Source organism: Vanessa atalanta, chromosome 2, assembly GCF_905147765.1.
Source record: "Vanessa atalanta chromosome 2, ilVanAtal1.2, whole genome shotgun sequence".
NCBI classification, from domain to species: domain Eukaryota; kingdom Metazoa; phylum Arthropoda; class Insecta; order Lepidoptera; family Nymphalidae; genus Vanessa; species Vanessa atalanta.
Genome location: NC_061872.1, coordinates 3,680,673 through 3,752,761, shown reverse-complemented (window position 1 = coordinate 3,752,761; position 72,089 = coordinate 3,680,673). Strand labels below are relative to the sequence as shown.

At 33.7% G+C, this 72,089-nt stretch overlaps 5 protein-coding genes and 1 long non-coding RNA gene across 7 annotated transcripts in view; 5 read left to right on the top strand and 1 right to left on the bottom strand.

Annotated features, from left to right (window-relative positions):
- The window catches only part of LOC125070188 (gustatory receptor for sugar taste 64f-like), a 12,629-nt gene extending 9,525 nt beyond the window's left edge, over positions 1-3,104 (top strand). Inside the window, exons 8-11 of one of the 2 annotated variants that reach the window (XM_047679932.1) lie at positions 337-374; positions 964-1,052; positions 1,779-1,868; positions 2,954-3,104. In XM_047679932.1, the coding sequence (XP_047535888.1) occupies positions 337-374; positions 964-1,052; positions 1,779-1,868; positions 2,954-3,082 (346 nt within the window). In that variant the 3' untranslated portion in view covers positions 3,083-3,104. Of the gene's footprint in view, positions 1-336; positions 382-880; positions 1,053-1,778; positions 1,869-2,953 lie in introns of both variants that reach the window. The other variant, XM_047679922.1, reaches the window with a different exon arrangement.
- An 18,469-nt stretch (positions 3,105-21,573) lies between these two features.
- On the top strand, positions 21,574-25,963 carry LOC125069008. The gene is made up of 3 exons (XM_047678414.1): positions 21,574-21,630; positions 22,498-25,857; positions 25,937-25,963. Exons 2-3 carry the CDS (start codon positions 22,531-22,533, stop codon positions 25,961-25,963), a joined length of 3,354 nt encoding a protein of 1,117 aa, XP_047534370.1. The 5' UTR covers positions 21,574-21,630; positions 22,498-22,530.
- LOC125071586 (ATP-dependent DNA helicase pif1-like) lies at positions 25,817-27,847 on the top strand. The gene has a single exon (XM_047681910.1). The coding sequence runs from the start codon at positions 26,065-26,067 to the stop codon at positions 27,106-27,108; it is 1,044 nt and encodes a 347-aa protein (XP_047537866.1). The 5' UTR covers positions 25,817-26,064; the 3' UTR covers positions 27,109-27,847.
- Positions 27,848-29,407: 1,560 nt separating this feature from the next.
- On the top strand, positions 29,408-33,108 carry LOC125068997. Its single transcript, XM_047678404.1, has 3 exons — positions 29,408-29,647; positions 30,305-31,029; positions 32,377-33,108. Exons 1-3 carry the CDS (start codon positions 29,554-29,556, stop codon positions 33,106-33,108), a joined length of 1,551 nt encoding a protein of 516 aa, XP_047534360.1. The 5' UTR covers positions 29,408-29,553.
- Positions 33,109-43,186: 10,078 nt separating this feature from the next.
- On the top strand, positions 43,187-44,986 carry LOC125075572. Its single transcript, XR_007120220.1, has 3 exons — positions 43,187-43,243; positions 44,083-44,172; positions 44,944-44,986. It is a non-coding gene; the product is annotated as an uncharacterized LOC125075572 (long non-coding RNA).
- Positions 44,987-49,394: 4,408 nt separating this feature from the next.
- Positions 49,395-49,973, bottom strand: LOC125068990 (protein DDI1 homolog). Its single transcript, XM_047678398.1, has one exon. It carries the CDS (start codon positions 49,971-49,973, stop codon positions 49,395-49,397), a length of 579 nt encoding a protein of 192 aa, XP_047534354.1.
- Between the last annotated feature and the right edge of the window lie 22,116 nt (positions 49,974-72,089).

Here is a 72,089-nt window from a genome sequence, read left to right as displayed (position 1 = left end):
TCGCCTCCTGGCTATTTCTATTCATATTCAATATATGTATTTAATTAGATCAACAAAAAAAAAGACCCTCCGAGTTTCTTTCGCCGGTTCTTCTCAGGTCAGGGTGTTTCCTTTTCCGAACCGGTGGTAGTGTATAATTTGACTATCAATAAGTAAGTGTAATAGTAGTGCTTCTATATTCAACAAAGGAATTTGGATTTGAGTTTGAGTCACGTATAAATATGTGAGTTGGAATACATATTACATCAAAAGTATTTTGTTATCAAATACGCTGTGCATCTTCTTGATACTTACTTATAATTATTACAACATTTAAATTTATTTACTTTCTTATAGAGATGGTATCAAAGGCAACGGAGAGTGCAGCAGTCGTGGTAAGGGGTGAGTCATAAGTTATATTTATGTTTATAAACGAATGCAGTTCCAATACTGTTTTTTAAAAATTGGCGACGTGATTTTAACATGTACCACCCACGGTGGGTTGACACCAAAAACGTCGAATGTTTCTCGATAAATACTTGACGTAAGTGTAAGTTGAGTTCGTAATATTGAATATGAATTAGTATTTACGTGTTTCTTTCATTGAATAACTGGCTGGGTTAGTGTCAAGCTTGTAAGACTGTAGATTCTGAGCTCTTGGTTGGGGTAACTCGAAATTTCTGTACAAGATTCGTATTGGTCAGTTTTAATGCACCAATCTTAGAATCCACTGTTCTGATTTTAAAATATATTTATATTTTTAATAGCCCAATTATTGATAAATGTTTTAGACTATATAACTTCACCCTTAAGCCCCAAGGGTGACGGGGGCATCAGGTAGAGCTCTAATATTCAGCGCGTGTTAATACGCTCCGTGCTAATAATATTACATTTATTCTAGGAAGCCCAGCATCCTTGGAGGTTACGAGGCAGCTTCATATTTCTTCTTCTCTCTCGTCTTTCTCATTGCTCGATCTGTCACAGTGTCACTCATCGCATCTCAAGTCAACTCAGCTTCAAACGTACCAGCGTCTGTCCTGTATGACGTGCCCTCACCAGTATATTGTGTGGAGGTGATCTTTTCTTTTAATTTATTTTAAATCCATAGCTTTTTTTTTGTTATGTTACTTATATTCGTATTTGACGTGACGGAAACACGGTCAGAAGGATATTATGCTATTATGTAATACTATGCCTGGTATGTTATTCGATGCGAGTCCTGCAAAAATGTTGTATTCGATATAGAACTTCATTTCGCCATGTAGTGGAAAAAAAATCTGCATGAAAAATTTTATACACATTTTTATCATAGTCGTCAAGACGGTGCCAAAGTAAAATTGTGAAATAGAATTTGAAAAGAGAACGAAAATATTTTTTAATAATCATTCAGAGTGATCTTTCATTCATTCAGAAGCATTCACACTACAGTGAACGCTTCTGAATGAAGATATCTATTATATTCGTTAAGTAATAGCATTTTTATTGATTGAAATGAGCAACTGGCCAAAAAGATAAAATGATATTTGATTTAAGTTCTACTGAATATCTACAGTTTAATAACCCAAACAAGCAAACTTGGTAGATTTTAGATTTCGAATTAGAAGTTTGTCTTTTCTCGAAAATTTACTACTAGTCCACCGTAAGTATAATAAAATACTGAAAAAAAAAATTTGTTTAGTACCTTTCCTGCAAAACTAACTATATTTAGTGTTCTTGTATTGTCTCTATGTAAAAAAGAGCTTTTCAAGCTTTTTGTAGTCCATTACGGGCTATTTCTGATTTTCGCAATTTCGTTTCAGGTTCAAAGGTTTTTGGATCAAGTGAACGGAGATAACATCGCGTTGAGCGGTTTACAATTCTTCAGCGTTACACGTGGATTATTGCTAACAGTAAGTCAGGAATATTCAAAGCTATATATATTAAAAGATAGCTGTATTATAGAGCTATATTATTATTTATTTATTAATTCGTTTTTCCACATTAAATTTAATTTGATATTTAGATTAAAAAAATGTTCCATGAGGTACATCCAATCAAATCCATCAAAACTTTTAAGATATAACTAATTTTATATATTTTTTTAAGAATGCAAATAAATTGCTGCTTTCAATAACAGTCAGCTGCTCTCGGTCGCTCACTGAGTTGTAGTCAATTGACCATAGCTTAGTGTGCAAAATCTCAGCACCGAACAGCTAGCCTTGTGATATGCATATAGATCTATGATTATATCCGCAAAACTTACTTTGAGACCGTCGGTTTAAAGAATATGACAACTTCACTGTTGCCAGTGTGTTGGTGACAAAATCTTCGTCTATTACACTTCAGCTATGCACGAAAATTTAATCGTTTTTGTTTTTTTAAATTTAATAATTTTCCATTTCAATAATAATAAAAATGAATAATACAATTATTATTAATAATACAATAGCGCAATAAAAGTATTTATTCTTCTAGATTTGCTCATAAAAGTCTTACCGACTCTTAAATTGCTATGAAAAAAATTATTAAATACTTATCATGTTAAAAATGGAATACGTTCTATTTAAATTACGTCATATTTCTTTTTTTTTAATTTAACTGGAAGAAGGTTGCGTTGTATACTGACGACTGTAGTTAAATATAAATGGAATGTTTGATTTCAATTTGAAGGCAACCAAATTAAAAGTAATTGGTTGGATTCTTTTTTGCATATTGGCATAAGAAGTGGATCTCATTTGATTCCATACAACTTAATAATTATTTTTGTAGGCTTAAAGTTTGAATGTCAGCGAGTATTGCAAATAAAAAACTATACAGTTGAAAAAAATATCTACTTTTTTTTTTTTCAGTGTACAATTTTTTTTTCTGAAAATGCGTAATTTTGACAACATATTATCTTAACATATGAGAAATTTTTGAAGTTTAAGTCATTAAGTACATTAGGAATAAAATAAATGTTATATGCAGTATTTATTAAATTTTACACTTTTTGTAGGTTGCTGGTACCATCGTGACGTATGAACTAGTGATGTTCCAGTTCAATTCGCAGCCTCAATCGTCTAAAATTTCTCCAACAAGTCCAACACTATCATTTTATAATAACACAATTATACCAATTTTGTAATCTACCAAACTTGTTTAATCATCTAAAAATAAAAATTAAATAAACCCTATGTTTGAGTTATTTTTTTACACATTGTATAACTATAATTTATTAGAATAATTTAATTAATAATATGTCGTTTGACTATTTTAGAATATGTTGTAATGTAATATTTTAATTTTTCACGATTAATACTGGCCGGTAAGAAAAAGAATGGTACTGAGCCGAGATGGCCCAGTGGTTGGAACGCGTGCATATTAACCGATGATTTCGGGTTCAAACCCAGGCAGGCACCACTGAAATTTCATGTGCTTAATTTGTGTTTATAATTCATCTCGTACTCGGCGGTGAAGGAAAATATCGTGAGGAAACCTGCATGTGTCTAATTTCAACGAAATTCTGCCACATGAGTATTCCGCCAACCCGCATTGGAGCAGCGTGGTGGAATATGCTCCAAACCTTCTCCTCAAAGGGAGAGGAGGCCTTTATTCCAGCAGTGGGACATTTACGGGCTGTTAATGCTAAAATGCTAATGCAGGGCCAACGGCTTTCCGTGCTTTTAGAGCAGTGTATACAATTCCAACTTCCAGGCTTCTAGATCGTCCCGACGAGGGGTTTGAACCTAGGACCTCGGGATCTGCTGACTTATATCTAGCTACTAAACCAACGAGGTGGTTAATTTGATCAATGCTTACTTACTCTTAGTGTGTATTGATTAAATAATAGTAATTTTCAGCCATATTTTCATATTTTTACTCACACAGAATTATGCAAGTATTATATATTATATTATTAAAAATAATAATCTGAAAATATTTCGTAAAAAAAAAAAACGAGAGGGCTTACGAGAAAATTTGACTTAAGATATTAAAGTTTACGTTTACGATAGCGCTATAAACACAATAACTTATCCCTTATTTATTGAGAATATTGAAACAATATGTTCCGATCTTGATAAACTTAATACTGTAATAAAGTTTCTCTATCAGATAAATTGGGTATCTTTTCACTATCTATCAAAGGATATACGTACTAATATATTTTGTTTTAGACCAAAACGTTTGATGAACAATAGCGTTTCAATTTACAAGCAGATATGTATATGATAGTTACTGTTACGTGAAGTACTATTTTGCTTTAGGTCCAATAGCTACGGTACTATCAGTGCAATAATAATATGAGGAAAAAAAAATCACTAACTGCATACTTCGACTCTCGTCAAATGTCTCAAACTGTTTACTTAGGCAATTCGACTTTTCTCAAATGTTGAACGGCGCCGTTTGATCAAACAGCTGGGCTGTTAGTTGAAGGACTAATTAAACTAGTTGCATGCGATATGCATAGGTGTCAGTCAATAAGGTGATTTATTTGCTTGAGCGAAATAAAGTACGAATTCCCTACTTTAAAATATTTAATATTTAGTGACAAAATTTTGTAGCATTCTAACGAAATATAGAACAGCGAGAAAAACTGTTTCTCTAAAAGGAAAATTTTAATTTCAGAACAGTTCCAGGATACTTTAATAAATTCAAAGTTAAGAAATTTGAATTCATCGACATCAAAGTTGACTCGGAACTATTTCTCGTTGAATATTTTTTATATTAAATGTTGGGACACAGAAGACCATTGAAAATTGTATATGTATAAGTATGCTTTATGTTAAATATCTTTGATTCAACTTCTGCCTGCCGATTTTCTCCTGTATAAGATGTTTGTTTTGCATAAGATAGGAATAAATTAATTATAATTTTTTGACATATTGCTTTCTCCTTTTATGCCATTTATTTTATTGAATACAATAAAGTGAATTCGATAAATAAATAAAAAAAAACTACAGAAATAGATGCGACAAATAATGTAATAAAAATCTGATCTGCATGTATTTGCTGCCATTCTGAGTTAAGTATATAATTAATAGCAGCCATTATATTGAGTACCGCTAAAATATTTGATATTATAAATACCCTAACATTGACGTTATTTCTTTTTTTTTAATGGCATAGTTTGGCGGACGAGCATATGGGCCACCTGATGGTAAGTCAACACCGCCCAGAGACAAAGGCGCTGTAAGAAATATTAACCATTGCTTACACCACCTATGCGCTACCAACCTTGGGAACCAAGATGTTATGTCCCTTGTGCCTGTGATTATTTCTGTAAAGTTTTGACGATTCATCATCATCAGCATCCATTTGGTGTGATTGCATCTGTTAGGGTAGGCAAGATGAAGCGATCGCTCGTTTATGAAATTACGGAAGTCGGTTAGGGGAATCGCATGAACATGAATGGCAACAGCCATCAAAATCAGCCTAAATCAGCCGCTTGTCGCAGAGTTTATACTCATTTAAATTGGGGTCTTTATTTAGTACCTGATGTCATAAGTAATAAATATCTTCAATTGTGTTATTTTATATATAAGGTGATTAATGTTTAACAGGTCTTAGAGGAAAATCCCTCTCGACCTAGTCGACGTCAGGTGGAAGGGATAGCAACACGAGAACGGAGCAATACCGTGCGGCGCTTCACTTTTGCCTCGGCGCTGGGGCGAGATGGTTGTGTGGTTGTGCTCTCTTTGCTGTTCGGCTGTAATCGGGTCAACATCTCGGCAACGTCATTCTGTCCGTTGGGTTTTTTGTTAGATTGTTCCGTAATTTTTGTAATAGCTTCAGAGGTGTTTCATTATTAGTTTTCGTTTAAATTAATTTTGGTTTGTTAAATTTAATTGCTTTCAAAGTAGATTTGTTGTGTAAATTGTTTTCTTGAGGGTAGTAAATAAATTTGTATTTAAAGAAATAACTTTTGGTCTTATTTCTAAGACAGGTTTAATACAGCTCGTTATGACATACAACGTGGAACGTTTACTGACTTAATGGGGCATTATACAAATTTCATAATACTTTAGACCAAAATATTTTTTTTTCAGATCCTAAACAAAATAGAATATAAATAATTTAAAAATTATATTATGTTAAATCTTATGTCAAGAACTTGGTCATTTCACAGAGATTTCAAACTTTTCCCCTCCTCGTTTACCAACCACGAAATTATTAACATGTTTTCTGTTCTTCATAGACATAGAATAACAGCACACTGAGCTTGAAGCTATAGATTCCAGACTATTTCATAATTGAATATCGCTGAATATCTTCTAAGATCTGAGAGTATTTTTTTCAAGACAATGGTCGTTTTATTTTGATAATTGAAAAAGAGTAACTGAGTTTCTTACCGGTTCCTCTCCGTCGAAACCACATTTTGAACCGGTAGCTTCACTTGATATAGTTCAGTAAAAATGACGATTCAAAAGTACTTTTCGAAGCCTACTTGAATAAAACCTATCTTGATTATGATATTTTTTTTTAAATAATAAATAAATAAATGAAAATTTTAGTATCTGAATTTTGCTGAACTTGAAAAATTTGTCAACATGAACAAAATAAAACAAAAAAAAAATATTATATGTCGAATTTTTAATATATAATAAATTAAATTTTAATAAATCTTTTGTTTCATAGGACATTTAAAATGTGCACTTAGTGTACATTACTATTAAATACATTTAAAACCACTTTTAAAGTATCGTGTATTTATAAAAATAATATAATATTAAAGATATCGTTCCATAGTGCTTATGAAACTAAGGAGAATTTTATTCATTCCAGGTTTTATTATCGTGTTATGAATAATGTATAGTTTCCTTAATTTAAATATTTACATTTCTCGACCTTGTTCGTAACTCTTACGTTGCTTTCGACTTAGATTTATACTGAATTTGATTTTTGTAGAATAAAACTGCTTTTAAATTTCGCACTGATCAGTGCATTAATAATTGCGCTGTATTACAGGTTTGTCGGTAAAAAATGTTTTGGAGAATTATAGTGGAATAAACTCCAAAATTTCTCCCCAACTTGAGAGCCTTTGCCTAGAGGTGAAATTAAGAGGCTGCTATTAATTTTACTTATCTTATAAACCATGGAAATCATCTAATCAGTGTCATCCCTACATAGTCTGATTTTTTGTTATGACCCTTGTACCTGTAGCTACACTGGCTCGCTCCTTCAAAGCGGAACACAACAATACTCTGTACTTCTGACTAGCGGTAGAATTTCTGATGCACCTACCAATACGGGCTTGCACAAACACACATTATATACACTTATAGACTATTCCAATCGAAAAAGGAATAAGGATAAACAGACCTTAAATTTACGTTTTTCATGCGATTTGCTAATAACTCAGCTACTGTTCACTATTAGGAGTTTATGATTAATATATCTTTATTTATAATATAACGCTATAACACTTGACTACTTATGTCCACTTTAATTTTACTTCCGAATTAACGATTTTTTCGCAAATCCATGGTGAATATCATATATTAATCAACCTCGACCAATATATAGCTTTAATTTGCTATCAAATCTTGTTTATATGGGTTTTCTCCTATTATAGTTGGAATAGGGTATGGATCTTTTAACCTATGCAACAGATTTTAATGCGAGTGATTCAAGAGAAAGGTTCATAATATTAAAGTAGAAAAAAGCTGAGAAATTCGACTATTCTAGCCGTAAAAAAAAAAAACAAAAAAAGATATATTTATTGTTTATTTTTCATTTGTTTTTTAATCTTAAATTTGTATATCGTCCCACGTGGAGTGAGTACAGGTTCAATTATAAAGGAATATTACAAAATGTTATTAGAAACACATATTAAATACATTCATGTCTCAAGGATATTCATTACCAATTTAGCAAATTCGCAGTAGAGATAATAAAATCACGTAGCGTGATTAAACTTACAAGGTAAGTTAAGGCTTCGGAATTAGACACAAATTATTATTAAAACGAACTCACAACTTCACACTTCGTTTGAATAATTGAATCTAATAGAAATCCATCTTGAGATATTGTGTATTTTACATACTTAAATTTATATTTTGCTGCATTTTTTTTTTATGTTCTTTTGTGTAAATGTTTTGCACGGTCCCAAATAAAAGTGTTCTTTCTTTCTTTCTTTCTTTCATTTGTTTTTATTCGTCTAAAAATTCTTCATGATTGATCTTTTCCTATTAAAATATCTTTCTGACAGATTCCAGCCACGATGAATAAGCCCAAATGGAGACTAGTTAACTTTACAAGATATTTGAGTACCTATATTTTAATTTATTGAGTGCAAAGTTTTATAATGCCCTGTGATGGCAATCTGACCGGTATTAGTTAAGTCAATGGGACTGATGTTTAAGGTATTGACGTAATACCCAGGATTTTAAATATAAGCTTCTAGATAATTGAGGCAGGTACTGAATACGTATATAATATGATAATTGACAACGAAAGAAATGATAAATCGTTTAACATCAATCCAGAATATCTGGGTAATATTTTTTATCTTGTTGGTAATAAATAGGCCTTGACCTTTAAAATTGATAGTAACGTAGGTTGACACAGTAACTACCTGTGCCGGAAATTATCCTTTGTGGTGAATGATGTGGTTCACGCGATATCCGTTATTGTAAGCTTTAACATATAATTTTAAAGGTCATATCAAACTAGCTGATATTCGTAACATCGTTAGCGGTCAAGGGCGGAGATTAAAAAATCTTGGGAACTAAGATGTTACGTCCCTTGTGCCTGTAGTTATGCTGGCTCACTCACCTTTCAAACCGGAACACACTGAGTTTCTTGCCGATTCTTCTCTGTAGAATCTACATTCCGACCGGTTACCGGTGGTAGCTTTACTTTAAATAGTTTGTTAAATGACGATTCAAAAGTGCTTGTAAAAGCCTACTTAAATAAAGTATATTTTGATTCGATTTGATTTGAATGTTACATGGAAAGTTTATGTTAAATATATGCCTATATGAGAACGTTTTTCGATTTGCTCCTGGTCAATCGCACTTCATTTACCACTAACGAATAATCCATAGAATATCTAATGAGTGGGTGGTACCTACCCAGACGGGCTTACACAAAGTCCTACCAACAAGTGTATTTATAAAAATTATCTATAGAATTTATTATAATTCGATTGATTCGATTTAATTTAATGGTATTAATTAAACGCATTTATGTTATCTCATCCCGAATACTTCATGACTATAAGATTTCGCTATAAAACCTAAGAAACAACGATATAGCCCGTATCTTCAAAACGACCATTTTATTTCTCTTAAAACATTTTAATGTAAAAATGCTTTCGTAAAAATCTAACCCACCTGATCCTTGTTATAAAAGTAATTTAAATAGATATGAATAAATATTTTGTAGAGTAATTGCGTGCCTTGGAGATTGAACTGCGAAATAAAAGCCCTACACTAATTAATAAACAAAAATGTGGTCTTAAAGTGCCTTTATTGTAAGAATTTTTAATTGTGAGTAAATAGACACGAAGTAAAATAATTACATTATATTATAGTATCTTCTTTTTTATTTTTAGCTAAAATAAAAATTAAACTTAAGGTGAACGAAGAATATAATATTTTTACCTCAAGCATCAATACCTTGTAACATAAAATAATTAGACATTGGAAAAAAGAACTAGCGATCACTTGTAATCCAGACTTAGGACATCTTAGGCGCGAAACTTGGGACTTGGGTTAGCTTCGGACATAAAATGAGTCATAGAAAATATGCCGCTTTAGTCGGTTTTTATTATTAATGATTATTATAATTTTTTATGGTATAACTTGCTTGACGAGCATATGGCCCACTTGATGGTAAGTGGTCACCACCGCCCATAGACAATGGCGCTGTAAGATATATTAACAATTCCTCACATCGCCAATGCGCCACCAACCTTGGGGTCTAAGATGTTATGTCCCTTGTGCCTGTATTTACACTGTCTCACTCATCCTTCAAACCGGAACACAACAATACAGAGTAATGCTGTTTGGCGGTAGAATATCTAAAAAGTGGGTGGTACCCTACTATCAAGTAAAATTTAAATTATTTAATTTTATTAGCCTATTATTTTAAAAAGTCATTTTCAGTTCTGTGACTAAGAATATATCATGGTATATGTGCTACGCTTCACAAGGGAGTTGAGCGGTGGCGTAAAGATTTATGAAGTCATGCTTTAATTGTCATGGCATTCGAGTCGAGTTAGGGGGTAAGACTTCAAGGCGCACATTTTAACGTAAACGTAAATATATAAGTTAATGAAAAAAATTCAATTTAAGTCTGTAAGTATTTATTGTGGAAATAAATAAACCCTTCCTAAGTATTGAAAAACAACCAACGCTTCGTTTAATATAACGTGTTTTCCTTCCTGGAAAAAAGTTGCTTAAGGTACAGTACACACTTAAGTTTATTCCAAATGACATAGAATTTCAGGGAACGTATCATATTACAAAAATTTTAATATTTTAACAGATATTTCAACATCATCACTTCTGATGAAACGATCCTTCGAGTGAAAAATAAAATTAATGAACAAACTGTATTTGCAGTTAATCTTTCCAAAAAATTAAATTATATTCACAATTAAATTTAACTGAACTAAATGTATTGTTTTAAAGACCAAAGAATAATTGTTTTTCAATTAGATTATTTTGCCTGATGGAAAAAACAGAGGCAGTCTAAGGAATAACGGCTTTACCTAGATACTACATACCCACGACTCGAACTACCTTAGGTTATTATACCTAAGATTTTGTGTCCGGAAACATAAGCGTTTGTAACTTTGTATGAATTTTACGTAGTCGAACGTATGTACGTATAAGTCTGTATCTTAGTATGAATAAAATACCAGTATTATCTACATAAAAAATATTCGTTTATTATGAAATAAATAGACAAGATTTTTCGTAAGCCATTATATTAAGCAAGATTTTTAAATCTCAGATTACCGAGTAATAAAACATCGAAATCGGCTATGCTTGGTTTATCTACTGGCACTAGTGTGTTTAATCCTTTAAGACTGTCCAATAGCCTTAAGCCTAAACAGCAATTAGCCGTGACGTGACGTTTCGTTGATTACCCCTTAAGGGCTCATTCCATACGACAATTACTTTTACCGTATCACTATGTTTATATAACGAAGCTAAATGAGGACCTCGTTATCAAATTCGTAATTAGATGGATGAGATATCGTATCAAACTCAAATAATTTTCAATGGCATCTGCGACGTATGTTATATATAAATATATATATATATATAAATACATAGTAATATGTATAGTATATATATTACTATACTTTATTTTTGCGTATTTGTTAATACTATTTGCAATGAGCGTTCGAATTTTAATGCTCGTTACACTTCTAATATATTTTAACGTACCTATTAACGAAGGTTGTATTTGAATAGGAGATGATGGCAAAGTTATAATTTCTGGAAGAATTAAATTGTAAACTTAAACATGCAAATACAATAATACAGTGTGGATTTATTCGTTCATCAAATAGCCTTGATGGGATATATTTCCTTTGATGAGATTTAGCCTAAGCCTCCGTCTTATTATACGATTTAAAATTGTTTTTAATGTACGCAATAAATGTGTCCTTGGATAATTACTTTTGTAATTTGATTTTTTGAAAAGAAATATGTGGTACATGCTTTTACGTCAACCTATCTGAATCACGTTTTTTTTCAATAATATTTTTAATGATAAATATTTGGCTCACGATTCCTTTTAAAAAACTTGTGTAAGCGACTAATCCGGTACAAGAAAACTACGTCACCGTTTGTTTTTATTTATACTTACATCTATTTGACTTGCATTGCATTGCAAAGCGTGGAGTTAATGCTTGTTGACTTCCAGGCAGGAGACGTAACATACATATTTATATATACATTGTATTTAACTAAAATGACTGTATTTTTAGACGTTGAAAAAGAGTAACTACTTAGTGCCGGTTCTTCTCGGTAGAATCTACATTCCGAACCGGCGGTAGCTTTACTTTAAATAGTTTTTTAAATGACGATTCAAAAGTACTTGTAAAGGCCTTTTTTGATTCGATTTGATTGTTACATGGAAAGTTTATGTTAAATATATGCCTATATGAGAACGTTTTTCGATTTGCTCCTGGTAAATCGCACTTCAGTTACCACTAACGAATAATCCAATAATTCAATTGGTGCCAGTCCAATTAAATGCACGACCGCGACATTCGAGTAATGATTGTCTTTATTACGCATGATGATTGGGCTCTAACAAATTTGAAATCGGAGATTTTATCTGTCTCTGCTTTATTATTTAGGAGAGATATATTGACACTTCAGTGATACTTCAGCGTTTTTAAAGTTATGATTAAAGTTTATTTAAAAAAAAAACTATGTGCCCGCGTAAGGAGTTTTACTTCTTCGGCGTCATTACAAGTTAAGAAATAGTTTTAAGTTGCGTGTAGATAATTTTTTTTACAATAAAAATAGATATAATTATCATGATAGTGGTTATTAATTCTTTTCTCATCTCTATTATAATACTCACATACAAATTAAAGCACTTACAATTTAAATTTTTAATAAAATAAACTTTGTAGAATTTGATATGGTAGGCTAAACTGACTATTAAGTTTAGAGCGACTCTAAACTTAATAGTCAGTTTAGTTAGAAAGTCCATCATGTAGTTTACATGCCACCCTGAACGCGTGCATCATAAATAATCACTCTCACTATTTATAACACGCCAAAAGAAGTGTAAGTTAAACACATTATGAAATATTTTGTATGAAATATAACTTAGGCGTTGAATATGAATTTCTTTACTTTATTGAGAGCCGAGATGGCCCAGTGGTTAGAACGCGTGCATCTTAACCGATGATTTCGGGTTCAAACCCAGGCAGGCACCACTGAATTTTCATGTGCTTAATTTGTGTTTATAATTCATCTCGTGCTCGGCGGTGAAGGAAAACATCGTGAGGAAACCTGCATGTGTCTAATTTCAACGAAATTCTGCCACATGTGTATTCCGCCAACCCGCATTGGGGCAGCGTGGTGGAATATGCTCAAAACCTTCTCCTCAAAGGGAGAGGAGGCCTTTAGCCCAGCAGTGGGAAAATTTACAGGCTGCTAATGCTAATGCTTACTTTATTAAGACTAAAAAGGTACTTTTCAATAAGATGTCTTTTATATTACGCTGATTATATATAAAGTCTACTTTAATTTCGTAATACATTTAGTTTTTTTTCTAATATCATATTCAAATAGATAAAGCTGATATGGCCCAATAGATAGAACTGGTTGTCCTACTGATTTTCTTTCCGGTTTAAACTATACGAAAGCTAGGTCTGAATAAATATCATTGCCCAATAAAATAGTCCCTTTTTTAGTCATTTGCATCGAGACCTGTATTCATAGATTGCTCGGGGTTCAATGGCAACATTTACTAAATTGCCTCGCTTTACGATAAACGTGTATCATTAACTAAACTAGAGACCTGATCTTTGCTTTTAGAATTCTATATTCAAATGATTTTCTCTTTTCCACGTCGTGGCTACCAATGAGTATAGCAACTGGTACTCTTAAACCTTATTAATGTATGTACTGTCAAAGCGGAGAATGCGGCGAAAAAAAGAATGGCCAAACAGTATGACGACGACATTAGTCACTGACATTGAAATAAAAACCGTTCGATTGAGTATTTTCTCTATCGTTTATTTTTTTAACGGACGGCCAATGTATTTGTCATTGGTGCTGCAAGATATATTAGCCATTGCTTACATCACACCAATGAGCCAACCTTGGAAACTAAGATGTTATTTCCACCGCTTATGGACATCTACAACACCGTGGGGCGTGCAGTTGTCGGCTTTTAAGAAATCTGTAGAATTGTCTTGAAGGTTCCCAAGTCGTATTGATTCAGAAAAATCTTGAGCCAAAGTTGGTTCCAAAGAGTGGTCGTGCGAGGCAGAAAATGCCTTTTCCGTGAAAATGCTCTAAAAGATGCAAAGTGATCCAACATCTCTATAACTACCCACCTACCCAAAGCCAAAGGATCAAGCAGATCAGGGCTTGGTCGACGATAGTTAAAAGTCATCCTCTGAGGAGCACCCGCCCAGGGGTGAGAGTAGTACTCCATGTGAGGCCGAATTTACGCTTTGTAAAGTTTTAGGCGATGGGCCGACGTGAAATACCATCTTGCCTTGCTGACCACACCAAGCTTTTTTGATGCCAATTTGACTTTACCTTCTTGCTTTCCAATTGACCTCAGAACTGAACGAGGCTAGAAACATCAACGCCAAGTATTTCGATACTAGTTGTGGCGGCAACGGGAATGTTCACAAATCGTAAAGTTACGACAAATAGTAATTTTGACGACAAACTTGTGTCTTTTTGGGGTCGAATTGGACTAGGTATAACTGGCTCCAGTTTGAGACTTTGTTTAACATAGACTCGATTTCCGACACAAGTTTGTTCTGGTTTTAATCGATGTTTTATCTAGAAATATTAGCACGACCGTTGTAAAAGTGTCTGCATAGCAGTGATTGTTGCTGATTTGCAGATAAGTCATTGATATGCAGGGGAAACAAAGAAGATAGTATGTTGACTTGTAGAACACTAGAATTGACGAATTTTAAGTAAGAGCATGCACCGTCGACAATGACTTTGATGCTCCGATCTGCCTAAAGCTAGTGATCCAGTTGCATAATTTCAATCCCGTATAGCTCGTGGGAAGGAAGCTCCAAAAAAAATACTTTGTGCTATACGCGATCGAAAATTTTATTAATTTGAAATAAATACACAATTTTTTTTTATATACTTTAATATTCATTCATACATTGATTTCATTACGATCGTGTTTTATTTACAAAATGTAAATAAAACTCGGTCGAACAAAATTATATTTATCAATATTAAATCGATTTTGAATTTTATTATTCCGGCCAGCTTAACTTTTTATTTATACTCGGGCAAATGCTCGTGAATATATTAATTTTATTATAAATATATTTTATCTATATATAAAAAGTAATTACTTTAATAAAAATCGTGATATCTTGAAATGCTGAAGTGCACCATTAAATTTGTTTAATAAAAAGTGTTCAATATTTAATAAACATGATTCTATCGTCATGTTTTACCGAAGATTTACATTTATTTCCTTTATTTTTATTACTTGTAAGTTATTTTATTTTTAACTTAAATATTTATTGTATAGTTTAACAATAAGTACAGGAAGGGGTATTTCGTATGAATTTTAACATGTCCATTAGGTTAGTTAGTTTGTAATAAAAATTCAATGTCAATTATAATATTTTCACTCTTATGTTAGTAGTACAGTCGTCATCGCTCACTCGCTCTTTATTTCAACCCAACGACGATCCATGTGACGTAGTTTGCAAAGATCTCAACGCGAATGACAAACATCCAGTATGTATGATGTTTAGTAGATACAAAAGAGGGTACCAGTTCTTTGTAAATTTGTGTCACGCGAGACGAGTTATTTGCAGGGATAATTTAGGTAAGTTGAACATTGTTTTAAGTTTTATAAGCCATAACTCAAATAAGATTTTATTATAAACAATAATAAGAAGAAGTAACTAAAGTTAAATATGTTCTGATTTTATAGAAATATAATTCAAATAATCATTATCCTCTTAATCATAGGTAATCAAAATCACAATACTGGCATACTCTATACTTTCTATATTAATTTAAAAGTTTGCTAGGGCACTAGGGCTGTTCATTCGACATTTGCAGTTCCTCAAGCTTATTGAAAATTGTGTTCCATATCGTAATATTTAATATTAGGCCCTAAAATTGACGTTTTGTACGGAACGAATATATAGTCTTTTTTTTTTTTTGTAAAATATATTTATTTGATCAAATACGCACTTATCTACGCACCTTTGCCATCTTATAGGTAGTTCATTGATCCCTTTCCTAAAAAAACCATGTCGGCAGGATCAATAAACTCTTTGAAGGCGGTTTGGACTGTCGCATCCGAATTGAATTTTTTACCTTGTAAGAATTTGTCCAGAATCCGAAAAACATTGTAATCTGTTGGAGCAAGGTCCAGGGAGTACGGTGGGTGTTGCAGACATTATAACTGTGCAGTGTGTGGTCTTGCGTTGTCGTGAAGCAGCAGTGCCCTAGAGCGATTGACCAATCTCGGTTGTTTAGCAGCTAGTTCTTCCTTCATGGTTTGCGGCTTTCGACTATCGTACAGAATCCACTTTTCATCACAAATCATTCGATGTAAAATCCCTTAATTAGAGCCTTGGTTGAGCAAAGTAACACAGCAGTCGACGCGTGTTTGCAAGCTCAATTCATTCATGAAAAAAACAAATGAATGACTCTTTTCAAAACTCAAATTAATTTATAAATTTGAATTTGGAATAGAAGTTCAATCGAAAAATAAAGAATTTCATAAAAAAATTTCGTATTATAATTCTTATCTCTAATCAGTAATTATGTTTAATGTATACTTTTAATGCTTATTATCAAGTTGTATTTCTTTCAAATTTGAAATATATGTTAGGATATACACATTTGTGATTGATTAATGTTTATTATTTCGTTAGTACATATTATGTAATGTTTTAGTGCATGGTGAGACTATCTGTTATATAGGAGACCATTTGCCGAGAGCATTTTCCATCTACTTTTGGTAGTCCTACTGAAAATAAAATAAAAGCAATATTCGTCAAACTTTACAAGTTAAGTTTTTTGAAGGTTTTTAAGGCAGGGCTTGTTAAATAATGATTGTAATTATTTGTTCTAGTGTTACAAATGGTGCATCCTATGAGGTGTATAAGGAGCGGACAGTATTTTATGTCAATTGATTAATTCGTACAATAAAATTCAATAACACATAAAGTCAAATAAATGTTATATTTTATAGTGTCGTATTTTATGTAACCGTCTAGGTGGATTTTCACAAATGCAACAAACAATGCTACAAAAGATGCGGAATGTACGTAGAAATTATCGAGAAGAATCAGCAAGAAAAGTATTTCTTATTATTATTCAGTATTAAAAAAAAATGTACAAGGCGTAATATGGAATTATATTTATTTGTCCTGTATGAACTCTGAGTTCTGCTATTTTTTAAAAAATATAGTGCTGTATAATAAACCTTTTATTAAGATAATTTTAGTTCCGGGTGAATACAGGGTGGTCTGCGGATTTTTTATACATTCGTATACCTGGCGTAGGAAATATGTTCGTTTCGTCAAGAAAGCAAGCGCAGGCGATCCCGTAATGAAAAATAAGGAATACATACCTAATAAATAAGACTATCGACGTTTTGTATATTGAAGAAGACATAAAAGTATCTAACGATAATTTATTTTTCGATTGAATTTTATTTTTCGATTGAACTTCTATTCCAAATTCAAATTTATAAATTAATTTGAGTTTTGAAAAGAGTCATTCATTTGTTTTTTTCCTCATTATTTTTTTCTTTGGCGTCGCTTATTACCGTACAATGGAAAACATGAAATATCGGTATATTTTGATATCGGTCCGGACACCAAAGCGGAAAATGAAGAAAATAAAGGCTATTGTGGAAGCGGATCCATCACAAAGCACTTAAGAGATAGCTGCAGGCTTCTAGGTCAGTGATAAAAATGTATTAATGTATTCGTATACCTGGCGTAGGAAATATGTTCGTTTCGTCAAGAAAGCAAGCGCAAGCGATCCCGTAATGAAAAATAAGGAATACATACCTAATAAATAAGACTATCGACGTTTTGTATATTGAACAAGACATAAAAGTATCTAACGATAACATTATATTCGTGTCAATATAAACGAAACCGTACAAATCAATTCGATCGATTCATTAATATAAAGAAAATATTCGCAAGCTTTTCATAATATTATTGGTGATTTTTTTTTTTGCTAAAAATTGTATGTATATGATAGCGATTAATAAAAGTAATTTATCAAATCATAGTACATTTTAAGAGTAAGCCGAGGTGGCCCAGTGGTTAGAACGCGTGCATCTTAACCGAGGATTTCGGGTTGAAACCCAGGCAGGTACCACTGAATTTTCATGTGCTTAATTTGTATTTATAATTAATCTCGTGCTCGGCGAAGAAGGAAAACATCGAGAGGAAACCTGCATGTGTCTAATTTCAACGAAATTCTGCCACATGTGTATTCCACCATCCCGCATTGCACGGTGGAATATGCTCCAAACCGTCTCCTCAAAGGGAGAGGAGGCCTTAGCCCAGCAGACCAGTTCACAGGAGTTGTTACGAACCGTCTCGCGGGACAGATTCAGACGGCAGACGACTGCAGATTGTGTAACTCTGGCGCACATAACTTGAAAGCTTTTTGGCCATTTTTTAGTTCATGCACACCCATAGATTACGATTGGCTGATAAATAATTGATTGTTCGAAGTTCGCACAGGCACGAGCTATTTAGCGCTACGCGCACCTTCTCGCCCCGCCTCAATAGGCGTCGCAGGGACAAGGGGGGGTCTCAGTCCCCCCTTTAGGTGTTGGAGGCCCGCATATGCGGGCCGACTGTCAGGTTGTCACGGTAGCATGCGCAAGCGATCCCGTGGCGCCCGCCGAAAGACGGAGAGGGTACCGCTGGTTTTTTAGTGGGTAAACCCGGCGTACGACGCCGAGTGCGTCCAGGGCTCCGGGGAGTCCCACACACCCCCCCACTTTCCATCGCGTGGGTGAAGTGCGTAACGAGTTTTTCCAGCGGGAAAAAAAAAGCAAAAAAGGCACGAGCTATTTCTGTATGAAATATACTTAATTTTTATTTAGACACGCGGTAGCGTGGCAGCCAAGTTCAAGTAACAGAACTGGCGAGCAGCACCGTGTGTTCTAGACACGCGGTAGCGTGTCAGCCAAGTTCAAGTAACAGAACTGGCGAGCAGCACCGTGTGTAATATTACACGTACCATTTGGAGCCACTTTTGACCTCCTCATTACTCAAAAACTATTTGACATAAACGTTTCAAAATTGGCTTATATATTGAGACTCGCGAGATACATATGTGTTCCAAATTTCATAAACGCATCTCAAACGGTTATTTAGATATATTAACGTCTAAAAATCGTCACTTTTATCACTGACTGACCTATAGATCAAAACTATAACCTACTTCCACGTGACCTAGGAAGTTGAAATTTGGCATGTAGGTAGATAATTAAGCCAATACAAAGGAAAAAATTTGAAAATGAAATTTTTTTATCATTTTATTATAATTTTTCATTTTATTGGGTCTATTAGGAACACTTATATATTTATTTATTTATTTATTTATTGGGAAACAAACAGTATTACAACCAATCAATTGAAAATAATTCATACAAAAATAAATACATAGACCAATTAAGTTTCCACCGATTACAAGTTATATAGTTAGATATATAGACTTATAGTTCCTGTAATAACAGAAAAAAAAATGTAAGAACCAGCAATCAAAAGTCATGACAGCCGGTCTTAATTTGAATTTTAAGGTCTTCACGTGAATATATAACGAGTTGAACCATCCTTAATTTTTTTTTAATCCAAATATTTCCGTTTTAGTACTTATGAGTATAGTCGACTTTCGTATTTATTACGTTATTAACTGGCATTTAGCGCACGTCAATGGTGCAAAATCATTATACTTTAAAAAACAATAATTATAGGCATTTCGGTAAACGACGCGCGACGCGACGCGGTAGCAGCGGAATAGAAGCGTTGCGATAAAACCTTGTCGTAGACGTGTCCGAGCGAGTGGCAAGCGCTTTCAAAAGAATTACTCCACTGCCTTCCGATGGAAGCTGCCTAGTCTATTGGATTGCATATTCTTTGTTTGAGTATACAACAAAAAAATAGCTTTAGTGAGACTGTAGTTGAGTATGTATATTGTAACTGGTATGATTTAAGTATGTACATAGCGCTACAAACGGGGATCCTTATTGTTTGGAAGAACAGTATCGAGCAAGCATGCTGATGTCAGCAAAGGACTGGTGAATGGGTCCAATGGAAAAATAGAGAAGGTACATTGGGACGTCGACAACAACAATAGCGCGTGTAAAATAACAACTAAATTTAAACATAATTTAATTTGCGAACTAGAAGTCAAAACCAAGTTTCAGATATTAAGTAATGTATAAGTTCAAAGGAAACAATTCTCTATTTGCTTAGCATATTCTACTACTATCCACAAATCAAAAGGCCTTGACGGTGCTTTTCTCGACATAGGCTCCTCTATATTTAGTAATGAGCAGGCTTACGTTGGCCTCTCCAGAGTTAAAACCTTAGATGGAATACATCTTATCAATTTAGGTCCAAGTCAAATCAAGACACAAGAGAGCTCTATTGTAGAGTACAACCATCTGCGCACGTTATACTGCCCGGCTTGGCCAAATAAAGTATAAACAGAAAACGCGTAAAAAAACTCCGGACACTGAATGGGCAATTCACTCAAACATTTCAGAGGTACAAGAAAATATAGAACGTATCACAAAAACGACAATTATACTCCGTAAACGTTCCTACGTTTAAAATAAAAAAATATTAATTTATTATTAATAAAATAGTTTAACAAAAACCATTTGGTATTAATTTTGTTATTAATAAGTACCTACTAATAATTTATATACAAAAAGTAGTGATATGAAATTTATTTATAACTGCATAAAATATCATTTCTTCTTATAATTTAGGATAATATATTGTAGCCTAAGGTCTGTCTTGGCTAGTTCTTATATGTTCATAAACACAAATTGTAGTTTGTGTTTATAATAACAAATTATAACTCAGAACATATAAGGAGAATGGAGGACAGCTCATTATTGCTTAGTTAGTATTAACGTACATTAAGAGCTGCGATTGTCCAGTCACTATAAAACATGAATCATAACCAGATATTGCGAGTTTATATCCATACAAGCGCCTTGAATTTTTGCGTGCTTAATTTGTGTTTATAAATCATTTGTAACAGGTTTAGAACTTGCGGAGGCTATATATATATAATTCGTATATGAGAACTAGCCAAGTCAGACCTTAGGCTACAATATATTATCCTAAATTATAAGAAGAAATGATATTTTATGTAGTTATAAATAAATTTCAGGAAGGACCATGAACTTGGCACCCATTTAGATCTCACTTCTTTTGTCGTTGAAGTCTACAACCAAGATATATATCATAATATTGGATATGGCTCTCATTTTTACATTTATGTTTTTGATGGGATTTATATTTCAATAAGAGATAAACACGAAGCATAAGGAATAAAAAATGTTTTTTGGGCATTAAAATGTCTGTTTCCACAAAATGTGTGGAAACCACGTCTTGCATAATTGTTTTCGTTTGAATTGAATTACACCAATCACGTCACATATTTTCGAATTTAAATTACAATATAATGTTTGCTTTGCAGTAATTATATATTGAAGGCGATCATGTCGATGTCGATGTCGATGTCGATAACGTTGATATCGTCTGCGTTCTAGCTAGTTTTCGTACCGCTTGCAGTTCCTCCATAATAACAACTTGAATGTTATATCAAGCAATCAGCTCCATTTCATTATCAATTCAAGTACTACTGATAAAAAATTAATGATATGCGTTCTCTTGCAAATAACATTATCAATTGTATCAGCGTTGCATACGAAAGCGATCGTATTTAAACAGAGTTTATATCCAATAAAGCCAGCCACGCATAAGTAAGTCACAAAAAGTAGTTTATCATATAAAAAAAATAATTTGTATCGTTAGATCATGTTTCATGATCATGATCACGCGTGCATCTTAACCGATGATTTCGGGTTCAAATTCAGGCAAGCACCACTGAATTTCATGTGCTTAATTTGTGCTTATAATTCATCTCGTGCTCGGCGGCGAAGAAAATCATCGTGAGGAAACCTGCATGTGTCTAATTTCAACGAAATTCTGCCACATGTGTATTTCACAAACCCGCATTGGAGTAGCGTGGTAGAATATGCTCCAAACCTTCTCCACAAAGGGAGAGGAGGCCTTAGCCCAGCAGTGGGAAATTTACAGGCTGCTAATGTATGCAATGTAAATGTAATGTATCAAAGGTTATGAGTTATTTTAAAAAAGGCAAATTATTATCTCAATTGTTTAAAACAAAAGACTTCTCCCGTTTACTGTATAATATAATTGGACGAATGGTTACATAGATAATACGACATAGATATAGAAAGTGATCGTTATCACTGTTGAGTCATAATTGTATTAGACGGTTTTGTACATATATAACACGTCAATCTATTTACAAATAAATTGCTTTATTACCGAGGTAATTTTGTTTCGATAAAATTTTAGTTTAAGAAATAATTTAAAACATTAAATACGAAAGACAATTCAGTCGCGTCGGTCGTAGTATCCGCTCCACAGTCAGCAGACGTTGACGAGATTTAAATTTTCGAAACGTGATACGCATACTTTCGAAATTGTTTTTATAATAATGCCTTATCAGAACTACATTTTTGTTCGTAATATTTTTTTCAATACATAACTATTTCCATCGACATTTCTAATTAGAACTACTCACTGTTTGATTGTTCCAGTCAATCGAAGTGTTCTGCATAAATAACAGCAGTATGCCTAAAAGAAAATCTCAACTATCTAAACACACATCGAAGACAAGAGCGGCTATTGTACGCCGAAAAAGAGAAACTTCCTCTGAGCATGCACAGCGCCTTGCAAGAGAAAGGGAATACAGATTGCAAGCGCGTGCTAGAGAGTCTAGCACTGAAAGGTCTCAGCGACTGGCTGATCATAGACAGAATATGTCAAAAATACGTGATAGGGAGTCTAGCGCCGAACATTCGCAGCGGCTTGCCAGCCAAAGAGCAATTACCTCTGCAAGACGTGCAAGGGAGACTAGCACCGAAAGGTCTCAGCGACTGGAGAAGCATAGGCAGAAAATGGCAGAAATACGTGCTAGGGAGTCTAGCACCGAACGTTCGCAGAGGCTTATTGCGGCGTCACAGAGACAGCGAACATCCAGAATACGCAATCGAAGTGCACCTCACAGTTATAGATCAGCTTTCAATTATGATCCCAACAACGATTATGCTATGCAGAGCACAGTAACAATTGGAGCCATGAGTAAAATCTGTCGTAAGTGTTCTGCAAAAAAATGGAGCGATGAACCAAATGGTATGTGTTGTGCTGCAGGTAAAGTGATGTTGCCTGATATTGAAGAGCCGCCACTTCCTCTAAAAAGTCTCTTGACAAGTGATCATCCGTATTCTACGCATTTTTTAAAGAATATACGTAAATATAATACACTGTTTCAAATGACGTCCTTCGGTGCCAAAGAAATTCGCGAAGGAAACTTTATGCCTACTTTTAAAATAGAGGGTCAGATTTATCATTTAATTGGTAGTCTTCTTTCTACAAAAGGTCAAAGCCCGAAATTTTTACAGACATATTTTATTTCCGATGCGGACCAACTTTCTTTGCGATCTAACATGAATCCCACTTTAAAAACCGATTTGATCAATGATTTACAGACCATGTTAAATAGCCATAACGAATATATACGCAGTTTCAAATACAATTTAGAAAGCGCATCGTTCTTGGACAACTTCAAATTAATAATTTATGCCGATCGCACTCCACAAAAGCAACATCAAGAAAGATACGACTCCCCTACAACAAACGAAGTCGCCGTATTGTTAGTAGACGAAGACAAAGGACCCCGAGATATAATACTACATAGTAAAGATGACCAGCTAAAAAGAGTGTCTGAATTGCATCGCGCTTACGATCCCTTGCAGTATCCGTTGATGTTTGTGAAAGGAGAAGATGGCTATTATCTGACTATACAGCAACAAGGTTCAACACAAAACAAAACAGTTTCCTGTAGGCAGTTCTATGCATACAGACTAATGGTCAAAGATAACCGTTTCAATACTTTACATCATTATCGAGATTTACTCAGTCAATACTGCGTTGACATGATGGCTAAAATGATATCAGAAAGGTTGAATTTTATATCCAGAAACCAACAAAAGTTAAGAGCTGAAGATTATATACATTTAAGAGATGCTTTAAATAGGGATGCTAATGTAAATGCTGCAAATATTGGCCAACACATTATCTTGCCCTCATCTTTCACGGGCTCGTCGCGATACATGCATGAAAAAATACAAGACGCTATGACATACGTACGAAATTACGGAAGGCCTGACTTATTTGTTACCTTCACTTGCAATCCCGAGTGGGAAGAAATAAAGCAAGAACTTTTTTCTGGGCAGCGACCTTTCGACCGACATGACATTATAGCAAGGGTCTTTCGTTTAAAAATGAAGAAGCTTATTAAGCTATGTACAAAAGAAGAAATTTTCGGAACAGTCAAGTGTCATATTGCCAGTGTGGAGTGGCAAAAACGTGGTTTACCACACTGTCACATGTTGTTTTGGCTAGAAAATAAAATACAACCTGACGAAATTGACAAGATTATAGTAGCTGAGCTACCCAATAAAGATGATGATCCGGCATTGTTTGACATTGTGACCAAACACATGGTACACGGACCATGTGGGGAGCAAAATCTTACATTACCGTGTATGAAAAATGGCATATGTTCACAAAAATATCCACGCGCTTTTGTCACTGTTACCCAAACTGGAGAAGATGGATATCCTGTTTATCGGCGCCGAAATCTTGATAAAGGCGGTCAGGTAGCTACTATCAGTATTCGTAATCGGACTGTTACTATAGACAACACATGGATCGTCCCGTACTCTCCAATTCTCTGTCGAACTTTTAACGCCCACATAAACGTGGAATACTGCAGTTCTGTTGAAGCTATAACATACATTTGTAAGTATATGAAAAAAGGGTCGGATCAAACAACTTTTGGCGTAAGAAATGCTCATGATGAAGTTGAAAATTATTTAAATGGACGGTACATAAGTACATCGGAAGCGGTATGGAGATTGTTGGAATTTCCTATACATGACAGATACCCTACTGTATTGCAGTTAGCCATACATTTAGAAAACGGCCAAAGAGTATATTTTTCACCGGACAATGTGCACGGAGTAGTGGAAAACCCACCAAAAACAACACTAACCGCATACTTTGATTTGTGCAATTCCGATAGCTTCGCAAAAACTTTACTTTATCACGAAGTCATCCACTATTATACCTGGGCTTCTAATAAATTTACCCGAAGAAAACGCGGAGAAGATGTCACTGGGCATCAAGGAATAAGAAAAGATACTGCTTTGGGAAGAGTATACAGTGTACATCCTTCTCAGTCAGAGTGTTTCTATCTTAGAGTTTTGCTTCACCACGTACGTGGTCCCACCTCATTCCAGGACTTAAAAACTGTAAATGGAGTTGTCAAAGAAACATACCAAGCTGCTTGTCGTGAGAGAGATTTGATAGAAAACGATAACCAATGGGAAAAAACTTTGAAAGAAGCTTTAACTTTTCAATGTGCTTCAGCTTCAAAGTTGAGGGAGTTGTTTGTAGTGATATTATTATTTTGTCACCCATCTCAACCACACAAATTGTGGGAAAACTTCAAAAACCATTTATGTGACGACATAAGAATACGACAGCAAAATCAGGACTCTACTTTACGCTATAATTATGACGTCTACAATGAAGGTCTAATACTAATAGAAAATAAACTCTTAGAACATAATGAGAAAACCTTAAGTGATTTTGGTTTACCTTCTCCAACTCGGACACATAACAATGCATCGGATGTAATATTATCACGTTCGTACGACAACAATGCGTTGTCACTTTTTGTTAATGAGAATTTAGCGAAATTAGTTAGAGATCAAAGACAAGCTTTTGATGTAATTATTGACAGTGCGCTCAACAACAGGGGTAAAATATTTTTTCTGGACGCCCCAGGAGGCACTGGAAAAACGTTCCTCGCAAATTTGATATTGGCAAAAGTAAGACAATCCGGGAAAAATGGGCTAGCCGTTGCTACTTCAGGGATTGCCGCAACTCTATTAAATGATGGCAAAACAGCACATTCCACCTTTAAGTTACCACTAACAGTATCATTGGAACATCGTTCAGTATGCTCCATACGTAAAAATGGACCTCTTGGGAAACTTTTACAAGAGACATCTTTAATTATATGGGACGAATGTACCATGAGTCATAGAGCTCATGTTGAGGCAGTAGACCGAACGCTTAAAGATCTTAGAAACTCAGATGTTGTTATGGGTGGTGCTACTTTTGTTTTTGCGGGCGATTTTCGGCAAACACTACCTGTAATAACAAAAGGAACACGCGCCGATATCGTCACGGCATGCTTAAAATCATCTTACTTATGGAGTTCCGTGAAAATTCTCAGTCTACGAACCAACATGAGAGCCCATTTGAGCGACAACTACGATGCCGACTTTCCGTATCAACTACGAAAACTTGGAGAAGGAAAAATTAACTGTTCTAACAACAACGATACTAGCGATTACATTAAACTCGACAATAGATTAGGTCACATATTAGATAGGTTAGAAGATCTGATAGACGCAATATATCCCGATCTTGAAAATTTATTGGATAGAGATTATAATTGGCTTTCTTCTAGGGCAATATTATCACCCAGAAACGATACGGTTGATGAGATAAATGAACTAATTTTAGAGAAAATTCCCGGTCAAGTCAAACACTATAGGTCTATTGACACGGTGTGTAATAGTGAGGATATAGTGCACTTTTCTCAAGAATTTTTAAACTCTTTGAATCCGTCTGGTTTACCTCCTCACGACCTCGTGTTAAAAGTTGGTATTCCTATAATGCTATTAAGAAACTTGAGCCCTCCCACAATGTGTAATGGTACAAGGCTGCTTATAAAAGAGTTGCGGGAGAATATAATAGTGGCGACCATTCTCACAGGGTCCGCAATAGGACAACTGACTTATATTCCGCGGATATCCATTATTTCGACGGAATTACCCATACCGTTTGAAAGACTACAATATCCCGTCAAGATCTCCTTTGCCCTCACTATTAATAAGGCCCAGGGTCAAACATTCTCTCTGGTAGGCATTGATCTGAGAAAGCAGTGTTTTTCCCATGGGCAGTTATATGTTAGCTTATCTCGGGTTGGAAGTTCTGAGAGACAGTATATTTTGTTACCAGATAATAATACTACATCTAATATAGTATACCAAGAAGTTTTAAGCAGTTAGAATAAATATAGTTTTACGAATCATAATAATACTATAAACTTTATTGAGGCCCGGTAATATATTTAGTAATATGGCATGCAAACACATACATGCATGCATATATATGCAGTACAAATTTAACCTGCCTATACAACCATTTGGTGCAATTCACGAATGGTGTAATTTCCACAACGTCCTAATTTTTTCTGAAACCCAACATAAATAGCAGAGAGTAACGTTGTTTCCTGCAGAATTCTCAGGAGAAAGCTGGTTGGTAAAGATATTACCTCATACATCACAAGTCCAAGTTAGCAATCGAAATAGTTTGATTTATCTTGAAATTTCGTCGCATTGACTGGAGCATCAAAAACAATTGTCCCGAATTATTAAAACATTCAATACAATGAGAAAACTGGGTCAGAGGTGGTTGTCTCGAGACAGCAACCGGTGAAACAATTCTCTTCCTCGGTTATACTGTTGTAAAGTTTAAAATTGGAAACGGAATCTACCGTCAATTGGTGCTCGATGCTCATATCATCGATGGTTGATGAAATATAGCCCATATTTCTGAAGTTACCATAAGTATATAATCAATTTAAAGAAAGGAATAGGTATCCTGATCAAACAATCAAATTTGGTACAACTAGGGTAACAAAATATTGAGTGAAGGACACCACGCTGACTCGAGGTCAAATCAAGTTGAACTCTCAATCAAACGAGTTGAAGTGAAATTTGGTAAAATGCGAACTGTGCACATAACTCTTATTGTCTGTGTTGTAAATGTATTTTTTTCTAATTTTGACAAATGTCTTTAATTCGCCACTATCACTAATACTTCATTCCAGTTTTTGTATGCTTTTATATTTAATGAAGGTTTTGACTTGAACTAATAATTATAAGCATAAGAAATCAATTATATTTATAATAAGTAATATTTGTTTTTAGCAATCAGAAGTTGAATAATTAAAAAATAAAAACAGTTTCAACAATCTAAAACTAATTAATTAAAAATAATCTAAATATTTAACAATAATTCGATTTATAATCCAAATTCGACAAACAACCGTTAATATTCAAAATGACAAATACATAAACAAAACGAAAAACTACTATAAAGGAACGACCTGCTAAGTAGTGTAGTTACCGACTAGTGTTGCATATCGATAGACTGTCGATAGTTAAGGTGTAAGCGATAGTATCGATAGCCTATCGATAGTATCGTTTTGATCAATACTATCGATAGTATCGATAGCTCCCCATGAGATTATACTATCGATAGTATCAATAGTATTGCTGCTACCAATAGTATTGCTTACAGAGAGATAGCGATACTATCGATATCCTGAATAGATTTCGAGATCAACTATCGATAGTCAAACTATCGATAGTTCTGCAACGCTGGTACCGACCGACGACTGACGACAAAATGGCTTGCAGTCTAATTAGCAGGCGTTTTTATATGAACGGAGAGTACACCCACTACCCACAATGAGTTCGGCTTATAATGTGAATTAAGCGACTTTCGTATACAATTTGATTATAATATATATTGTATCAAGAAGTTTACAAAAGGAATCAGCCTCTTGAGAATTTTTAGTTTAAAAGGACCTCGACCAAGATCTTTGATATATCTTTTAAAAAAATACACTCGAAAATTATTGAGGGAATGGGTAATTAATGCTAAGGAACGATTTATTTTATTGGTTGTACGTAATAGTATGTTTTTTTTTAAATAAATTCTATATAAGTAATTTATAATATAGGTACATATTCAAGTTTTTAGGTAGCAGAATTTTTAGTTAAATAAAAATGAGTCATGATTTGGATCGTGGTAATTCGCAAACAGCCTTAATAACTTATAAAGAAGTAGTTAAAGTGATAAGTCATAGAAACACACTCACAATTTCATTTATATGAATAGGTTTTTATTCCCTCATTAATAATAAGAAACATTGTATGTTTTTTAAGATTTTTTATTTCTTTAAAATGAATTTATTCTTTTAAATTTTTTGACTATACCTTACTATATAAAATAATAAAATTTTTATCGAACATTATCTAAGTTTCTATATTATATATTATATTATAATCCATATTATAACCAATTAAATAAATATATATTTAAAGAAAATCGGTTTGTTTTTGTTCTTTCCTATTCCCATTGGAATAGAGTTTACAAACAATAACACGCTTAACTCAAATTATATCCTCTTTTATCACATTATATCTTATCGTACCTCATGCTATTGATTATTTATATGTTCTACTGTTCATTCTTTAATATAAATATATACTGCAGTCTTTTTATTTTGCTGGCAACTTCGCACGGTTTTTTAGGAATAAAAGTAACTAATTTGATTTTTTCTCTTTATATCGCTTGATGCGCTCGAGTTTTTCATTCTTTTATCGTGCGAAGCAACAAAAAACGGTTACCTGGATACTTTATTTAAATTTAATGGTAGTAAAATGCCTAAACGAAGTGCTGAAGAAGATATAAAAGAATTCAAAGAGTTGAATGTTAAGCGAATGACCAGTCGGTCGGATTCCCAAATAAACCTAGGTAAGTTTATTTATTACTATGTTGTAGTAAAGTAATACTATGTATATGTCGCAGCCAACTGGTAAATTTAGCCTTTCAATTAATAGCCTAGACACTTTATTAAAGGACACCGTTCAACCAGCGGTCTGAATAACACTCAGCCAATTCATCTTCCGTTCATAAAATAGGGTAACTGCTTTTTTAGATTCTCCTTTTTTTGAAAATTGGCCAGAAAAGCCCGACCCTCTAATTCTATTTGGTCTTCTCGGTCTGACGCGTAGATTGGTTCTTAAGAAACCGAAAGCGTGAATGGGTTGCTGGACATCTCATAGCACCAAAGGTCACCACCACCGATTTGAGCCGTTTAGTAAAGTGACTAGGCATTTCATTGGATGGCTAATTAAGGTGTGAGGCCGGAGACATGTACAAAAATTTTAAAATACTTCAATAAACTAGCGTCAGTAAGTTCTCCTGGGATATGAACTGCAAGTTAACACGGCGGTTAAGCAGACGCTCAAGAAGAATAAGCCTGGGCGTTTACTGCGAGTCAATACGAAGGTGTAACTTTGAATTTAAAATTTAGAAAGTATTAAACAACAAATAAAAAAAAAAATTTAAATGAAGACAATCTATCGGATAAATATTTATTTTTAATATTTTTTCTTTGCTTTACACTAGACGTAGATCAAGAGCCAGAGACCGTACTCAGATCTGAGTTACTCGAGGCTTTGGGTGGTACTTCTAAAGTGACGAGGAAGATTCATAGTTCGTTAGCGGAACTTTGGCCTCCGATCCTTACAAACGGCTTACCAATTGCAACAAAAGAAATACTTTTAAAACAATTTACCATTCCTGATAATTGTATTTTGTTGAAGGCACCAACTTTGAACTTAGAGCTTACAGCGGTACTTGAGGAGAGTGCAAAAAATCGAGACAAGAGTATTCAATCTGAACAAGATCAACTAGGTCTGGGTATAACCGCAATTAACCAGGCGTTGACATTACTTTTGAATAGTGACGGAGATGTTCAAGTAGTAAAAATATTATCAGACGGATGCAGAATCCTCACTGATCTCCATTATGTTCAAACACAAGTGAGAAAACAACATATAAATCGGGTGCTCAACAAACCTTTTCTTGCTGATATACAAACTCGAGACGAGACTTTATTTGGTAAGGACTTACCCAAAAGAATAAAAGCTTCCAAGGCGATCAAAAGACAGTTGCTTCAGATTAATGACACTATGACACCATCCACATCCAGTGCTCCTATTCAGTCAGCAGGGCTTCGTAATCGCTACCAGGACAACTCCCCTTCCCGCTTGCAATCAGTGAACACAGTCCTCGCGCCCGGCGATTTCGACAACAAGCAAGAGACGTGCCGTACCGCCTCAACTAGACAGGTACATGATCACAGATTGCACCATTACTACCATTCTTAGTCGCAAGTTACAAATAATCCTGTATGGTACTTTAATGTATTCTTAACAGCAGCTATATATATATACAATTTTCTTAAAAATTAGTTCAGTATATAATTCATAAAAATATTTTTTCTATAAAAGAAAAGCAGGATATAATCCTATCTAAAATTAATTTCAAAATAATTTATTATGGCCACCATTGTCCCTAAAAACATATTTTGTCCCAAATATGATCAATATTTACTTGTCCCGGTAGCTCCAAAACATCGACATTTTTTAAGGTTTAAATTTAAATATTTTAATACATACCCACTGACTTATGAAATAAATACTGCCATGCCAGGTGGTTTGTCTTCTGCGCCACTAACTTTTACTAATATAATGAAAGCAGTAGTTGTTAGCCAGCTAAGGTATCACGGTTTTCAGTCTGTCATATACCTACATACATTCACATACAGAATATATATTTGTATTCTTAATATCGAAAAAAGCATAAAAACCATTAAATGCTTTATTATTAATATTGATAAAAGCTGCTATCATCATATATCAATTCCATTCGATAAACGTAATAAAATACTGTATCTAGTATAAAAAAAATTACTCGTTTAAAAGTCTGTATGGTTCGTAATTTTGCGCTTCTCATTGGAGTCTTAACTTTTGTATACCCAGCGGTAAAATAGGGCTGGGTAAATATTAAATCAGTTAAAATACTTAAGTCCTTTAAGTATGAAGCGCTTAATACAAATACAAATTTTGATACAAAATTTGAGCTCACTAAAGATATTTTACACGATATAAAACGTTGAACAATATCTGTATCAAAACCACTTGCTTTACAAAATTTTGAGTTAGAATTTTATACAGATGAAACTAAAACAGGTTGGAGTGTCTATTATAACAATTTCACGCATACGCGGTTGTCATATAAATTATTTGGAAATACTGCAAGTAACTTGATAAGAGCTGCTGACACAACTGCGTGGACAACACAACGTATCAGCTAAATTAATCGAAAGGATATCCAGTACCCACGTCTAAACAGTATATTGCGAACCATTTAAGATCTACATTTTCCGGCAAACAGACCCTGACCAGCTGCAGATGCTTTTACCTGGAGCTGGACACATTTATACTTTTTTGGATTCCCACCATTCCCTATTATATTAAATGTGTACAAAAAATTAAACATGACAAAGCAGATGAAATTCTTTTAGACGGTCTTAACGAATTGTCTCAACCCTGGTTTTCTTTGCTAAATAGTTTGATTTAATCTTAAATCATATTCTTCGTTACTAATGCAATATTTTCACCCTTATTTTCCAGCAAACGACAACTTCATCAGAAGAACTCAACCGTGGTAGCTACGATACTCTCAACTCTCTGGAAATAGCTTCTAACGATCAAGTAAAATTGTGTGTAGATAAGTTACTTGTTGTTAGAAAAGCCGAACCAAGGGCCACAGCATCTAAATATTCTTACACGTGGAACCCACAAATTCTATTTGATTTTATTGCAAGTAAACCAAATAGAGAACTTTCTCTTAAAAATATCACGAAAAAGTTAGTGACACTACTTGCTCTGTCTACTGCATACACAGCTCAAACATTATCTCTTATCGAAATTAATAACATTATAATGACACCTTCTGGCATCCAAATTGATATAAGAGAGGTAATAAAAAATTCTGCAGCAAACTGCGAACAGCCGGTATTGCATTTAGCCTACTTCAAAGAAAATAATGCTATTTGTCCTGCGACACTATTAATAGATTACATAAGTGTGACTTCAACTGTCAGGCCTACATCAATTAACAAGCTTTTATTAACACATCAACGACCTCACAAACCACCAACATATGAAACCATTAACACTTGGATCAAAGAAGTGTTCCATAAGAGTGGCATAGACTTAAAGAAACAACGATTTTCACTGGACCTATTAAGAGAGACAGCTGTTTGGTCTAACCAATCACCGTCATTAGCGAAGTTTTATAAATTATATATATATGAAAAAACAACTATGCCAAGTCTGTTGTCTTACCCAAATAATCTGTGATTACAATTTACTTATTAAAAAGGTCGATTATTATTTAAAAAACATTGTTTTATTTTTCATAAAATTTTCAACTCTAAACATCTACAGTATACATATATAATATTTATATCAAAGAATGAAGCGTACGAAATATAAGATATGATGAAGTAACAAAGTGAAATTCGATGGATATTATATGAATACGCTTCATTCGAAGATATACTTCATAATCTTCCAGCCCAAAGACCAAAAATAAAATTATCTATCTAAACATAATGACAAACCCGTACGCATTATGATATGTGATAGAAAGTCAAATTAATTACTTTAATCGGTAAAAAACCATGCGAAGTACCAGCACAATAAAAGGACTTCGAATGGAGCGTACTCATAAAATGTCGATCGAACTTCACTTTGTAAGTTCGGTTGATCATATAATATAATAACAATATACTAGTTACGGGGCATAAAAACATAAAATACACTTTCTATACTTCTATACTCCCATACTTCTATACTTCTTACTCTCTTCTTTTTCTTTTGTTTTCCTTTTTTTTTTTTTTTGTTTCTATCGGTTGTGAGGTTTTAGACTGTAATCTCTGAATCTACTGAGCCGATTTTGAAAATTCTCTCACTAATAGAAATCAACGTTATTCGTGAGTGTCATCGGCGATATTTACCAAGAACGTAAAGACTTTTTCTTTGTAGTCCGATTTGAAAATTACGTCGAAATAAACCCGGTCGAACGAAAACGTTTCTTACCAACGCTGCCTTAACAATAAGAGATAAATGGTTGAGTTCTAGACAAAATTTGACATTACAGCAATGATTTTTTTTTTTTTGTTTGACATTGATAAATTAATTGTACTATGTACCTTATTTTATTGGATTATATCGGTATAATCCAGAAAACAAATTGGTAATCTACTTGCTTACAATATTAATACTTATTATATAATTAAGAAATGACAAGGAATATTTTTTATAGTAAAAATGATAATCTTATGATACTAAATAAGGTAACAAAATCTATGCCCTCTTACTTAATTTTTTTTTTCTTCAACATCACTATGATTCCAATGTAAGTCAAAGCACTTGTGTTATGGAAAATCAGAAGTAACGACGGTACCACATACACCCAGACCCAAGACAACATAGTTGACACAACGCACACACAAGACACAAGTAGGCTTTTACAAGAACTTTTGAATAGTCATTTAACAAACTATATTAAGTGAAGCTACCACCGGTTCGATTACGGTTACCACTACATATATTCCATAACGAAATTTTCGTATATGAGATCATGGTCTGTACTGGAAACTCTTACTTGCAAACACAGAACAAGCACATTAAACACAATTGCTTGTTCAAGTCTCTGGCTAAGTTGCATTTGTTGCCTGTGGTATCATTCTAGAAGTAAGGATGAGTAATAGGAATAATGATAGGACCTTGAATTGGAATGACGTCATTGCTCGAGATATTGTATTGTATATATTCCTGCCAAACATTAAAACTTAAATTAAGATGGTACAAATAGTACCCGCTTCGCCCAAGAAGACCGGGGAGAAGACGTCTTCGCTATTGGTACCTTCTCATCCCACCATAAGTATCGCTGGGGCTAGGGGGTCTCTGTACCCCGAAAACCACCTAGGAATTGGAGGCCCGCAGAGGTGGGACTACCGTCAGTACGTCACATAGTATGCGCAAGCGATCCCGTGACGTCCCGCGAAAAGACGGAGTAGGTACCGGTGGTTTTATAGTGGGTTTTGCGGTGCCTTCAATTCCGGCAAGCCCCAGTTAAGTTTGTATAAACCTGATATTTATTTTATATTTTTCTTATAAGTAACGATTGCTGAAAAATACTTGAATTAGGTTTATAACATTGACTTATAATAATTATATTTAGAGCAATGAAGTTTAACGAAAATCATAATTTTTATGTAATTATATGCACCTGATCGGCGTAAAAGACATTTTAATTTTCAGCCAAGACTATAAAATAAAAAAAAAAATAATAACATGTATATGAGTAATAAATAAACATGTCACTTTGTCGTACATCATAATTTAGTTTGACGTTCCCTTTAAGAGATTAAGTGTTAAGTGTAATTTATAAAAATATCAAACATTATGAATCATTTTTATACGTCCTTTTGTACCTGAGTCTATTTTATAACTATTTGGTTCCGTCTAATTAGAAAAAAATACTAGAAAAAATAGTATAACTATTATGAATCAATATTTGTAGATATGTAGATCTAGATGTAGATCTAGATGCATGCCTACTGTTTATACTATTACTATAAATGCGTAATTTTGAATGGATTGAATTTTGGTATGGAGGTAGTTGGAGACCTGGGGAAGTCTTGTCTTTTTTTTTAATTCACTTGGGGAATAAAATTGGGGATAACGCTTTACTATAGGTAAAGTTTTATGAATTTTACGAGGGTAAATTCGCAGGTTCAGCTAGTGAGCTATGGACACTAATAGCCACATAGATAAATAAATAAGGACATTATTATCAAATTTAGACGGAGTCAATTTAAAAACATACTAGAATATATTAAAAAGAGCACGATGTTCGTGTAGTGGAGTTTACTGCGATACGCGTTGTGCAAAACATCTACAAGGCTTGTTACTCTTACAAAGTCCTATCACAAACATTTTTTTCATTCCGTTATCCCCAAAACAACATGTATGTAAAGTCGAGAATTTGATGTGATCATATTTTATTGTTTTTATGTATATTAACAGTAAAAATAATTGGATTTAAATAGTTGTTACATTTTACGTTGATTGTCAACATCCGGTTTTGACTGAACTAATTTGTATTTTTAAATAGATCAAAACCGGATATTGCTACATTGGGAGGAGGGGCGTGTAAACGTTTAATACTAGGGATAAGCCTATATTTTCATAGGAATTCTTACTTTAATTGTTAGAATGGAAGGATCGAGCAAAGAATTAATTTATTAGTTTTGATCGTGAAATACTTCAGGATAAATAAACTATTGAGTCTTATATAGTATAGTGAGTCCAAGCTTTGTTCGTAGCAAATTTCATCAAATCGATTCAGATGTTAATATAATCTTTATTAATAATTACATTATTAATAAAGATTAGGCATTTATTTCTGGGTGAAAATGCCAGAAATAAATCAAGAAATGAATAAAATGGAACTCTGAAGGCCTTAAGGAAAATTCTCACTTCGATTGTTTGTCTAATAAATTATACATCTAAATTTATTTAATACTCGAGGTGTTAATGTAATCTTGAGGTGGACGAAGTAATTTGTCATTTATGAATACATGTCCAAAGCGTTTGTTGACGGTTAAAATAAATACGAATCTCAATATTAAGGGCTACCCTAGACTAAGGTGATTTTCAAAATTTAATTTATTTAGAAGTTATGTTGGATTGCAGTGTATCAAATTATTACAAATTTCTTTAACTTTTATATAGCGTGGTGAATAACACTATATTTTATTTTTATTAGCTAAGCGAACTAAGATACCCATTGCTAAGTAATTACCACATCCCATACTTTTATGTTGTAAACTATTCCAGTTATAACAAATCCAATGCGATAACAACCGCTTAGACTAAGAAGTTATGTCTGTTGTGCCTAAAGCTACTGGATTATCTACCCCATCCGTCCGAATTACAATCATACTAAGTTCTACTTTAATAATAATTTATAAGTGGTACCAGCTCAATCATACTTGCAGAAAGTTGAGCCCCCTCTTGCAAAATGGGTTGCCTTATGTTGCCTGCTTCGCTTGTCCCGAACAGTGACGAGTGCTAAATACAACCGGCAGCATCCCGGAGATATGCAGCGTGGAACTACCACTGTAAAATATAAAAAAAAAACGAATGAGTCAAATGTGGCGGTGGCCTTAATAGCCAAAGTACAAAGTAATAAAAGTAATTATTTCATGAAGTCGCTTCCCAATGCCCTGAATTATTGACATTCTAATATTGTATATCGAAATGGACGAACGAAAAGCTGTAAAAGGTTTCTACGAAAGTGTAAGGAGGACTTTCGTCGTATGCAGAATGGTAGGATACTTACCTATAACAGGTTTAACGAATGAAGAAAGCAAATTTTCCAGGTGAGAAATATCAATTAAAATTATAAAATATTTATAATCCATAATGCATCAGCAGTATGATAATTATAATAATATATTAGCATTTATTTATGTTTAATGGGGCTCCTAATTGTAAGTGATCAACAGTATTTCTAGCATAACCAATGGGCCACCAACCTTGGGAGCTGAGACAGTTTGTCCCTTGTGCCTATAATTCATCATGATCAGGCTGTATTATTCCATTGCTGGACGTAGGCCTCGCCCAAGGCGCGATAAAGGGATAGCAACTCAGTGCCCCAAGTCCGCACCTGCACGTGGTGCACCCTGCTGATTAACCAACGAGGCTCTGACGACCGGTTGATGGCGGTATAACCATACGAAATGGCGCAACTAAGTGACACAGATCGCTGACGGCAGCAGCGTCACCGTTGCGAGAAGTTGCCCCCTACGGTCGCCAACCCGCATGCTCAGCGTGGCGACTATGAGCATTAATTATTTTCTCCGGTTTTTGCAATATTTTTATTGTAATTATATTATTAGTAAACTTTTTTACAAGTGCACATTTGATGCAGTTTGTTAAATGAGTCCAAAGATGTAATTGCAGCACGTAAATTAATCGTAACCTTAACAATTCTAGATATGTCTATGAACTACCTACCTACTACTACTAATATATTGATATCAATATATTCTATTATGAATCCGTGTTGTTTCCAATTTTCATATTTCGAAAGGGAAATAACTACGTAATAATCAGTAATAAGACTACATTATTGAACATGTTTGTATTATTTTCTATTTAGAAGAAAGTATATGTTTTAATCAGGTTTTATATTCCACTACAGTGCTCCTCCACTTTCAAGTAGTCGATGTTTAATATTCACAGAAACACAATAATAATATAAATATATAAATATATATAGAGTAGAACAATAAAATATAATAAATTGCCATACAAAAATAAAGTTAGACACATATTACATGTTGCGTGCACAGACAGTGAGATTCATACTTCTCTAAGTAATTGATTGATATAAGTCAGACTAAATTAAAATTAATTAAAAAATATATACGATCACGAGTCAATGTCAATTTTGGAACCCGTTTTGTTTAAAATCTACCCTGCAGCTTTAAACTGATTGAACGCTTTAGACAAATTTAACTCGCCTTCCTTCCCTCTCTTTTTAACTCAACGAATAAGAAAGAGACGCAGCAACATTAATTTATCTTTTGTTTAAGATGTGTTTGGCTGTCGCATTATACCATCTACTATATTGTGAGTGTATTGCTGACAATTATTTGCGCATCGCTTCACCTTTACGATGCAATACATACAAAACGGGGTTTTAAAGATTTAGGTAAATAATTATTCATTAGTAGTTGCTACCACATTTGTCACGAGATTTTAAAATTTGAACACAAACTTAGTAGATGGGTTATGAAAAAACATCTAGATAGTGAAGTCACCAAAACAAATCTTGGCACAAACATAACGGTCAGATCTGTATAAATCTATTCACCTTTTCCAGGAGGTCTGGTCTTGCAAGTGTTTGCGATACTTTCGTCAATGTTTCTAATAAGATTCAGCATTACATGGAGGGACATGATAAAGAAAATTGAAGATATTGAAAAAGTATTGCCGTCATTCCAAAATCCACAACGCATTTTCAAAAATATTAATCGTATAATGCTCTCATTGCTACTTTTCGGTTTGGGTATGTTACAATGAAATGAGAACTTAAATTATATTTCGTGAATAAGAATGTAGTAATAAAATTATGGCCCAGTGTTTAGAACGCGTGCACTTTAACCGATGATTTCGGATTCAAACCCAGGCAGGCACGACTGATTTTTTAAGTGCTTATTTTGTTTTTATAATTCATCTCGTGCTCGGCGGTGAAGGAAAACATGAGGAAACCTGCATGTGTCTAATTTCAACGAAATTCTGCCACATGTGCATTCCACCAACCCTAATATACCCTGTATAGGTTCTACTGAGAATTCGAACCCGAAAATTAATATGATCTAGTTATCGTGTCGTACTAAATCATATTTGATTTATATTTGTTTCAGTTGATCACTTTATTCATTTAATAGTTACGGTCAGAATGGCATCCTTGTGCTACAATTCAGGTCAAGGCATCTCCTTCAAAAGTTACTACGCTTTTTACTATATTTGGGTCTTTGAAAATGTCAATTTTAATTACGGGATCGCATTTTTGTTACAGGTACTGGATATTTTAATAAACTTAGACTTTTAAATGGCAATAGTTATTTGTCTCGGCAAATAGAAACATAAGTAGTTTATGACCAAACGTTTTAAATTATGCAAAAAAAGAAAAACAAAAACTTTTGATTATATGTCTCTAACTTAATATACCACTCAGGCAAATATTTTTGCGATGTTCAGATAATTCGGGAATTTTGTAATGTTATGCAAGTACTTAAGGTTTTTTTCGTTTTCGTCCCGTTTTCATGGACAAAGTTTACACAATGTTTGCCTTTTATTAATTTTGACTTATTTCAATACCGTGGAGATAATAGTTTAAAAAATCAACACTAACTTTCTTCCTGAGTTTCGAGTCACAGTTGTCTTCTAGCGTCGTTTATACGCAAATCCACCAAATTTTTTGAATTTCTATATATTCTTTAGATCCAAGAATCCTATTCATTACGTGACGTACACGCACATGCAGACGTACTACTATCGTGTTTATTATTATTATTTAATAATTTTCAGCTGACAACATTTCAAACGGCATTTGTGTACTACTTTGTTGACGCTCTTGTTACTGTTGTAACACTTTATTTGGTGTATAGATTTCGGAATTTCAATCGATTAATGAGAATCAGACAAATACAGGTGAGTCAATATAATTTGGTTATCCAAATAGCTGTTAAATATAGATTTTTTTCGATAACTTTCTATTTAATAACAGTCACCATTTCAATATTTAAAACAACGCGACTATGCGAAGCTGATATTAGACTAATTAAAGCCCCTTTGATAGGCACCAACTCAGCAATACTCAGTTTTGTTATGTTCAATGGGAAAGATATGTGAGCCGGTATAACTACAGGTAAAAAAAGACGTACTACCTTAGTTCCTTATGTGGGGGGGGGCTTGTTTCCGATCTTAAAATCGAATAATGTTTTGATATATACTTCATGTTATGTTGATAGAATTGACGATAAACGTGCTTTAATAAACTTTTTCAAATGTAGTTCGTTTTTATTTCGGTACAAATATCTGTCACGAGCGTGATAATTTAAAATTTTGATAAGATTTATCATAACATACTATATTGGACATTATTACAATATCTTGATATGTAGTTCATATTCCGATAACCTGTTTTGCGTCTGAATTGATCTATAATATTCTACCGGAAAACAGTAATACTTCATATTTATGTGTTCCAGATAGAAGGGGGAGTCAGATATTGTAACTGTAGGCACAAGGGACGTAACATCTTAGTTCCCAGAGTTGAGGGCGCATTGGTAATATGGGGAATGATTAATATATCTAACATTAATAATGTAACCAATTTACCATTTACGAAATTTGAAAAGTTTACTAAGACTAAATTAATAAATAAGTCTTATTATTCATTAAAAGAGTACTTTTTAGAAAAAAACGCCTGGATTTAGGCTCGGGTTTCATCACAGGACACTAATTATTTTAAAAAATCAGCATTGTAAATCTGTTTATTAGCAACTATACGAGTTTCTTGCCGTTTCTTCTCGCTGGAGGCTGCTTTTCGAAACGGTGGTAGTATTTTAATATTGACGATTCAAAAACGCTACGTTGTGAAGTTTACTTGAATAAACTTGATTTGATTTGATTACCGATGTCTATCGGTAGGTACCACGTACCTTCGGGTGCTCGTCGAATAAACATTGTTCAGCAGTTTTAAAGTTACATAATGCTGTCTTCTTTCAAATAATAAATCTAAGAAAGAGATAACGCTACATGTAAGTACTTATACATGTATAAGTCAGACTGTAAGTTTATGTTACAGTGCGCGAAGAACAGAAGAATCCCTTGGATGGATCTACAAGCACATTACACTCGCTTAACACGCTTGGTGAAAATTGTCGATGATTATATAAACCCGTTCGTGTTCATGACATTTCTATCTAACCTCGTTGTCGTGTGCAAACACATCTATGATATTATTCAGTAAGTATATATATTAATAGTTGCTCAAATTCGATCGTAACTAATTTCTGCTGTCCATACTAATATTACAAACGTGAAAGTAAATCTGATCTTACGTTACGCTTCAACGGCCAAACTATTGAAACGAATTCTACGAAATTTTGTTTTGAAGCTAGCTTGAGTCCCAAGAATGGATTGCAACTATTTTATACCTATCATCTAAGACCTCCCACACGAGGCGACAAATAAAAATTTAACTTAACATTCATAGATTTATAAACTTTTATATTTTTTTTATTTTTTTCTTCAAAACGTTAATTTTCGAGCCAAAGATTGTGCGTAATCTATCAGGTAATAAAAAAAAACAAAGCAAATGACATAAATGCTTTCTAATTTGACAATGGCAGTGTGTACCTGAACAATGTGTGCTTTATTGGAACGAAGTTCTATTACAGAAGATTGAACTTGCAGAAATCACCACTTTAGGAAAGAGCGTATGTTACTCCCCCCCCCCTTTCCCTTCAGGCGAACTTTCCCGCCCTTTCTATTATATATGATATTATATAATATTAATTTAACTTATTATTTGTTATTGATACACACTTTTAACAACGATTTTATTTATTGGCATTTATTTATTCTGAAACGTTAATATATTCCAGTGTCTTACTAATGACTACGTATTAAATAGCAAAAAGCAACTTCGTTCGAACCGGGCGTCTCATGACACATTTTTTATTTGACTTTGAATGTGTATTGCATAATTATTCATCTTTTCAGGAGGCAGAAGGCAGTATCAATGAATTCATATAATCCCAACTGCGGTATCGCGAAAAGGTATGTTCTTGCTCTCATCACCGAGTACCGTTCAATGTTTAATTAGGGTGCATATGCTTAATTAATAGCGCTATTCAAATATGGGTACATTGTTACGCTTGTGTGTTATTCAATTCCATTTGTGAACATAGGAAGTGATTTATTAGCGCTATACAAGTCAGGTCAGTATTCCAAGATAGATACCATAAAGTACACTATGATGAACAAATATAAAAAAGAATGGCGTTCCTCGTACTCGCAGTATATGATGCAAATTTATTAAAGAGCTCAATAGAATAAGCGAAACACGATTTAACGTTTAACGAAATAAGATATATTTTAGTTTGTATGTCTAACGTTTACGTTTTAGATCACATTTAAACTAATTATGCGTTTTATAATAATACCTATTGACGCTGTACTGAAATATCTAAAAATCGGTAATAGTTTCACTGATTAATAATTATACAAAACATTTTAAAAAACAAAACTGCAAGAGTTGACCGAGACATGCGAAGTTGACTGTAGTAATTATAATATTTAATGATTAATTCACTTGGTGGTAGGGCTTTGTGCAAGCCCGTCTGGGTAGGTACCACCCACTCATCAGATATTCTACCGCCAAACAGCAGTACTCAGTATTGTTGTGTTCCGGTTTGAAAGGTGAGTGAGCCAGTGTAACTACAGGCACAAATAACGTAACATCTTAGTTCCCAAGGTTAGTGGCGCATTGGTGTTGTAAGGAAAGGTTAATATTTCTTACAACGCTATTGTCTATGGGCGGTGGTGAGCACTTACCATCAGGTGGCCCATTTGCTAGTCCGCCTACCGATATCATAAAAAAAAAAATGAGTGGGGTTTTTTGAGTCAGTTTTCATGTGCTTTTTCACAGTAATGGTTACTGATTTATATTTTTCTTGTTTTCAGTTCTGATTGGATTGTGGTCTTAGACTCGATAATAACTACACTACATTTGATCTTCAGGACTACACTAGTATCAACCTTCACAGCCCATCTCCACACCCTGAGCCGAGAACCTCTGAGAGCTCTTCATACTTTGCCAGCATCAGCGTATAATCTTGAGGTACTTTGAATTTTTAACTAAAATTAGTATGGGTAATGTTTTTTTTTAAGTAAAGTTTAAAACACACTTATATTTTTTTCTTTTGACATTATAATTGAAAATAAACAAGTACATATTATAATGATAGATTGTTATATAATTAAAGTACGAAAAAGTTCCCAATAAATATTATATAAATAAAATAAGCAAAACTTGAGCCGAGATGTGATGATTGAGGCTTCACATCTGGGCAGGCACCACTGGATTTTTAAGAGCTTGATTCGTGTTTATAATCTCGGGCTCGGCAATGAAGAAAAACATTGTAAGGATACTTGTATGTTTTGGATAAACATCTGCCACATGTAACCAATATCCACCAGCTACAATATGCTCGTAGTGGAATAGGCTCCAAATCTTCTCCTGAATTGGAGAGGAGTCTTTAGTTTAGCATTGAGAGGCTTGAAGAGTTAAGACAGCCTAATTACCTTTCACGACAAGTAGTCGCATAACGCAAAAATATTTCAAATCGGACTAAACTGACCTTACCAAAAGGACAAACTTTTTACTTACTTACTTTTTGTGAACAAAGTTTACCTTAGATTTTATTATTAATGACTATTTCGTTATAAATGTTGAATATTTGTAAGCAAGTAGAAAACTGAAAAAAATATATATCCGCAGAGTTCTTAAAAGATTGATTTGGTTTTGATTTATAATTTTTCAATACACATTAGCAATAGAATATTACTAAAATTATTAGCAAAGATAGTTCAAGGTTGACTTAACAACTTTTTCATCTTCTTGATGTGATGTCATCTATGAATTCGAAACAATAAATAAAACTATGTTTTTCTTTTAAGGTGCAGCGTTTTATAGATCAAGTGTATCATTCAAAGATTCATCTCAGTGGACTGGGATATTTTTACGTCACAAGAGTAACAGTACTTTCGGTTTGTATTTATTTTAATTAATTTCCAGTGTAGTTGAAATGAGCGGAATAACTAACGTATCACAAATCGATCATGAAGCTAATTTTAAAAACGAATTCAAACCGAGGGACTTGAACAGTATAAGCAGATGTATTGAGGTTCAGTCAAATTTATTGTTAGTATATTTCCTTCTTAAGTTTAGCTACCTCGTTGGTTAGCATATTATGAAATTACAGATCATGGTAACCTGGGCGTAAGCCCTGGCTTGAACTAATTAAAAGGTAAGTGTTTTATTAGTATCTCATTTCACTTGGTGGCAGGGAATTGTGCAAGCTGTCTGGGTTACCCAACCAATCATCAAATATTCTGCCACCAAACAGCAATTCTTACTATTGTATTCTGGTTTGAAGGTTGAGTGAGCCAGCCACTACAGGCACAAGGGACATAACCTTCCAAGGATGCTGACGCATTGGTGCGATGTAAGAAGTGCTTGCCATTTTTTTAAAGCGCCAATGTATATGATCGGTATTGACCACTTACCAGGTAGACCCGTTTGCCCGTCCGAATCTTTCCGATTCTGTAGAATTTTCTACCCTATCGGATAATTAGTCACGGAATGAAAGTGCAAAATGGCAGCAATATATGAAATCGGCCAGGGCAGCAGACATCAACTCCAATTAATAAAAGAAGTTAGATCTGCCCTTCACATTATATCTAATACCGTGTTTGCCTCTTCCAATTTGGAACATGAAAATGGAATTCAATGAAAATATTTTTTTATTTTCATTTCAGATGCTTTCCACCATAGTGACCTATGAGCTGGTCCTATTGCAACTACCAGTTTATTATTATTAATAAGTAGTTTCTGCGTTTAATAAGCAAAAGATTAATTTGAAGAAAATCAGTAGTTACTCGAGATTTTCAAAATTAGTTCTCAGTGATATTTTTTTCCAATTTGGCCCAAAATAATAATATTTTGTCATAATCGACGAAGCTATTCAAGAATATGCATCCGAATAACCAGAATAGATAACCTTCTTTTAAAGGATAGATTATTTAGATGGCGTAAGTTTTATTTAATAAGAATGGTTTGGTAATGCATTATTTATTGATAGCTTAAGATGTATAATTGAAGCTGTAAGGGTCATGTTCACGTCTGCGTAAAATATATATGCAGTGAAGGACATTGACTCGAGATCTCAGAACTAGTTGAAAAATTTAAACTCGAGTTGTAGAGAAAATTGGCCAATAGAAAAAGAATTGTTTTGAAATTTGATGTTAATATACACTATGTATTAAAATTCGCCTGTTGCCATATGAAGAAATTTCGCCAAAATTGTTCATCTCTTTTATTTAGGCAGGATCTTTGTTTAATTTATTTATTTTCTCTGTGTGATGTACAAGTAAGTAAATTATACGACTCTATTTTATGAATTGGAAATATAAATTTATCATGAATTATGACAAATGAGTTTTATTTTTCACTCGTACTAACACTCCCGCCACGTTAAAAACATTAAACCAACTTCAAAATTAGAAACAGTGAAATAAAAATAAGAAAAATTATATTTTTTAGGACTTACGGAAAGGAAAACAAAATTCAACAACAGATTTGTCTAAGATATAGCTAATTCTGTACACACGCCAACATTTTTTTTTTTTTGAGGTCGGTGCCAGCACTGCCAGCTACAGACGCGTGATAATATTAAGTATTAATATTAACACACATTATTGTGATACATATCAATAATATGTTATTTATTAAGTATTTTTTTAATTTGTATTGTTCTGTGCTGATTGGCACCGAGATCAAAAAAAATTATAAATTATTTTTATTTCTTAGTGTTTGGTGCATTTAAGTCAACCTAGAAGTCTATAGGTATTTATTGCTTAATAATATATAATAAAAGATAATATCTAAGTGATAATTGATGATTGTTAGTAATTTAAAAGTTTTAATTACTTCATAGCAACGGGGAGATTCTTATCGAGAAGCTCTGCTAAAAATAGAACAATTACAAAATAGAGGGTTCCATTGAAAAAAAAAACCGGAAAAGAAAACAAACTAGGCTAGACCCTAACAAACTCTTAAAACAACCTCATTATCCCCACTTAGGTAACGATTCTTAGTAACTATCTTAGGTACTCCTTTTATGATTAGTGCCCCCCGCTGGTCAATAATAACAGCTTCACAGGTATATCGTCTGTGTCCTAGCGTTGTCGACAACATCGGCGTTTTCGTTTCAATTGCACTGTTCCTACAGATAATCAACGCAACGTGAATGTACAGGAAAATGTTGCATTAAACAATCAGCTCCATTCTGTTACATCCATGATGCATTTTCCAGTGAGACGTTACATCTATAACTCTAACTTCAAGAACCTTGGTGAAAGTATAGATGAATATAATTGAAACAAATAATAATTACTTACATAATTTGTGATTTTATTTTTCCTAAAATATGTGGGCCTGGGTCGATATGCCGCGACGGGAGTTGTCACCCTCCTGGCACGAGTGTGGTGCAATAGCCGACACGGCGCATCACACCCTGAGTGAGTGTGCGTCTTGGGGGCCCCAGAGGCACACTCTGGCGGCGACTATGGGCGGAGACCTCGCGCTGCCAAGCATCGTCAACGAAATGCTCGGTAGCGAGACGTGCTGGTCGGAGATGCGCTCCTTCTCCGAAAACGTGATGTCACAAAAGGAAGCCGCGGAGCGGGAGCGGGAAGAAGATGCCGCTGCAGACCCGCTCCGCCGAACATGACCGGGAAGGAGGAAGAAGCGCTACGCGCACCTTCCCCCGCCTCAATAGGCGTCGCAGAGGCTAGGGGGGGTCTCAGTACCCTGAGAACCCCCTCTAAGTGTTGGAGGCCCGCATAGGCGGGCTGACCGTCACGGAGTCACGGTAGCATGCGCAAGCGATCCTGTGGCGCCCGCCCAAAGACGGAAAGAGTACCGCTGGTTTTTTAGTGGGTAAACCCGGCGTACCTGGGCGCATTCGGCGTCAAGAGCTCCGGGGAGTCCCACTCACCTGCTCACTTTCCATTACGTGGGGGAATCGCGTAATCCGTTTTACCAGCGAGAAAAAAAATGGATCTACTGAGCCGATTTAAAAAATATTTTACTAATAGTTTACTAATAGTTATTCGTGAGTATTATAGACTGTATATTAACCCGGAAAATTAAACGCCTTTTCGTTGCAGCCAGATTTGCAAATGACCTCGAAAAAAACAAATCACAACCTTCATTAAATATAGAAGCAAAAAAGCCTGGAATTAAGTATTATGGATGGTGAAGAATAAAAGCCATTTGTCAAAATTAATAATAAAATTGTATTTACAACACAAAAAATAGAGAGATATACGTATGTATAGTATGTTCTGACACCAAATGTGAAAACATTTTGGAGTTCACGAGGATGCTCTGAAACATTGCAAAAATCACCTTTTCCTATAAGTCCAAGTATGATGTAAGCGTTGTGATGCAAATTATATCGTCAATTGCATTGTGTCAAAAGGCGATCGTGTCGGTGTCGATGTCGATAACGTGGACATCGTAACGTCGTTAGCATTGATATATTGTCTGGGTCCTAACGTTGTCGCCGACTTTGTCATATTCGTTCCAATAGCCATAACAAAGAACCTACATAAAAGCAACTAACCGTAAATGTATATCAAGCAATCCGCTCTACTCTGTTATCAAATCCAGTACTTTTGATAAATAATTATTGATTAGCGTCGTCAATTGCATCAGCATTGCAAAACGTTTCCGTTTACAAAGTACTCAAATATTGAAAGCGATCATGTCGATGCCATTGTCGTCGTCCACGCTGTTTACATACATTTATATATCGCCTGCGTCCTAGCGCTGTCGCTGACTTCGGCGTTTTCATTTCAATTGCCATAGCACTGTTCCTACAGATTATCAACTCAACGTGTATGTACAGGAAAATGTTGCATTAAACAATCAGCTCCATTCTGTTATCAAATCCACTAATAATTATAAATATTTAATGATAAGCGTTGTGATGTAAATCATATCATCAATTTCATCAGCATTGCCAGAACATTCGTGTATAAACACGTTAAAACATGTACAAAGAAATCAAATATTGAAGGCGATCATGTTGATGACATTGACGTCGTCCACGTCGTCGACATGGATATATCGTCTGCGTCCTAGCATTGTTGCTGACTTCGACGTTTTCGTTCCAATTGCAGTAACACTGTTCCTACAGATTATCAACTAAACGTGAATCTAGCGCTCACATCGATGTTAATTGATATCGTCTGCGCCCTAGCGTTGTCGCCGACTTCGGTGTTTTCGTTGCGATTGCAGTAACACAGTACCTACACACTAAAAACTAAACGTGAATGTAGTATTCCTCAGAATTCCTTCAGAATAAGCGTAGTGCTGATCGTGTTTGCAAGACTATATCACGTGTAAAAAACAATGTTTTTTAAACAAAAATTAGATTTATGTTTTTTTAATTAACCAAGTCTGTAACGTTTTATTTTAATATTTAAAAAAAAATAAAAACAATCAATCAACATGTCTACTTACATTTATTTTACCTTTATTTAAAATCGATAAGTGTATTGGTATCGGTATCGGTATCGTAACGGCGAATCGATGCATCCCGGTATATATATATATATATATATATATATCTACATACATATATATATCTATATCTATCTATCTATATCTTCTATACATATTATAAAGAGGTACGGTTTGTGAGTTTGAGAGGTTGTAGAAGGTTATCTTTGGATGTATTGAGCCGATTTAAAACAATATTTTAACAATAGGAAGTCGCGTTATTAGTGCGTTTTATAGACTATATTAACTCGGAAAATAAAACGACTTTTCGTTGTAGCCAGATTTGCAAATGACGTCGAAAAAAAACAAGTCAAAACGTTCATTAAATATAGAAATAGAAAAGCCTGGAATTAAGTATTATTGATGGTGAACAATAAAAGTCATTTGTCAAAATTATATATAATAAAATTGTATATTGTAATTATATAATAAAATTGTATTAACAACACAAAAAATAGAGAGAGTTATGTATGTACATACACCAAATGTTAAAACATTTTGGAGTTTACAAGGATGTTCTGAAACATTGCCAAAATCACCTTTTCCTATAACTCCAAGTATTTTTTTCTATCGCGATATTCAAGTAGATTTCAGATCTCCAGTCAGCATGGATGTTTATTGCATGAACGTGAATATGACACTAGTAGGAAAACTGGATTTCTTGATCGGGAAACACTATTACTCCTTTGTTTAAATCTATTATACACTTATGATCTGTTAAGAAGTCTAAGCCCAAAAGGCAATCGTCGGTGATTTGAGCCATGGTGACTGATTGAGGGTAGATTCGGTTTCCAATTTTAAACTGGAAGTCAATTTTACCGAAGGAGCGGATTCGTTCACCAGTAGCTGTTTCGAGATGACCACCTGGGACGCACTTTTCTATTTGTATTTGATGTTGTAAAAATTTGGAACTCACAATTGTCCCTGATGCTCCAGTATCCACAATGAATTTGCAAGATAAATTGTTTATGAATCCATATATCATCAAACTATTTCCATTGCTAACTTGAGCTATCGTGTTGTATGGGGCCATATCTTTATCAACCAGCTTTCTCCTGGGAGCACCGTAGGAAATAACCTTAGTGGACGATCTGGGTCCACTTTGATTCTTAGAACGGGTGACACTTCCGATCTTTTCTGATAGTCGTACCGCCACAGTGCCGTGGCCGACATTAGTCTTGTCCATCCTGTCGCAATTCTGTTTTTGCGTAGCGTCCATTTCGACTCGTATTCTCTTGGAGTTCGTTCTTATTTTTTCCTTAATACGGTACTCAAATTTGGATACCGATTGAAACTAGCAAGGTTGTGATAAAATATCGAGAGTAAAAGTAAAAACTCACTTGTTTCTTCAGAATGATGGGTGAGTATTTTTGTCTGCTTATTACAATTGTCGAATTTCAGAGATCTACTTGATACCGCTTCTGAAGAAAAACTGTTATTCCTTAATCCTGCTCCGCTATTTATATTGTTTTTTTTTTAAATATTGAAGATATATCGAAAATAGATTTCAGTTTTGAACGAAACTGGATTTCAGTTTCGTTTGAAATTCGAGTATAAAAATTGCAATTTCGTTGCTTTTTATTGTGATGGAAGGCTTCCATATACATATATACAACCGACCGTTTCGCCGATTTAATAACATCGACGAGCGCCACATTAACGTTTAGTTGTTAATAAGAAGGAACAGTGTTACTGCAATTGCCACGAAAACGTCGAAGTCAGCGACAACGCTAGGACGCAGACGATATATCAATGTTGACGACGTGGACGACGGCAATGATATTGACATGATCGCCTTGAAGATTTGATTTCTTTGTACATGTTTATACACGAATGGCAAACAAATCTGAAATCCAGTGTCGGTTGAAACTGAAATCTATTTTCATGCTTAATATAAAAAAAAATATATATATATAAATAGCCGACACGAGCTAAGGAATAACAGTTTTTCTTCAGAAGCGGTATCCAGTACATCTATAAAATTCGACAATTGTAATAAGGAGACGAAAATACTAAGCCATCATTCTGAAGAAACAAACGAATTTTTACACAACCTTGCTAGTCTCAATTGGTGTCCAAATTTTAGTGCCGTAACAAGGAAAACATAAGAACGAAGTCCACTACAAACCGAGTCGAAATGGACATTGCACAGAAAGAAAATTGCGACATAAAGGACAAGACTAATGTCAGCAACGGCACTATGGCGGTACGACTATCAGAAAATAACGGAAGTATTGTAACTCTTTCTAAGGATCACAGTGGACCCAGATCTTACACTAAGGCTATTTCCTACGGAGCTCCTAGGACAAAGCTGGTTGATAAAGATATTACCCCATACCCCAACACGATAGCCCAAGTTAGCAACGGAAATAGGTTGATCATAGAGGGTTTCATAAACGATTTATCTTGCAACTTCGTTGTGGATACTGGAGCATGTGTGACAATCGTGAGTTCCGAATTATTACAACACCGAATACAATGGAAAAAGTGGGTCCCAGATGGGTATCTCGAGACAGCTACCGGTGAAATAATTCATTCCTTCGGTAAAATCAATGTAGATTTTAAAATTGGAAACCGAAGCTACCATCAACGGGTGACCGTTGCTGATATTATCGATGATTGCCTTTTGGGACTAGACTTCTTAAAAGACAATAAGTGTATAATAGATGTAACGGAAAAAATAATAAGATTTCCTGATCAAGAAGTTTTCCTACGAGGGTCATACTCACGTCCATGAAATAAACGTCAATGCTGATTCAAGGTCTCAAATCAAGGTGAACTATCGCGATAGAAAATAAGACTTGGACTTATAGGAAAAGGTGACTTTCGCAATGTTTCATAACATCCCTGTGAACTCCAAAATGTTTTTTCAAATTTGGTGTTAGAACCAACTATATACGTATATGTTTATCCCTCTATTTTTTGTGTTTTTAATATAGCTTAATTATGAAATTTGACAAATGACTTTTATTCTTTGCTATCAATAATACCTTATTGCAGCCTTTTTTGTTTTTATATTTAATGAAGGTTGATACTTGTTTTTTTTTCGACGTAATTTGCAAATCTGACAACAACGAAAAGTCGTTTAATTTTCCGGGTCAATATGTAGCTTATGATACTCAAGAATAACGTGACTTTCTATTGGTAATTTTTTTTTTAAAATCGGCTCTGTAACCTTTCAAACGCACAAACCTTACCACTTTATAATAGATATAGATATAGATAGATAGATATAGATATATATTTTTATTTATATATATATATATATATATATATATATATTTATTTTATATATATTTTATTTTTCAATAGTACTGGATTATGACAATGTCGAAAACATTGTCGTCGTCCACGTCGTTTACATAGATTTATATATCGTTTGCGTCTTAGCTTTGTTGCTGATTTCGGCGTATTCTTTTCAATTGCCATAGCACTGTTCCTACAGATTATCAACTCAACGTGAATGTATAGGAAAATGTTGCATTAAGCAATAAGCTCCATTCTGTAATCAAATCCACTAATAACTATAAATATTTTATGATAAGCGTTGTGATGTAAATTATATCATCAATTTCATCAGCATTGCTAGAACATTCGTGTATAAACACGTTAAAACATGAACAAAGAAATCAAATATTGAAGGCGATCATGTTGATCACATTGAAGTCGTCCACGTCGTCGACATGGATATATCGTCTGCGTCCTAGCATTGTCGCTGACTTCGACGTTTTCGTTCCAATTGCAGTAACACTGTTCCCACAGATTATGAACTAAACGTGAATGAAGCCTTCCATCACAATAAAAAGCAACGAAATTGAATACTACGGGGAAATTTATCTTCAATTAGCGATTTTTTTTTACGAACGTGTATTTTCAAAAAAACTTATAAGTATTTTTTTTAAGATTTGAAGCAGAAATAAATAATATCTTGTTTTAAATTTGATAAAACACAATGTGAGTCTATATTTATTATCATAATATTGAAATAAAATTGCTTAAACTAGAGAACAAAATGTTAAAACAGAATACATGCGTATTTTGAAACACATAATGAAAAAACTTCCATTGTTTTGTTATGTTCATGACTGCCTTATAGATATGTTGAAGGTGATTCATAGTGTTATGAATTAACTATTATTCTCTAGTGTAATCATTTTCAAATAAAATCTTTTAATTGGAGCAGCTAAGCTATTCATGACAATTTAGTGCAGACAACATTAAAGTAACAAGTTGAAGTTGATCTGTTTGCAGTTCAATGCATCTCTACTATTATTTCCTGTGATTGGCATGATTTTATATTTGATAAAATTAAATTAAATTTGGAATGAGTTACAAATTGAATGCATCATTTTATAAGTAATGTCTAAATCCAAAAATAAATACTAACATGGTTTGTTTTGCACACTTCAATAAATAATCAACTTCAAAACACTCTCATTGCTTAATAGAATACTATGTAATTGTTATTCACACCGTTTCAATCACTGGGTAAATTAAAACAGACAAATCAAAATTTAAATATACTTTATTCAAGTAGGAATTTACAAGCACTTTTGAATCGTCATTTAACAAACTATATTAAGTGAAGCTACAACTAAAACTATTAAGTATTTGTTGTTTAATGTAAATAAAAAAATGAATGTATGTATCACGTGTGTTTATTATATTTTAGGAAAAATAAAAACACAAATTATCTAAGTAATTATTATTTTGGAACTGTTGAAAGTGCTTACGATGACAACCCTTACTGTGATGGGCAGTTAGTTTAGTTAATATATTTAAGCATAATTAAATGTTTACAGACCAACGAAGTGGTCACGGACCCTTTATTTATATTATAATATACTAAGAAATCAATAAAAGTTCTATAAGAGTAGCGATAACTATAATGGTGCTGATAATAAAAAGTTCCATTCGCGGACGGTCCACAAGTGGCTGGTTCGGTTACAAGAATGGTCGCATGTTCACATTCATGTGCATATTCAAATACGCGATTGCTCCGATTCACGAATTTTGCACGAAACTGGATTTCAATTTTGATCGAAACTGAAATCCAGTTTCGTTACAACTATGAGTCATTTCCGGTCACGTTAACTGTCGTTGACGTTTATATCGACTTATATTTAATAAGACATGTAGATAGCTAGCTGGATAATATATTCGATGATTTTCACGTCAATTTCTTATTTTATTTTTCATTTAATTTTTGTATGGTTTATCAAACCTCATATCAATAGCACAAGGAACAAAGCATTCCTTGCTCTAAGTAGACTATATTCGATGCTATTCAAGCAAAGTAAAGTGTCCCTCAGATATAAGGTGACAGTATACAAAGCATACATCCATCCCGTTCTCACATACGCTAGTTTCGCATTCGCACACGATAGCACACGATAGCATATTATCTATATTATCCTTAGTTTAACGCGATAATGGTAGTCACGTATTAACTTTATATCATGGTAGAACAAGGATTCAGAGTACAAGAAACACACTAAGCATGGTGACAAAAATGGCTTCTAAGCAAAATTAACATGTACGTTCCTTCAATTACGGGAAACCACACATAATTTTTATCGTTTGAATTGAAACACAGCAATTACAATACAATGGTTGCTTTCTACAAAGAAATCAAACGTTTATGTCTACGACGATAACATTGACGTCGTCGACGTCGTTAATTGATAACGTCTGCGTCCTAGCGTTGTCGCCGACTTCGGTGTTATCGTTCGGATTTCAGTAACACAGTAACTACATACTAAAAACTAAACTTGATTGTAGTGTTCCTGGTTGGGATTCTCGAGTTCGGAAATGGTCAATGAGTTTTTAAAAAGCTATAAACTTTCATAATTATTACATTGCCTTAAAAATCGGTGTCTTGTCCTTGAATGCCTTAAACACAGTCGTATTGCTTCTAGGCAGTGAATAAATTCAAATATCAACAAAAATACAATGTTGTCATTACTAATACACGGCACATTTCGCGCATACTTGTGATGCACTTCCTCTGAATTAAACCACCAGATGGCCTAAATAACATTAATTAGTTTCTTGTTAAACTGTTTTATTCGTGCATTATTCGTTTTAAGCTTTGTTAATAAACTTAAATAAATTGAGTTCATTTATGTTACATAGCCGAGTCGAGCATACTATCAGCATTTTACATGTAAATCAATTACTTAAATTGAAATTGACTTTGAACGAATAGGTCCTAAATAGGCCCAACGCTAACACTGTATAGTTTATTTATTATATAAAATAACACATGAAAACACTAACAACGAATTGGAAGGTGTTAAGCGCAGTAACAGAATCGTTGACGACGCCGATGACATTCCAGCAGAAATGTATTAGGTTCGTCGCCGACTCCGTCATGTTCGTTCCAATAGCAGTAACAAAGAACCTAACGTTAATACGTGAAAACTAAACATAAATTTTATATCCAGCAATCCGCTCTAGTCTGTTATCAAATCCAGTACTTTTGATAAATAATTATTGATTAGCGTCGTCAATTGCATCAGCATTGCAAAACGTTAGTATATAAACAGTTGCCGTGTACAAAGTAATCAAATATTGAAAGCGATCATGTCGATGACAATGTCGATAACATTGTCGTCGTCCACGTCGCTTACATTGATATATCGTCTGCGTCCTAGCGTTGTCGCCGACTTCGACGTTTTCGTTCCGATTGCAGTAATACAGTACCTTCATACTAGAACTCAAACGTGAATGTTGTACTTCTGGTTGGGATTTTTGAGTACGGAAATGGTCAATGTGTTATTAAAGAGCTTTAAACTTTCATAATCATTACTTTGCTTTACAAATGTATGTCTTGTTAATAGTTTATTTAAATACCTAAAACACAGTCGTATAGATTCTGCATCCGAAATTACGCTCGAGCCATTTAATAAATCGCAATATTTATAAAAATAAAATGTTGTCATTACTATAACACACAGCTCCCTTCGAGCAAACTTTTGATGCGCTTCCTCTGAATTCAACCACCAAAAGACATAAATCAAATTTATATTAGTTTCTTGTTAAAATTCGTTCTTATTAATTTATTATTTATTATTAATTAATTATAATTAGAGATACTACACCCAGCAATGTTTATAGGGGAATATTATAGTTACTACAATTGAAATTGACTTTGAACGAATAGCTCCAACGTTCACACTGTATAGTTTATTTATTATATAGCATTTGTGAACACTATTATTGAGAGTTTGGTCTTCGGGGATGCCCGAATGGAGGTTGGTACCGAACACGTTCTTATAACCACCAGCATCGTGAAACAGCCTGGACTGAGATAAGTTTCTTTTACGAAGTTTTTTTCACCACTGAGCACGATAGAAATTAAAAATAAATTAATACATTGAAACACGCGTACCATCTGAAGCAATGTACACAGACTTCAGTAAAGCATTTGACAAAGTGAGCCATTCAGTTTTATCAAGCGAGCGATAGCAGAGCTTGGAGTTCATACAGGATATACAAATGTATATGATTATCACGCCTTGTTAGATTTTTGATTGATGGAAAAAAAACTACTGCATTTCGGAACCTGTAGTAGCTTTGTACCGAATTAACCTTGCGAAATAACAACCCGAAATAAAGTAAGGTTTGATTTTAATCTAAACCTTTGCTTTGTTAGAGAAACAAGAATATTTGGACAAAGCTTATTTCCACGACGTCTTGATCACTTTTATATTGATTACGACAAAAAAAATTGGATTACAATATGAAATTAATACGCGACTGATAGACGCAATGTATTCGGGTCTTGAAAATTTATTGGAAAGAGATTATCATTAGCTTTCTTCTAGTGCAATAGCTTAACATAAAAAACTTCTACTGATACGAGTTTAACACAAAACAAACGAAAAGATTAATTTTGTACGACTATTCTTGATAAAATTAAATTTATTAATAAATCTCAATGTTACGTCGCTCCCATGTTATATGATAAAATAAATAAGACTCTTAATATTTATCCACCTAACAATTACGATTGTAAAAAAACTCACATCACAGCTTTAAAACACAGGTCTAAAAATTTAAAAACGTTTAGTATAAAGTAAAGTATTAAGTATTCCTCAAAGAGAGGATGGCTTAGCCCAGCAGTGGAAAAATTACAGGCTGCTAATGTAAGTAATTGTGACGTAAAAATATGGTTTTGTAGCATATACATTATTTACATACATATTTAGTTTAAATATGTAAAATATAAACAAACAAAATTCCAAGATTCAAAGAATATTATTATAAAGTATTCATACATACCACACATGGTAGAAATAAATGTGTAAATTTCGTTTTATGGCACTCGACCCGAGAGTCGTCATTAAGAAAATAAAATAAAGTCATCATTTCCACCTTCGTCATTCTCAAATATTAAATAACTAAATAAATATATATTTATTGCTAGTTTTGTCAAATTTATATAAAATTATGCAAATCACAGAAAATATTAGATACGCGATAAAGAGACACATTGAAGTTCAATCAGATCAATGCATGGTAACTTGTTACTTTAATGTTGTCTGCACCAAATATTAATGAATAGCTTAGTTGCTCCAAATAAAGGATTGATACACTGATAGTCTGAATAATATATTTATTTTATTTTAAAATGATTACACTAAAGAATAAAAGTTAATTCATAATACTATGCATGACCTTCAAAATATCTATAAGGCAGTCATGAACATAACAAAACAAGGGAAGTATTTTCTTTATGTGTTTCAAAATACGCATGTATTCTGTTTTAACATTTTGTTCTCTAGTTTAAGAAATTTTATTTCAAAATTATTATGATAAAAATATATTTCTTTACATAATTAATATTTATTTTCAATGTAATTAAATAACGTGATAGTGCGTGTGCCAATTAGAATGAATAATAATTTTAGACTCACATTGTGTTTTATCATATTTAAAACAAGATATTATTTATTTCTGCTTCAAATCTTAAAAAAAATACTTATTAACTTTTTTTATCAAAACACGTTCGTTAAAAAAAACGCGAATTGAAGATAAATTTCACCGTAGTATTCAATTTCGTTGCTTTTTATTTTGATGGAAGGCTTCCATATACATATATACAAGCGACTGTTTCGCCGATGTAATAACATCGACGTGAGCGCTAGATTCAGGTTTAGTTGATAATCTGTAGGAACAGAATGGAGCTGATTGTTTGATGCAACATTTTCCGGTACATTAGTAGGAACAGTGCTTTGGCAATTTAAACGAAAACGCCGAAGTCGACGACTTTGTACACGGCAACTGTTTATGTTGAATGTTTTGGCAATGCAGATGCAATTGACGATATAATTTGTATCACAACGCTTATCATTAAATATTTATTATTATTAGTGGATTTGATAACAGAATGCAGCCGATTGTTTGATGCAACATTTTCCTGTACATTCACGTGGAGTTGATTATCTGTAAGAACAGAGCTTGGGCAATTTAAACAAAAACGCCGAAGTCGACAACAACGCTAGGACGCAGACGATATATCAATGTAAACGACATGGACGACGACAACGTTATCGACCTTGTCATCGACATGATTGCTTTCAATATTTGATTACTTTGTACACGGCAACTGTTTATGTTGAATGTTTTGGCAATGCAGATGCAATTGACGACGCTAATCAATAATTATGTAGCAAAACTACTCGATTTTATAACAGAGTATAGCCGATTGTTTGATGCAACATTTTCCTGTACATTCACATGGATTTAATTATCTGTAGGAACAGTGTTATGGCAATTGAAACGAAAACGCTAACGTCGGTGATAACGCTAGGACGCAGACGATATATCAATGTAAACGACGTGGACGACGACAATTTTATCAATATTGTCATGGACATGATCGCCTTTAATATTAGATGACTTTGTACATGGCAACTGTTTATGTTGAATGTTTTGCAATGCAGATGCAATTGACGATATAATTTGCATCACAACGCTTATCATTAAATATTTATTATTATTAGTGGATTTGATGACAGAATGCAGCCGATTGTTTGATGCATCATTTTCCTGTACATTCACGTGGAGTTGATTATCTGTAGGGACAGAGCTTTGGCAATTTAAACGAAAACGCCGAAGTCGACGACAACGCTAGGACGTAGAGGATATATCAATGTTGACGACGTGGACGACGACAATTTTATAAATATTGTCATGGACATGATCGCCTTTAATATTAGATGACTTTGTACATGGCAACTGTTTATGTTCGAAAGTTTTGGCAATGCTGATGCAATTGACAACGCTAATTCAATAATTATTTAGCAAAACTACTCAATTTTATAACAGAGTATAGCCGATTGTTTGATGCAACATTTTCCTGTACATTCACGTGGATTTAATTATCTGTAGGAACAGTGCTATGGCAATTGAAACGAAAACGCTGAAGTCAATGACAACGCTAGGACGCAGACGATATATCAATGTAAACGACGTGGACGACGACAATTTTATCAATATTGTCATGGACATGATCGCCTTTAATATTAGCTGACTTTGTACATGGCAACTGTTTATGTTCGAAAGTTTTGGCAATGCTGATGCAATTGACGATATAATTTGTATCACAACGCTTATCATTAAATATTTATTATTATTAGTGGATTTGATAACAGAATGCAGCCGATTGTTTGATGCAACATTTTCCTGTACATTCACGTGGAGTTGATTATCTGTAGGAACAGAGCTTTGGCAATTTAAACAAAAACGCCGAAGTCGACGACAACGCTAGGACGCAGACGATATATCAATGTAAACGACATGGACGACGACAACGTTATCGACCTTGTCATCGACATGATTGCTTTCAATATTTGATTACTTTGTACACGGCAACTGTTTATGTTGAATGTTTTGGCAATGCAGATGCAATTGACGACGCTAATCAATAATTATGTAGCAAAACTACTCGATTTTATAACAGAGTATAGCCGATTGTTTGATGCAACATTTTCCTGTACATTCACGTGAAGTTGATTATCTGTAGGAACAGAACTTTGGCAATTTAAACAAAAACGCCGAAGTCGACGACAACGCTAGGACGCAGACGATATATCAATGTAAACGACGTGGACGACGACAATTTTATCAATATTGTCATGGACATGATCGCCTTTAATATTAGATGACTTTGTACATGGCAACTGTTTATGTTCGAAAGTTTTGGCAATGCAGATGCAATTGACGACGCTAATCAATAATTATGTAGCAAAACTACTCGATTTTATAACAGAGTATAGCCGATTGTTTGATGCAACATTTTCCTGTACATTCACGTGAAGTTGATTATCTGTAGGAACAGAACTTTGGCAATTTAAACGAAAACGCCGAACTCGACGACAACGCTAGGACGCAGACGATATATCAATGTAATTGACGTGGACGACGACAATTTTATCAATATTGTCATGGACATGATCGCCTTTAATATTAGATGACTTTGTACATGGCAACTGTTTATGTTCGAAAGTTTTGGCAATGCTGATGCAATTGACGACGCTAATCAATAATTATGTAGCAAAACTACTCGATTTTATAACAGAGTATAGCCGATTGTTTGATGCAACATTTTCCTGTACATTCACATGGACTTAATTATCTGTAGGAACAGTGTTATGGCAATTGAAACGAAAACGCTGACGTCGATGACAACGCTAGCACGCAGACGATATATCAATGTAAACGACGTGGACGACGACAATTTTATAAATATTGTCATGGACATGATCGCCTTTAATATTAGATGACTTTGTACATGGCAACTGTTTATGTTCGAAAGTTTTGGCAATGCTGATGCAATTGACGATATAATTTGCATCACAACGCTTATCATTAAATATTTATTATTATTAGTGGATTTGATGACAGAATGCAGCCGATTGTTTGATGCAACATTTTCTTGTACATTCACGTGGAGTTGATTATCTGTAGGGACAGAGCTTTGGCAATTTAAACGAAAACGCCGAAGTCGACGACAACGCTAGGACGTAGAGGATATATCAATGTTGACGACGTGGCAAACGAAACTGAAAGCCAGTTTCGGTCGAAACTGAAATCTATTTTGGTGCTTAATATATTAAAAAAAAAAAGAAAAAAAGCAGTATAAATAGCGGAGACGGGCTCAGGAACAACAGTTTTTCTTCAGAAGCGGTATTCAGTACATCTCTAAAATTCGACAATTATAATAAGCAGATGAAACTACTAAGCCATCATATTGAAGAAACTAGTGAATTTAAACTTTTACTCTCGGTACTTTATCACAACCTTGCTAGTCTCAATTGGTGTACAAATTTTAGTGCCGTAATAAGGAAATCATAAGAACTAAGTCCAATACAAAACAAGTCGAAATGGACACTACACAGAAAGATAATTGCGACAAGAAGGACAAGACTAATGTCAGCAACGACACTATGCCGATACGACTATCAGAAAATAATGGAAGTATTGTCACTCTTTCTGAGAATCACAGTGGACCCAGATTTTTCACTAAGGCTATTTCCTACGGAGTTCCCAGGACAAAGCTGGTTGATATGGATATGGATATGGATATGGATTTGGATATGGATATGGATATGGAAATGGAAATGGAAATGGAAATGGAAATGGATATGGACATGGACATTGACATGGACATGGACATGGACATGGCTCCACATCATGGTAGTGGTGCACTCCATCTAAGTATCACAGTGGACCCAGATCTTCCACTAAGGCAATTTCTTACGGAGCTCCCAGGACAAAGCTGGTTGATAAAGATATTACCTCATACATCACGATAACCCAAGTTAGCAATGGAAAAAGTTTGATCATAGATTGTTTCATAAATGATTTATCATGCAATTTCGTTGTGGATACTGGAGTATAAGGGTGTGACAACAATTGTGAGTTCCAAATTATTACAACATGAAATACAAGTAGATAAGTGCGTCCCAGATGGTGGTCTCTTGACAGCTAACTGATGATTGCCTTTAGGGGCTAGACTTCTTAAATGATCATAAGTGTATAATAGATTTAAACAAAGGAGTAATAGTGTTTCCCGATCAAGAAATCCAGTATTCCTACTAGTGTCATATTCACGTCCATACAATAAATATCCATGCTGTCTGGAGATCTCAAATCTACTTGAATATCGCGATAGAAGGAAATACTTGGACGAATAGGAAAAGGTGATTTTGGCAATGTTTCAGAACATCCTCGTGAACTCTAAAATGTTTTTTACATTTGGTGTCAGAACATACTATATATATGTACATACATAAGTATATCTCTCAATTTTTTGTGTTGTAAATACAATTTTATTATTAATTTTGACAAATGACTTTTATTCTTCACCATCAATAATACTTAATTCCAGACTTTTTTTGTTTCTATATTTAATGAAGGTTTTGACTTGACTTTCGACGTCATTTGCAAATCTGCCTGTAACGTAAAGTCGTTTTATTTTCCGGGTTAATATAGTAATACTCACTAATAACGTGACTTCCTATTGGTAAAATATTTTTTTAAATAGGCTCAGTAGATCCAATGATAACCCTCTACAACCTCTCAAACTCACAAACCGTACCACTTTATAATAGATATATAGATATATAGATATATAGATATATAGAATAGATATAGATATAGATACACGTCGTTAGCATTGCTATATCGTCTGCGTCCTAGCATTGTCGCCGACTCCGTTATGTTCGTTCCAATAGCAGTAACAAAGAACCTAACGTTAATACGTGAAAACTAAACGTAAATGTTATATCAAGCAATCCGCTCTACTCTGTTATCAAATCCAGTACTTTTGATAAATAATTATTGATTAGCGTCGTCAATTGCATCAGCATTGCAAAACGTTAGTATATAAACAGTTGCCGTGTACAAAGTAATCAAATATTGAAAGCGATCATGACGATGACAATGTCGATAACATTTTCGTCGTCCACGTCGCTTACATTGATATATCGTCTGCGTCCTAGCGTTGTCGCCGAATTCGACGTTTTCGTTTCAATTGCCATAGCACTGTTCCTACATATTATCAACTCAACATGATATTCAATACAAGATACAAGTCCCATTCTATTATCAAATCCACTACTATTTATAAATATTTGATTATAAGCGTTGTGATATTCGATACAAGATACAAGTGTTTCTTGGCGGTTCTTCTCGGTAGAATCTACATTCCGAACCTTTGGTAGTTTCTTTTAATATAGTTGACTTTTCAAAAGTGCTTGTATAAGCCGACTTGAATAAAGCATATTTTGATTTGATTTGATTTGATTTGATGCAAATTGTATCGTCAATTACATCAGCATCGCTAAAACTTTCATATTTGAGCAGAATTGGTCGCCAAAAAATTTTTGTTTTACAAACATAGCAAAGACCAGTAATATTTTCTTTCTTTAACAAAGAAAAAAAAAAAGCTTAATCAATATGCTTTTATAATTTATATCCGAACTTGAACCAATCAATCAACAATCAGCCTATCGTAATCCACTACTGTACCTTGGAACTGTACACTTGAGACCCAATGTGCGCGAGACTGGCAATCTGCCGAAGACTATGATTATGGGCTCAGGTGCCAGAAGATGTAGCCTGATCGAAATCTGGCTTGCTCTGTGGGCTGGACCTAAAGAGGTCCAGTCGTCTGACGAGTCACGAGACGGTTCGTGACAATTTGTTGTTAACAGCAAAAATTTACTGTGAAATGGATAAATTACTTTTATTCGCCGCTATCACATAGACACAATATTGTCCACTCAGTGATTTCACGTCTTGTTCAATATACAAAGCGGCGATAGTCTTATCGATAGATAACATTATTATAAATGATTAAGTGTCCAACTGCATTAAAAAACATTCATCCTAAGCCGGAAAAAGCAAATAGAAACTAACTAACACTAACTAATTTTATTTTCCCGGATATTGTTTTTTACTCCAGTTCTACTTGTAAATTAGTTTTTTTTTTATAATTAATGTTCAATCTCGATATTTATGTTTAGTTTAATAAAATAAGTTTGCATACTCATTAAAGAATATTAATTCGAAAGTAATCCTGAACTTTGATGCAGTTTATGAGTCCATCGTTGTATTATATTATATTTTTCCATTTAAATTTGAATGTAAAGTGGATTCAAGCGTAGGTCAATCTATATGACAACAATATCACTTTATCTTAAAAGGTTTGCTTTGTACAAAGTAATCAAATATTGAAGGCGATCGTGTCGTTGTCGATATCGATAACGTGGACGTCGTCCACGTCGTTAGCATTGATATATCGTCCTAGCATTGTCGCTGACTTCGACGATTTCGTTCCAATTGCAGTAACACTGTTCCTACAGATTATCAACTAAACGTGAATGTAGCGCTCACGTCGATGTTATTACATCGGCAAAACTGCCGGTTCTATGCATATCGAAGCCTTCCATCATAATTGTGCGGTGGAATTTATCTGCAAGTAGCCTTATTTTTAACGAACCTGTTTTGATAAAAAAAGTTAATAAGTATTTGTGTTAAGAAGAAATAAATAATAATATGTTTTAAATATATTTACAAATATACAATATAAACACAATGTCAGTCTGAAATTAAAATTAGTTTTTAAATGGCACACGCACTACCACGTTATTTAATTACATTGAAAATAAATATTAATTATGTAAAGAAATATATTTTTATCATCATAATATTGAAATAAAATTGCTAAAACTAGAGAACAAAATCTTAAAGCAGAATACATACATAAGTGTTATTGTATATGAATTAAATGCGTATTTTGAAACACATAAAGAAAATACTTCCCTTGTTTTGTTATGTTCATGACTGCCTTATAGATATGTTGAAGGTCATGCATAGTATAATGAATTAACTTTTATTCTTTAGTGTAATCATTTTAAAATAAAATAAATATATTATTCAGACTATCAGTGTATCAATCCTTTATTTGGAGCAGCTAAGCTATTCATTAATATTTGGTGCAGACAACATTAAAGTAACAAGTTACCATGCATTGATCTGATTGAACTTCAATGCGTCTCTTTATCGCGTATCTAATATTTTCTGTGATTAGCATAATTTTATATAAATTTGACAAAACTAGCAATATATATATATATATATTTATTTAGTTATTTAATATTTGAGAATGACGAAGGTGGAAATGATGACTTTATTTTATTTTCTTAATGACGACTCTCGGGTCGAGTGCCATAAAACGAAATTTACACATTTATTTCTACCATGTGTGGCTTTACGTGTATGTATGAATACTTTATAATAATATTCTTTGAATCTTGGAATTTTGTTTATTTATATTTTACATATTTAAACTAAATATGTATTTAAATAATGTATATGCTACAAAACCATAATTTTACGTCACAATTACTTACATTAGCAGCCTGTAAATTTTCCACTGCTGGGCTAAGCCATCCTCTCTTTGAGGAATACTTTTGAGGAATACTTAATACTTTACTTTATACTAAACGTTTTTAAATTTTTAGACCTGTGTTTTAAAGCCGTGATGTGAGTTTTTTTACAATCGTAATTGTTAGGTGGATAAATATTAAGAGTCTTATTTATTTTATCATATAACATGGGAGCGACGTAACATTGAAATTTATTAATAAATTTAGTTTTATCAAGAATAGTTGTACAAAATTAATCTTTTCGTTTGTTTTGTGTTGAACTCGTATCAGTGGAAGTTTTTTATGTTAAGCTATTGCACTAGAAGAAAGCTAATGATAATCTCTTTCCAATAAATTTTCAAGACCCGAATACATTGCGTCTATCAGTCGCGTATTAATTTCATATTGTAATCCATTTTTTTTTGCCGTAATCAATATAAAAGTGATCTAGACGTCGTGGAAATAAGCTTTGTCCAAATATTCTTGTTTCTCTAACAAACCAAAGGTTTAGATTAAAATCAAAACTTACTTTATTTCGGGTTGTTATTTCGCAAGGTTAATTCGGTACAAAGCTACTACAGGTTCCGAAATGCAGTAGTTTTTTTTCCATCAATCAAAAATCTAACAAGGCGTGATAATCATATACATTTGTATATCCTGTATGAACTCCAAGCTCTGGTATCGCTCGCTTGATAAAACTGAATGGCTCACTTTGTCAAATGCTTTACTGAAGTCTGTGTACATTGCTTCAGATGGTACGCGTGTTTCAATGTATTAATTTATTTTTAATTTCTATCGTGCTCAGTGGTGAAAAAAACTTCGTAAAAGAAACTTATCTCAGTCCAGGCTGTTTCACGATGCTGGTGGTTATAAGAACGTGTTCGGTACCAACCTCCATTCGGGCATCCCCGAAGACCAAACTCTCAATAATAGTGTTCACAAGTGCTATATAATAAATAAACTATACAGTGTGAACGTTGGAGCTATTCGTTCAAAGTCAATTTCAATTGTAGTAACTATAATATTCCCCTATAAACATTGCTGGGTGTAGTATCTCTAATTATAATTAATTAATAATAAATAATAAATTAATAAGAACGAATTTTAACAAGAAACTAATATAAATTTGATTTATGTCTTTTGGTGGTTGAATTCAGAGGAAGCGCATCAAAAGTTTGCTCGAAGGGAGCTGTGTGTTATAGTAATGACAACATTTTATTTTTATAAATATTGCGATTTATTAAATGGCTCGAGCGTAATTTCGGATGCAGAATCAATACGACTGTGTTTTAGGTATTTAAATAAATTATTAACAAGACATACATTTGTAAAGCAAAGTAATGATTATGAAAGTTTAAAGCTCTTTAATAACACATTGACCATTTCCGTACTCAAAAATCCCAACCAGAAGTACAACATTCACGTTTGAGTTCTAGTATGAAGGTACTGTATTACTGCAATCGGAACGAAAACGTCGAAGTCGGCGACAACGCTAGGACGCAGACGATATATCAATGTAAGCGACGTGGACGACGACAATGTTATCGACATTGTCATCGACATGATCGCTTTCAATATTTGATTACTTTGTACACGGCAACTGTTTATATACTAACGTTTTGCAATGCTGATGCAATTGACGACGCTAATCAATAATTATTTATCAAAAGTACTGGATTTGATAACAGACTAGAGCGGATTGCTGGATATAAAATTTATGTTTAGTTTTCACGTATTAACGTTAGGTTCTTTGTTACTGCTATTGGAACGAACATGACGGAGTCGGCGACGAACCTAATACATTTCTGCTGGAATGTCATCGGCGTCGTCAACGATTCTGTTACTGCGCTTAACACCTTCCAATTCGTTGTTAGTGTTTTCATGTGTTATTTTATATAATAAATAAACTATACAGTGTTAGCGTTGGGCCTATTTAGGACCTATTCGTTCAAAGTCAATTTCAATTTAAGTAATTGATTTACATGTAAAATGCTGATAGTATGCTCGACTCGGCTATGTAACATAAATGAACTCAATTTATTTAAGTTTATTAACAAAGCTTAAAACGAATAATGCACGAATAAAACAGTTTAACAAGAAACTAATTAATGTTATTTAGGCCATCTGGTGGTTTAATTCAGAGGAAGTGCATCACAAGTATGCGCGAAATGTGCCGTGTATTAGTAATGACAACATTGTATTTTTGTTGATATTTGAATTTATTCACTGCCTAGAAGCAATACGACTGTGTTTAAGGCATTCAAGGACAAGACACCGATTTTTAAGGCAATGTAATAATTATGAAAGTTTATAGCTTTTTAAAAACTCATTGACCATTTCCGAACTCGAGAATCCCAACCAGGAACACTACAGTCAAGTTTAGTTTTTAGTATGTAGTTACTGTGTTACTGAAATCCGAACGATAACACCGAAGTCGGCGACAACGCTAGGACGCAGACGTTATCAATTAACGACGTCGACGACGTCAATGTTATCGTCGTAGACATAAACGTTTGATTTCTTTGTAGAAAGCAACCATTGTATTGTAATTGCTGTGTTTCAATTCAAACGATAAAAATTATGTGTGGTTTCCCGTAATTGAAGGAACGTACATGTTAATTTTGCTTAGAAGCCATTTTTGTCACCATGCTTAGTGTGTTTCTTGTACTCTGAATCCTGAAATAAATAGAAAATGAGCACATTTATCTTGTTCTACCATGATATAAAGTTAATACGTGACTACCATTATCGCGTTAAACTAAGGATAATATAGATAATATGCTATCGTGTGCTATCGTGTGCGAATGCGACACTAGCGTATGTGAGAACGGGATGGATGTATGCTTTGTATACTGTCACCTTATATCTGAGGGACACTTTACTTTGCTTGAATAGCATCGAATATAGTCTACTTAGAGCAAAGAATGCTTTGTTCCTTGTGCTATTGATATGAGGTTTGATAAACCAAATAAAAATAAAATGAAAAATAAAATAAGAACTTGACGTGACAATCATCGAATATATTATCCAGCTAGCTATCTACATTTCTAATTAAATATAAGTCGATATAAACGTCAACGACAGTTAACGTGACCGGAAATGACTCATAGTTGTAACGAAACTGGATTTCAGTTTCGATCGAAATTGAAATCCAGTTTCGTGCAAAATTCGCGTATTGGAATATGCCTATGGATGTGAACATGCGACCATTCTTGTAACCGAACCAGCCACTTGTGGACCGTCCGCGAATGGAACTTTTTATTATCAGCACCAAATAGTTATCGCTACTCTTATAGAACTTTTATTGATTTCTTAGTATATTATAATATAAATAAAGGGTCCGTGACCACTTCGTTGGTCTGTAAACATTTTTAATTATGCTTAAATATATTAACTAAACTAACTGCCCATCACAGTAAGGGTTGTCATCGTAAGCACTTTCAACAGTTCCAAAATAATAATTACTTACATAATTTGTGTTTTTATTTTTCCTAAACTATAAAAAACACACATGTTACATAATATATTCAGTTTTTTATTTACATTAAACAACAAATACTTAATAGTTTTAGTTGTAGCTTCACTTAATATAGTTTGTTAAATGACGATTCAAAAGTGCTTGTAAATTCCTACTTGAATAAAGTATATTTAAATTTTGATTTGTCTGTTTTAATTTACCCAGTAATTGAAACGGTGTGAATAACAATTACATAGTATTCTATTAAGCAATGAGAGTGTTTTGAAGTTGATTATTTATTGAAGTGTGCAAAACAAACCATGTTAGTATTTATTTTTGGATTTAGACATTACTTATAAAATGATGCATTCAATTTGTAACTCATTCCAAATTTAATTTAATTTTATCAAATATAAAATCATGCCAATCACAGGAAATAATAGTAGAGATGCATTGAACTGCAAACAGATCAACTTCAACTTGTTACTTTAATGTTGTCTGCACTAAATTGTCATGAATAGCTTAGCTGCTCCAATTAAAAGATTTTATTTGAAAATGATTACACTAGAGAATAATAGTTAATTCATAACACTATGAATCACCTTCAACATATCTATAAGGCAGTCATGAACATAACAAAACAATGGAAGTTTTTTCATTATGTGTTTCAAAATACGCATGTATTCTGTTTTAACATTTTGTTCTCTAGTTTAAGCAATTTTATTTCAATATTATGATAATAAATATAGACTCACATTGTGTTTTATCATATTTAAAACAAGATATTATTTATTTCTGCTTCAAATTTTAACAAAAATACTTGTTCACTTTTTTTATCAAAAACAAACGAACGAACGTGTCGTTAAAAAAATCGCTAATTGAAGATGAATTTCACCGTAGTATTCAATTTCGTTTCTTTTTATTTCGATGAAAGGCTTCCATATACATATATACAAGCGACTGTTTCGCCGATGTATTAACATCGACGTGAGCGCTAGATTCAGGTTTAGTTGATAATCTATAGGAACAGCGTTACTGCAATTGGAACGAAAACGTCGAAGTCAGCGACAATGCTAGGACGCAGACGATATATCCATGTCGACGACGTGGACGACGTCGATGTCATCAACATGATCGCCTTCAATATTTGATTACTTTGTTCATGTTTTAACGTGTTTATACACGAATGTTCTAGCAATGCTGATGAAATTGATGATATAATTTACATCACAACGCTTATCATAAAATATTTATAGTTATTAGTGGATTTGATTACAGAATGGAGCTTATTGCTTAATGCAACATTTTCCTATACATTCACGTTGAGTTGATAATCTGTAGGAACAGTGCTATGGCAATTGAAAAGAATACGCCGAAATCAGCGACAACGCTAAGACGCAAACGATATATAAATGTATGTAAACGACAATGTTTTTGACATTGTCATAATCCAGTACTATTGAAAAATAAAATTGATGATTACGGGGTCATGTCATAGACATAGTCATGTCCGCGTATACATCTATATCTATATATATATATAAATAAAAATATATATCTATATCTATATATCTATCTATATCTATATCTATATCTATATCTATATCTATATCTATATCTATATCTATATCTATATCTATATCTATATCTATATCTATTATAAAGTGGTAAGGTTTGTGCGTTTGAAAGGTTGTAGTGGGTAATCTTTGGATCTACTGAGCCGATTTAAATAAAAAAAATTACCAATAGAAAGTCACGTTATTCTTGAGTATCATAAGCTACATATTGACCCGGAAAATTAAACGACTTTTCGTTGTTGTCAGATTTGCAAATTACGTCGAAAAAAAAACAAGTATCAACCTTCATTAAATATAAAAACAAAAAAAGCTGCAATAAGGTATTATTGATAGCAAAGAATAAAAGTCATTTGTCAAATTTCATAATTAAGTTATATTAAAAACACAAAAAATAGAGGGATATACATATACGTATATAGTTTGTTCTAACACCAAATTTGAAAAAACATTTTTGAGTTCACAGGGATGTTATGAAACATTGCGAAAGTCACCTTTTCCTATAAGTCCAAGTCTTATTTTCTATCGCGATAGTTCACCTTGATTTGCGACCTTGAATCAGCATTGACGTTTATTTCATGGACGTGAGTATGACCCTCGTAGGAAAACTTCTTGATCAGGAAATCTTATTATTTTTTCCGTTACATCTATTATACACTTATTGTCTTTTAAGAAGTCTAGTCCCAAAAGGCAATCATCGATAATATCAGCAACGGTCACCCGTTGATGGTAGCTTCGGTTTCCAATTTTAAAATCTACATTGATTTTACCGAAGGAATGAATTATTTCACCGGTAGCTGTCTCGAGATAACCATCTGGGAGAAACTTTTTCCATTGTATTCGGTGTTGTAATAATTCGGAACTCACAATTGTCACACATGCTCCAGTATCCACAACGAAGTTGCAAGATAAATCGTTTATGAAACCCTCTATGATCAACTTATGTCCGTTGCTAACTTGGGCTATCGTGTTGGGGTATGGGGTAATATCTTTATCAACCAGCTTTGTCCTAGGAGCTCCGTAGGAAATAGCTTTAGTGGAAGATCTGGGTCCACTGTGATCCTTAGAAAGAGTTACAATACTTCCGTTATTTTCTGATAGTCGTACCGCCATAGTGCCGTTTCTGACATTAGTCTTGTCCTTTATGTCGCAATTTTCTTTCTGTGCAATGTCCATTTCGACTCGGTTTGTAGTGGACTTCGTTCTAATGTTTTCCTTGTTACGGCACTAAAATTTGGACACCAATTAAGACTAGCAAGGTTGTGATAAAGTACCGAGAGTGAAAGTAAAAATTCGTTTGTTTCTTCAGAATGATGGCTTAGTATTTTCGTCTCCTTATTACAATTGTCGAATTTTATAGATGTACTGGATACCGCTTCTGAAGAAAAACTCTTATTCCTTAGCTCGTGTCCGCTATTTATATATATATTTTTTTTTTATATTAAGCATGAAAATAGATTTCAGTTTCAACCGACACTGGATTTCAGTTTTGTTTGCCATTCGTGTATAAACATGTACAAAGAAATCAAATCTTCAAGGCGATCATGTCAATATCATTGCCGTCGTCCACGTCGTCAACATTGATATATCGTCTGCGTCCTAGCGTTGTCGCTGACTTCGACGTTTTCGTGCCAATTGCAGTAACACTGTTCCTTCTTATTAACAACTAAACGTTAATGTGGCGCTCGTCGATGTTATTAAATCGGCGAAACAGTCGGTTGTATATATGTATATGGAAGCCTTCCATCACAATAAAAAGCAACGAAATTGCAATTTTTATACTCGAATTTCAAACGAAACTGAAATCCAGTTTCGTTCAAAACTGAAATCTATTTTCGATATATCTTCAATATTTAAAAAAA

Excerpts from the sequence above, each read along its gene's own strand:
- LOC125069008 (XM_047678414.1), top strand. The coding sequence starts at position 22,531 with ATGCCTAAAAGAAAATCTCAACTATCTAAACACACATCGAAGACAAGA. Across the intron at positions 25,858-25,936 it reads CAAATTTGATATTGGCAAAA|CACATTCCACCTTTAAGTTA; the intron begins GTAAGACAATCC and ends ATGGCAAAACAG.
- LOC125068997 (XM_047678404.1), top strand. The coding sequence starts at position 29,554 with ATGCCTAAACGAAGTGCTGAAGAAGATATAAAAGAATTCAAAGAGTTG. Across the intron at positions 29,648-30,304 it reads GGATTCCCAAATAAACCTAG|ACGTAGATCAAGAGCCAGAG; the intron begins GTAAGTTTATTT and ends GCTTTACACTAG. Across the intron at positions 31,030-32,376 it reads GTACCGCCTCAACTAGACAG|CAAACGACAACTTCATCAGA; the intron begins GTACATGATCAC and ends CTTATTTTCCAG.
- LOC125068990 (XM_047678398.1), bottom strand. The coding sequence starts at position 49,973 with ATGGACGCTACGCAAAAACAGAATTGCGACAGGATGGACAAGACTAAT.
- LOC125071586 (XM_047681910.1), top strand. The coding sequence starts at position 26,065 with ATGAGTCATAGAGCTCATGTTGAGGCAGTAGACCGAACGCTTAAAGAT.